The following is a 61,694-nucleotide window of genomic DNA, read 5'->3' as shown; positions in this document are numbered from 1 at the left end:
GTGATGGTCTGCGTACATTACCCTTCCCTTTACCCTTGAACTTGCCTGACCGGATCCACGATTTCACTAATATGAGGTCACCACTGCATTCACGCTCCATCGTGAGGGGGGCCTTTGTCAACATCTCCTCCGGGGTGAACGGTATCAGTTGTGGTAGCATCTCCACCGGGGTGGAGAACACGAGCTTAGGATCTCGTGGGGTAAAGGACAAGGATTCACACGGGGACATCGCTGCTGCCAATGCTTCTGGGTCGCCATCCCCTAGCCCTTGAAGCAATGTAAATCTGTTGGACGCTCTCACATGTAGGTCGTGCGCCTCCGCACTCCCCGAGAGGATCTTCACCCGTTTCAAGGGTTGTTCGTCCACGCTTGCTGGTGACGGGGTAAGAGAACTTCTATCTATGGGATAGTCTTGAGAGAGGTTGGGAGAGGCTGCACCTAAGTTTCCAAGTTTTCCCTTAACGGGGTGCCAAGGAGCCTCGCTGCCCTTGGTTGGCGCGGCCTTCCCTGAGGTTCGAGGTCCCAAGCTTCCCTTTCCGGTCTTACGAGGACATTCCTTAGCTAGGTGTCCTTTTTGTTTGCAAATGAAACATTGCCCAGGGAGTCCCTCATACACCACATTCACCATTGTGAGACCTAGCTCCTCAGAGGAGAGCCTAATTCTTGTTGGGAGTCCATGGAGGGAAGGCACCAAGATGCGTAGCTTGGGCACCTCCGCTACTGTATCTGCCATGGACATTTTTTTTGGGCAAATTGTCCCTATTTGTTCGCCAAAAAAAGGAAGCAGGTGGCACAAGTGGGGAGGGAGGCCAGGAAATGTTGCAGTGATCACCCGAGGATTGTTAAGTTTTCGCAACTCCTCAATTGGATTGAACCCTGGGGACCACGGCTGGAGCAACACCTTGCCGTACTTCAGTTCAAGTACCTTGAGCCCTACCAATGGCTGCGCCAACGCGCCATCACCCAATTCAATGTGGAAGAAGTTTTTCCCTAAACCTCAGACGTTCTTGATCGGAGGCATGTTTTCCATCACAGCCACTTGCAACATATCCCGAACCATGCCTCGACTTGGTCTACCTGAAAGGAACCTACATACAAAGGAAGTACGCCGAAGGCATTCGATTTCCTCCACTAAGAGCTGATTGGCCTCTGGGGACAGGGTGAGGTCAAGATCTACTCCGCCTTCTTCATGTAGCGCGGTGGGATCTGTTGGAAGTTCAGTTTCTCCCACCATTGCACTCTATGGTTCCGTTTTCTGGTTTTTCCCTTCCCTTCCTTTTGTGTTTTTTGTGTCTGTTCTTTTTTCCCTTCTATTAATTAATTTGTTGTTGGGGGGAGGGGGGTTGCGGGTACTTGTCAACGCCTTTGAGTAGAACCGTCGCTGATAAGCGCAGGACAGCCACCGAGGAGCGGCCAAAGCTCTCTCCTACTGCAGCAACACTTGGTCACCACGCGCAGAGCTAACCAACGCGCGTCGCCACGTTCCTGCTCCTGCTCGTCACTTCCTCTTCCCGCCGTGCTCTGCACCTGCATCTCGCCTTCCCGCCATGCCAATAGAAAGAAACCTATCGATATATAGTTTATTTGCCTACATGGGTACTTAGAATCAACATATACAAATAGTTATTTAACAAATTTGGGGTCACAACTTACAAGTTTAGTTTAGAAGATTAATGGTGGCTTAATCACAACTAAATTTGATTGTTCTAATTTACACCATTAATCTTGTAAACCCAAACCCACAAAATCAAAACAAAGACCTTGTTTTCATGTATGCCCATAACTTATACTTTCCATTAACTAGATCGAAAAATATTGTACATCCCTTTTACATTACAAGCCCATTGGCCATTAACCTTTCCTACATAATATAGGGTGGTTCCCCACAAATGACAATGTAACCATATTCCTTACATATATTTGGCTTATGACTAAGAGTTGAGAGTGAAAATACTAATGCCTCATATGGTTTGTTACAACTAAGAAATATGATATTATTTCCCATAATAAAGAATGTTGAAGCTTCCACAATCCAATCCTAGGGTAGCAAATTAGGAGGGCACATAGGAGACCAAGCTTCCTCATAAAGTCATTGAAGAGTTTGTTCCTATAGGCTTGACATGAAAGACCCTATTGGTAGACACAAACAATTCGTCTTCAACAATGTCTCAACATGAATGAAGTTCCTAAGGAGGCTCTCCATGAGAGAATATGTTTATGCCCTTGTGGAACCTACAAAGATGCTCTCGTTTTTTCAAGAGAAATATCATGTATTGGTATTAAAAGTAAAGTGGTTAGCGGCAATATACAAAGTAGTCCAATATTACAAGCAATGTTGTGAAGCCGTTGTCGAGGTATTCCTCGCGGATGCGTGGAACGAGGCGGGACCTCGGGGGTCCTGTACCGAAGAGCAAGAGAGAAAAGAGAAGAGACCCACTACGTGCAAGCATAGATCCACAGGGACACGGCCCTTCGACCCAAAGACGCGAGTGGGACAGCGACACAGAGAGACACGAATGTATGTATGTATTAACAAAGACAAAACAACAAGAGGACGAAGTCGGTTACAACCGAACAGGCCGGCGAACAGATGCCGATGCCTGTTCGTAAACGCACAGAAAGAAAGGAGTAGGTTGGAGGTGCTGCCGGAAGCACTCGGGCATTCCTCAGAGCAGCGCGAGCCTCCCGAAACCTGCACAGAAAGGAGCTATGGAGTTTGGAAGAGAGAGAAGCCTTCGGCCCACAATCCGACAACACTTCGTCCTCTCTTACTTCGCAATCCCTCCTCCTCCTCGTCTCCCTCCTTTTATAGGCAAGAAGGGAGCCGTTTCCTACTAACTTCTTACCTACCGAATCTTCCTACCTAGGATCTTCTATGTACAACGTAAGGCGTACGTGCATGAAGAGCCGGTTCCTAAGCTCCGACGCACCGATTCCGCTCGTGGACAGTTTTCTTCACGACATCCGCCCCCACCTAACCGCGCATCCACCGGCATGCGCCAAATTGAGTTGGGACGGAGAAAACTGGTCCAGCCTTTATTCCTCGCCCGTCGGTTCTTCTTCGGTTTCGGATCGTTCGTCGTCCCGGTCCAGGTTATTCGGATCCGGCTCGTCGTCGTGACGCTTCTTGAACGCTTTGATCCGCTTCCCAGCTACTGGTATCGCCATTGTCGTGCCGTCGAGTTCCGCCAGATGGTACGTCCCGTTGTCGTTGGCGCTTCGTACCACGTAAGGCCCGAACCACCTTCTTGCGAACTTCCGTGTTGCTCGGTGCTGGTTGTCAAGGCTGCTGTCATAGACTAGCACCCAGTCGCCTTCTTCGATCTTCTTCGGTCGGAGCCGGTCCGTCTGGTCGAACCGGGCTTTGTTCCTCGTCCTTGCCACCCGAAGCTTTCCCGCAGCCTGCTCCACGTCCTCCGGTCTTCGCTCGAGCTGTCGTATGCGCGCCGCCAACAGTTCCTCCCGGCTCATCTCGTCTCTCCAGTCCACGGTTGCCCATGAGGAGATCGTATGTTCCATCGGCATGACCGGCTTCTGCCCAAACATGAGCTCTGCCGGCATGAATCCAGTTACCGAACTGTGCGTAGTTCGGTCAGCCCACAACGCGTAAGGCAGCAGCCGTGGCCAGTTCCCGACTTGCCCTCCGCATGCCCGAACTAACGCCTTGACGATCGGTCCGTGTCCGCACTCCACCTTTCCATTTGCCTCTGGATTGTACGTAGTGGTAAGCGAGAGCTTGACCCCTAACCGGTCGAACAGCTCCTCGGCCTCTTCGGCGTCCAACTCCCCGCGATCAGCCACGATCTTCCCGACGCACCCGTACCGGCATATTACGTCCTCGAGCAGGAACCGACATACGACTGCAGTCGTTTTGTTCTGAAGGGCCCAACCTTCCACCTGGTTCGTCAGATGTTCCCGAGCCAGGACCAGATACCGCATCTGTCCTACTCCCATCGGCATCGTCACCAGGTCTACCATCCATTTGAAGTGGATGGTTGGAGGGTACGTAGGGTGAAGTTCGTCCCGGTGTCGGACTATGGAGTGCATCTGACAGCTCTCGCAAGTTGTCACGAACCGATGCACGTCCCGGTACAGTCCCGGCCACCAATACTTCCCCTTTATCTTCTCGAACGTGGCCCAGGTTCCACGGTGTCCGGCCCAAGGGCTGTCGTGGTAGGCCGTCAGCAGCTCCTCCTGTTCTTCCTTCCTCGCCACCACCCGGAGCGGGACGCCGTTCCTCTTCTTCGGGTGCTTCCATAAGTATCCGTCCCGGAGAAAGAATCGGTAAGCTTTCTTCCGGATCCGGTTGGCCTCGTCCTTCGTCCATGACGCATCCGGCGTCATTGTCCTCAAAAATCCACCGATCTGGAGCCACTCGCCGTCGTACTTGCTCTCGTCGAAGTCGTTAAGTGCCGGAGTGCTCGTCCCATCGGTCGTCATGTACGCCGCCTCGAAGAAGTCCACGCCGACTTCTTCGTCCTCCGAAACCATGCCTCCCTCGTCATCAAACCTCGCCCTCGAAAGCATGTCGGCCATGGCATTGTCCTCTCCGGAAATGTGTCGTATTTCCGAATCCAGGGACTTGATGTACGCTATCCACCTGAGCATTGCCAGGTCCGGTGTTGCGCATCTGGAAACCATGCCGAGAATTGGCAGGCAATCCGTCTCGATAATCACTTCCGTCCCGATCAGGTAGTCTTTGTCAGCCTTTACTGCCGAAACGATACCCCAGAGTTCGCGTTTAACCTGGACGTACCCTCGTTGTCGCTCACTGAGGACCTTCGCGCCGAATCGGATCGGGAACCGAATGCCGTCCTTGTCTTCTTGGTTGACGACCCATCCGATTCCGGTCGGACTCGTGTCCACCGTTATGTATACCGGGGTACCCTTCTCGTAGACAGCCTTCCGGAGCGCCGGTGCTGCCGCAAGAGCTTCCTTCAGCTTCCGGACCGACTCCGTGTGCTTGTCTCGCCACTCGAATTTCCGCCCCTTCTTCAGCAACCCGTATAGCGGCTCCACAACGTGGGCGTAGTGCGGGATCCACATGTGGTAGAATGCGCATGCCCCCAGGAACCTCCGAACTTCCGTAACCGAGCTACAGTCGGTCTTCATCGCGGAGATGGCTTCTACTTTTGCCAGAGACGGCTTCCGGCCATATGGTCCACATAGGTGTCCGACCACCAGGATTTCTGATTGCCCGAAGGCCGATTTCTCCCCGGAGAAGGTGAGCCTCGCATCCTCTAGCCTTTGTAGCACCTTCTCGCAGTCGTCGATGTGTGCTGCCACGAATCGCCGGCATCCATCCGGTCCGAGTGTCGTGTCCTTCTCTTCCACCGGGCACCCCTTGATCGGGATATCGTCTAGAAATGGCATGGTGATGTCCGGGATGCAATCCCTCAGTAACTTGTTCATTGCATTCACCATGTGGGCCACCGAGTTGGTCCCTCCTTGTGGCAGGGTACACATTCGCACTAGGCCGAGGGGAGTTCGCATCGTCGTAATGTCTCTGCTCTCCACGGCTAGCTGGAACTGGTCGTACCCCGAGTACAGATCACCGACCGAGTAAATCGACCTCCCGGCGAAGGCCTCCGCGAACTCGTCTATGGTCGGTCCGATTCCTGCGTTCTGAATGGTCACTCTGTTGACCGGCTGCAGGTCCTGAATGAAGCGCAATGTTCCGTTTTTCTTTGGTATGGTAAACCATCGGTTCGAGTATGGCGCGCTCGACAGTTCGAGAATACCCATATCGACTTTCTGCCTCAATAGCTCCATCAACTTCGGGATGTGAGCTCTCGGTACTGGAATCGGCTTGAGATTCCACGGTACATGCGATACCGTGATTATCACCATCGGCTCCACGATTGTCGGGTCTACGCACCCGATCTCTTCCGGCGAGAATGCGAAGGCTTTCCCGTGCCTTCCGAGCATTCTCCGAAACCGGTCTTCCTCCGCCGGTAGTAGGAACCCGCCCCCACCGATTTTGAGCTCTCGGAGCGTTCCGTCGGTGAAGGTGTGTCCTATGCAGACCGGATCTCGTAAACTGGGGTCCGACGGAACCCCTCTGATCCGGGACTCGCTGCCCTCCGGTAAGGGTGCCGCGACTGGCCTTACCTTCCGGTCCACAGTCTTGTACTTCGTGCTAACTCGGGTCGTTCGATCCGACCCGAGCCCCTGACTGAAGTCCGCGATGACTTCGTACATCTCTTCGGAACATACCAGTATCATCCGGTCTTCGTTAAGGTCTTCTCCGCTACCTTCCTCAGCATTCCCAAGGTGTCGTCGAAGGAGACCGCCTCCACGGCTCCGCTGATTTCCTCGTCTGGGCCAAGGACTCCGCACACTCGAAGTCGCTCCTCCGCCCTTGCCTTTTCTCGGCCAACGATGCCGACCATTACACACCCTCCGTCGTTGGAGAAGCAAAATTTCCTACCTATCGTGCAAGGTATCTTCGGTTTCGGTTCTATCGTACAGTCGTGGGGTTCTTTCCCGAGTGTCTGGGCTGTCTTGGCCCCACGCCTTGGCAGCCCTCTCTAAAAATCCTCCCGGTTCTCGCCACCGAGGGATTCGCGGTTTCGCTCGTGGTTCGGCCGCACCGTCAGAAATTGAACCGAATGGCGCCCGTCCTGGCTTTTGACCCTCGCGTAGGCCGAACCATTGTCCAGCACCTTGGTCTCCATTCACGCCGCCGTGATGTATGGTTCCCCTAATATGACCGGGTGCGAGGACGTCTCCTGTACGAAGAAGTGCTGGTCAATCTCGACGTCACCGATCTTGACTCGCACGTTCGGGCAGGCCCTGTGCAGTTCCTCGGTGGCGCGCGTCGCCGCCCGTATCTTCCACCCGTGCTTGGTGTTGATTGGCCACTTTCCCTTCTTATAGAAGTCCATGGACATCAGGTTTATTTCCGAACCGTGGTCCACCAATGCCACCACCGGTTTCTGAACATCTCCGATCTTTACCGGGGTCTCCGTGGTCGCTCGGGCCCAGTGTGGCCTCGAATAGTGGCTCTCCGCCCACTCATCTTCCAGCGCCAAGTCGTCGATGTGCGTCGTCTGCACCTCCACCGGCCTTTCCGGTTCCGTCTCCGTTGACAGCCTCTTCCGCTTCACCAAGTCCACAATGGAGTCGTGGAACTCTTTCTTAGCGATCCCTAGCACCTCCCGCAATGACAGCTCCACTTTGCTGTCGAGGATCCGCTCTTCTAGGACCTTTCGTAGGTCCGTGGTCCTTTCTATTTCCGTCCCCAGTCGGTATCCGCCCTTCCTGGGGTTATCCTGCGAGTTGGACCCACCGGCATTGTTCCGTCGTTGCCCGAATCGGGTCTCGTACCGTTGTGAGGGCCCGGCCGCTCTGGCTTTCCCCACTCGTTTGTCTTCTACCAGAGCCTCGTAGTTCCGGCAGGCGGCTTCTACGAAGCCCGTCTTCTCCTCGACCGGATCGCTCCACCCGGTTATTTCCCGGACCCATCTCTCAGCGTGGTCCGTTTCATCTTTCCTCAGCCGTGTGCCGGCAAGACCTCCCAGCATTGCCGACCAGAATCCGTCTTTGCCCTCCTTTCAGGGCCTCGCTGCCCCCGACCCGAATACCGGCCGACGCCGAGTAGTGGATGGCTTCCACGTGTCGGGCCGCTGCCTCTTCCATCAGTCTCTTCATACCTCCTCGCCCGTCGTTTCGGTTTAGGGCCCTTCTGGTATCGTCGGCGTGCACCCGGCCTTCCCACAGGTACACCACCCGGTTCCTCAACACCTCAGCGAAATCGCTGCAGTCCTTCCGGATGTGGCCGACCTCGTCGCACCACATGCACCTGTTCCCTGCTACCGGCCGTCGGTCACGAGCCGGTTCGCCGCCTTCCCTTCGAGTCTGGGCGATCTGGAGATCCTTTATCGCCCGCGTCAACTCCTCCAGCGCTGCTCCTCCGGACGAGCCACTGACCATGCCGGTCGAAGCCGGACCGGTTTCTAGCCATTCCCGGGTTTCTTCCCTTCGCCCTTGCGGTGCCGGTTCAAGCCTCCTTGATGTGACAGAGCCCGCACCAGCCGCCCCGTTGTCAGCCCATTCTCGCCGTTTGTTGAAACGGCCACAGACTCTCTTAACCGCAGCCCAGTCGGTCGTCAGCCCGTCTTCGGTTTCCAGCAAAGAGCCGACTTGATCCTGGTCCCGCTCGTCCACCGACTTGACGAACAGTAGGACCCGGCTCGTATCCAGAACGGTTCGGTCAAGCGCCGAAAGGCGCGCAAAGCGTTCTTCGAACTCCCGGAGGAGTGCCAACGCGTTTCTTCCCTTGCCGGGGGACTCCACCCATTCCATGAAGTCCCGTTTCGAAAGCCGGAGCGCGTCGTCCAACCCGTATTTTTCTAGGAGTCGGCCTTCGAACTCCTCCCAGGTATGGCTCTCCGCACGCACCTCGAGCACCTCCGCATGGATGCTCGGCATCGCCACTCGAGGAAACCCGGCAAGACACCTCTCTTCCGGAATGTCCCGCATCAGCATTTCTGCCCCGTAGGACGCCAAATACTTCGTGGCATCCTTTCCGCTGAACCGGCCGATCGTACCGACGACCGCCTCAATGGCTCTGTCGAGGGCGCCGGTGCCCTCGCGTGCACTCAATATCCGATCCACGGCCGAAGCCATGGCCTCTGCCAGATCCGACCCCTTCATCTTCTACTCTTCTGCCGCCTCCTTCACGTCGGGTTCACCAAGATGTCGAGGTATTCCTCGCGGATGCGTGGAACGAGGCGGGACCTCGGGGGTCCTGTACCGAAGAGCAAGAGAGAAAGGAGAAGAGACCCACTACGTGCGAGCGTAGATCCATAGGGACACGGCCCTTCGACCCAAAGACGCGAGTGGGACAGCGACACAGAGAGATACAAATGTATGTATGTATTAACAAAGACAAAACAACAAGAGGACGAAGTCGGTTACAACCGAACAGGCCGGCGAACAGATGTTGATGCCTGTTCGTAAACGCACAGAAAGAAAGGAGTAGGTTGGAGGTGCTGCCGGAAGCACTCGGGCATTCCTCAGAGCAGCGCGAGCCTCCCGAAACCTGCATAGAAAGGAGCTATGGAGTTTGGAAGAGAGAGAAGCCTTCGGCCCACAATCCGACAGCACTTCGTCCTCTCTTACTTCGCAATCCCTCCTCCTCGTCTCCCTCCTTTTATAGGCAAGAAGGGAGCCGTTTCCTATTAACTTCTTACCTACCGAATCTTCCTACCTAGGATCTTCTATGTACAACATAAGACGTACGTGCATGAAGAGCCGGTTCCTATGCTCCGGCGCACCGATTCCGCTCGTGGACGGTTTTCTTCACGACACCGTGCTGAATGACCCTAGCCAAGCTTTATAAGTAAAGATAACGATAAAAATCCTTGTAAAGTAATGGACGAGTAAAGAAAGTACAACCAAGCCATACCATTCTCTAGATCAGCAAGATGAAGAAGAATGCAATGTGAGTACTCCTATGACTTGAATCGGACAATCTTCTCCGATGAACTCCTATCACTTGAATTGGAAAATCTTCGCCGATGACAATAACCATTGTTTGTGAATCTTTGAGGAATTCCATGTGATAAACACTTTCTTCCAATTGAAGCTCTTCTTGATAAGCAAATTATGGATTCTGCTTTTAGTTAACAATCGGCAACGATTCGGTTCGGTTTGAGAGTGTCAAAACCGAATTGTTTAAAAATTTTGAAACTTGAACTGAACCGAACCACGAAACCATTAAACCAAACTGTTAAAAAATTTTCAAACCATTAAACTATTAAAACCGTAGTTTTGTGATTCGGTTTTGGTTTTCAAATTCTGTCAAAATTTAAAATTTAAAATATTTCATTCTTTTAATCTTTAATTTTTCAAAATTTTAAGGATTTTCCTCAAATGTGAGAATAAGGCTTGAAAGTTGAAAGATTGTTTTTAAAAAAACCCATTAAACCGTTTAAACCACGGTTTCTAACTGTTGAAACCGAACCAAACCATTAAAAAAAACCTAAACTTGAATCAAACTTGTTTGGTTCAAACGGAACCGTTGTCGGTTGTTACTTTTAGTGTAGTTTTTGACCTTGTAACAAAAAGAAGCATTGTGGCAATTTGTGCAATCAATGATAATATACATAAATACAGGTGGTTCCGTCAACAATAGTTTGATTCCCAATGTCAAAAACAAATGAATCCAACACCATGGATCTCACTCTGTATGAATGAATTGCATCTTGTCACGACATAGTGACATCATAATACATAGTTAGACTTATGGATTGAAACTACAACCTCACATCTACAAGACGTCATGCCTAACCAATTCAATATAAGCATATATTTATATATAATTGTTTAGTATTGTTATTCTACCATATATACATTCCAGAATATTCTAGAGCCATTAGTGTATTCTAGAAATATTCTATGGTGTATTCTAAACGGGTATATTCTAGAGATATTTCATGAGTATATTCAATCTCGGAACATGTATAAATACGTGTAACCTCATTGGTCCCTTTTAGGGTATTCAATGCCAGTCATTGACACATCATTACAGTATTCTCGTTTCATTCCATCTTGTCTCCTTCTTCATATTTGTCTTCATGCTCAGTGTGTCATTCCTAGCTTCTTAAGTTCAACGCTCGTAACCCCATCATCCGTGTTGTGTCCGCATCCACAGTTGGTGTGTCCGTGACACATTTCATCAAATAATTTAATTGAAAACCTCCCAATTCATAATAACGTTGGATGATTCCGAGGCAGCAGGTGCTCATCTTGGATTTGAAGGCGATCAAATACGTTATGTGCTTTTTCAAGAGAACCACATGTCACATTCGTGACTGTAAACTCAACAAGTATGCGTCCTCTTTCCACATCAATCATCTCTTAGGTTACCACCAAATTCCTGTACATACAACAACAAAGTAAGTCAAGTTTCCTCCTTTCCTCATGAGCTTATGCTTCGGCCCCACACCATCATCACTCATCCTTATCAAAAACATAAAAATGGCTTCGTTACGTCCACATCAACCATCTTGTCGATTACCACCAAATTCTTGCACATATAACAATAAAATGAGTCTAAATTCCTCACCACCTCATGAGAATATGCTTTTCAACTCCACACCATCGTCACTCATCCTTATCGAAAACATAAATTCTACTTCATTAAGTCCACATCAACCATCTTGCCGAATACCACTAAAATCTTGCACATACAACAATACAATGAGTCTTGTTTCCTCATTTCCTCATGAGAATATGCTTTGCCCTCCACACCCTCATTGCCCATCCATATCCAAAAACATAAATTCCGCTTCATCAAGTCCACATCAAACATCTCGCCGATTACCGCCAAAATCCTGTACATACAAACATCTAAGTGAGTCTAGTCGTCTCAAGAGAATATGCTTATCACCTTCACTCATCCTTATAAAAAACATGAATTGTGCTTCATTAAGTCCACATCAACGCCCCCACACCACCGTCACTCATCCTTATAAAAAACATGAATTGTGCTTCATTAAGTCCACATCAACCATCTCACTCTCACCGATTTACCACCAAAATCGTGTACCTACAAAAACAAAATGACATCACTCTCCTCATCTCCCCATTAAATTATGTTACAACCCTCAATACCATCATCACTCGTCCTTATCCAAAATACAAAAGATGCTTCATTTTCCGCATGCACATCTCGCCCCTGTCACTCCACACGACTGCCCCTATCACATCCACCTCTTTTATGTCCTTCTTGTCAACATGTAAGTTAAAATGGAAAGAAGAAACTATATACCGCACAATTATCTTTGAATAAGGACTAGGAGGAGGGAATAGCCAACGTGGTGGAGTATAATTCCAACGATCTTTATGTGACTCATCCAACCAGAGAGGTATTTGCCACCATATTTTATGAAATTGTCGTTTTTTCTTATGCACCTTTTCCGGCGTTCCTTTACTACTATCATAACCTCGCTTAATTGTATGCACCAAGTTGTCCTAGAACATCTTAACCATATCCACCACATTGTTACACTCGATGCCTTCATATTTCTTGCTGCAATGACACTTCCACCACACCCATAAAGCATTAACTAAAACAATCTTCCAAACAAAAGAATTTTTGAAATATTTACCACCAACAATGTTAGGAAGAACTCCTTTAATTGTACTCTTTGACACTGTTGGGAGACAGGTCCCTCCGGATGGGAAGGGAGAAGTATAGTGCCGATGAACAAACTCGGCCGAGGCCGAAACCGGATGAGGAGTACCCGGCTACGGAGAGCCGGATGGCGCAGACCCGGTGAGAACCGGATAAGGAGTACCCGGCTACGGAGAGCCGGATGGCGCAGACCCGGTGAGAACCGGATGAGGAGTACCCGGCTACGGAGAGCCGGATGGCGCAAACTCGATGAGGAATGCCGAAACCGGATGAAGAGACACATTCGTAAATATGTTTCTGAGAGTCCATCGAGGCTATATTTGTAAATAGCCGAAAAGTCATATTAGTATAAATATGACTTAGGGCAAACTTTTAGTTACTGTTGTTGTCATCCTTGTTGGTGCAAGGAAAGAGAGAGAGCACGTAACTGTGTACAGAGAGAGAGAGAGAGAAAGAGGTCGTTGCCTCTGTTGTAACCGCCGCCTGTGGCGAAGATTGTGAGCACGAGGTTGTTGCCTCCGTGAACTCACTGTTGTACATTCTAACATAGTGATAGTTTGCAGCCTGTGGGCTGCCGTGGTTTTTTCCCTGTTTGGGTTTTCCACATAAACATCATGTGTACTCGTCTCCTCTTCGTGTCGTTCATTATTTCCCGTTTTCTGTGTATGATTCTAAGCTCGGTTGTGGCCGAGCGCTGCGCATAAGGAACTATTAGTTCCCGTCAGACACATGCAATGCTTCCACGCATTTCTCCACCTTGTACAAAGATACATGCACATCCAAAGACCCCCAGAAAACAACCCGCCATGTAAAAACGACTCCCTTATATTTACAAGAAAACATCCTCAATATTCTTCCCCAATACTTTCGAGCTACACTACAAGTCCAAAACAAATGTTTCAAAGTTTCCTCTTGTACTTGGCAACGCTGTCGGGGTTGCTACGCCCCTGCGTGCAGAAAGGAGGAGGGACCGCGGGGGTCTTGGACCGAAGAGCAAGAGAGAGAGAGGAGAAGGAGAGGGAGACCCGATTACACAGAACCGAAGTTTGCACAGGGACACGGCCCAACAAACAGAGATCACAAATAAACGCCGACACAGATGGACGCAACCACGAAAGATCTTTACTTATGAATGCAAGAAAATAACAGGCTAAAGTGTTACAACCCACGGCGGGGCACGAAATAGATACTAACGAAAACGAACAGGGCGGCGAACAGATGCCGACCCCTGTATGTCGCGACGCACGGAAAGGGGAAAACAGGTCGGAGGTGCTGCAGGACGCACTCGGGGCGTTCCACGGAACAGCGCAAGCCTCCTCGAAACCTGCACAGGTACGCGATGGAGCAGAAGACAGAGAAGCAGGAGTGAGAGAGGAGCTTCGAAATCGGTTCGGCAGCACTTCGTCCTCTCCGCGCGAGATCCCCCTTTCTGTTCTTCCTCTTCCTTTTCATAGCCCGTCAAGAGGCCGTTTGGCATTAACTGCATACCAACCGAATCTACCCACCTAGGATCCTCGTATGTACCTACTTCGTCCTTAGGTACTTCTTGGCGCGCGTGTGTGTGTAGAGCCGTTTCCCACGCCTTGCTCCTCCGATTCCTCTTGCGGGCGGTTTTCTTCACGACATCCGCCCCCACCTAACCGCGCATCCACCGGCATGCGCCAAATTAAGTCGGCACGGAGAAAACCGGCCCGCCTTTACTCTTCGCCTGCCGGCCCTTCCTCGGCCTCGGATCGGTCGTCGCTGCTGTCCAGGAGAATCGGGTCGGGTTCGTCGTCGTGCCGCTTCTTGAAAGCTTTGATCCTCTTCCCGGCCACGGGTATCGCTATTCTCGTACCGTCGAGTTCCGCCAGATGATACGTCCCGTTGTCGTTGGCGCTCTGTACCGTGTACGGCCCGAACCATCTCCGCGCGAACTTCCGCGTTGCTCGGTGCTGGTTGTCGAGGCTGCTGTCGTAGACGAGCACCCAGTCACCTTGTTCGATCTTCTTCGGTCGGAGTCGGTGCGTTCGGTCGAACCTGGCTTTGTTCTTTATCCTCGCCACTCGGATCCTTTCTGCAGCCGTCTCCACGTCCTCCGGTCTCCGTTCGAGTTGTCGTATACGCGCTGCCAACAAGTCCTCCCGGCTCATCTCGTCCCTCCAGTCGACCGTTGCCCATGAGGAGATTGTTCGTTCCATCGGCATGATCGGCTTCTGGCCGAACATGAGCTCTGTCGGCATGTACCCGGTTACCGAACTGTGCGTAGTCCGGTCGGCCCACAAAGCATAAGGTAGAAGTCGCGGCCAGTTACCGATTTGGCCCCCGCACGCCCGAACCAGCGCTTTAACGATCGGCCCGTGTCCGCGCTCCACCTTTCCATTCGCCTCCGGGTTGTACGCAGTGGTGAGCGAGAGCTTGACTCCCAGCCGATCAAACAACTCCGTGGCTTCCTCGGTGTCCAACTCCCCTCGGTCAGCCATGATCTTCCCGACGCACCCGTACCGGCATATCACGTCCTCGATCAGGAACCGACACACGGCCGCGGTCGTCTTATTCTGAAGGGCTCGGCCTTCCACCTGGTTCGTCAGGTCTTCCCGCGCTAGGACCAGATACCGCATCTGTCCTACCCCCATCGGCATCGTAACTAGATCTACCATCCATTTGAAGTGGATAGTCGGAGGGTACGTAGGGCGAAGCCCGTCCCGGTGTCGGACTATCGAGTGCATCTGACAACTCTCGCAAGTTGACACGAACCGATGCACGTCCCGGTACAATCCCGGCCACCAGTACTTCCCCTTCAGCTTCTCAAATGTCGCCCACGTTCCACGGTGTCCAGCCCAAGGGCTGTCATGGTAGGCCGCCAGTAGCTCCTCCTGTTCTTCCTTCATCGCCACCACCCGGAGCGGGACGCCGTTCCTCTTCTTCGGGTGCTTCCACAAATGCCCATCTCGGAGAAAGAATCGATATGCTTTCTTCCGGATCCGGTTGGCCTGGTCCTTCGTCCATGACGCATCGGGCGTCATTGTCTTCAAAAACCCGCCGATCTGCAGCCACTCCCCGTCGTACTTGCTCGCGTCGAACTCGTTAAGCGCCGGAGTGCTCATCCCGTCGGTCGTCATGTATGCCGCCTCGAAGAAATCCACGCCGACTTCCTCGTCTTCCGAAACCATGCCGCCCTCGTCGTCGAACCTCGCTCTTGAAAGCATGTCGGCCATGGCGTTGTCTTTCCCGGAAATGTGTCGTATTTCCGGGTCCAGGGACTTGATGTACGCTATCCACCTGAGCATCGCCAGGTCCGGAGTCGCGCATCCGGAAACCATACCGAGAATCGGCAGGCAATCCGTCTCGATGATCACTTCTGTCCCTATCAGGTAGTCTTTGTCGGCCTTAACCGCCGAAACAATACCCCAGAGTTCGCGTTTAACCTGGGCGTATCCTCGCTGCCGTTCACTGAGGACTTTCGCGCCGAATCGGATCGGAAACCGACTGCCGTCCTCGTCTTCCTGGTTCACGACCCATCCGATCCCGGTCGGACTGGTATCCACCGTTATGAATACCGGGGCGCCCTTCCCGTATACCGCCTTCCGAAGTGCCGGTGCCGCTGCAAGAGCCTCTTTCAGCTTCCGGACCGATTCCGCGTGCTCGTCTAGCCATTCGAACCTTCGCCCTTTTTTCAGCAACCCGTACAGTGGCTCAGCGACGTGTGCGTAATGCGGGATCCATATGTGGTAGAACGCGCATGCCCCCAGGAATCTCCGTACTTCCGTGACAGAGCTGCAGTCGGGCTTCATCGCGGAGATGGCTTCTACCTTTGCCGGAGACGGTTTCCGGCCATATGGTCCGCACAGGTGTCCGACCACCATGATTTCTGACTGCCCGAAGGCCGACTTCTCTCCGGAGAAGGTGAGTCTCGCATCCTCTAGCTTTTGCAGCACCTTCTCGCAGTCGTCGATGTGCGTCGCCACGAATCGCCGGCATCCGTCCGGCCCGATCGTCTCGTCCTTTTCTTCCACCGGGCATCCCTTGATCGGAATGTCGTCCAGAAACGGCATGGTGATGTCCGGGATACAGTCCCTCAGAACCTTGTTCATCGCATTCACCATGTGGGCCACCGAGTTGGTCCCTCCTTGCGGCAGTGTACACATCCGAACTAGGCCAAGGGGAGTTCGCATCGTCGTAATGTCTCTGCTCTCCACGGCTAGCTGGAACTGGTCGTACCCTGAGTATAGATCCCCGACCGAGTAAATTGACCTTCCGGCGAAGGCCTCCGCGAACTCGTCTATGGTCGGTCCGATCCCTGCGTTCCGAATCGTCACTCGATTGACCGGCTGCAGGTCCTGGATGAAGCGCAACGAACCGTTTTTCTTCGGTACGGTAAACCATCGATTCGAATATGGGGCGCTCGACGGCTCGAGAATTCCCATATCAACTTTCTGCCTCAGCAGCTCCATCAACTTCGGGATGTGAGCTCTCGGAACCGGGATTGGCTTGAGATTCCATGGTACATGCGGTACCGTGAATATCACCATCGGCTCCACGATCGTCGGGTCAACGCACCCGATTTCCTCCGGCGAGAATGCGAAGGCTTTCCCGTGCCTTCCGAGCATTCCCCGAAACCGGTCTTCCTCCGCCGGCAGTAGGAACCCGCCCCCACCGATTTTGAGCTCTCGGAGCGTCTCGTCGGTGAAGGTGTGTCCTATGCAGGCCGGATCTCGTAGACTAGGGTCCGATGCAACCCCTTTGATTCTCGACGCGCTGTCCTCCGGTAGGGGTGCCGCGACTGGCCTTACCTTCCGGTCCACAGTCTTGTACTTGGTGCTTACGTGGGCCGTCCGAACTGACTCGAGCCCTCGACCGAAGTCCGCGATGACTCCGTACATCTCCTCGGAACACACCGGTATCGTCCGGTCTTCGTTAAGGCCTTCTTCAACTACCTTTCCCAGCATTCCCAAGGTGTCGTCGAATGAGACCACCTCCACGGCTCCGTTGATTTCCTCGTCAGGGCCGAGAACTCCGCACGCTCGAAGTCTCCCCTCCGCCTTTGTCTTTTCTCGGCCGTCGATGCCGGCTATCGTACACGCTCCGCTGCCGGAGAACAAAAATCCCCTACCTATGGTACAAGGTTTCTTCGGTTTTATCGTACAGGTGTGGGGTTTTCCCGGGGTGTCCGGACTGTCGCGGCCCCACGCCTTGGCAGCCCTCTCTAAAAATCCTCTCGGTTTTCGGAACCGAGGGAATCGCGGTTACGTTCGTGGTTCGGCCTTACCGTCAGAAACTGGACCGAATGGCGCCCGTTTTGGCTTTTGACCCTTGCGTAGGCCGAACCATTGTCCAGCACCTTGGTCTCCATCCGCGCCGCCGTAATGTACGGTTCTCCCAGAATGACCGGATGCGAAGACGTCTCCTGCACGAAGAAGTGCTGGTCAATCTCGACGTCGCCAATCTTGACCCGCACATTCGGACAGGCCCCGTGCAGTTCCTCGGTGGCGCGCGTTGCTGCCCTTATTTTCCACCCGTGCTTGGTGTTGATCGGCCATTTGCCCTTCTTATAGAAGTCCATGGACATCAAATTGATCTCCGATCCGTGGTCCACCAAAGCTATCACCGGTTCCTGGACATCGCCGATCTTCACCGGGGTTTCCGTGGTCGCTCGGGCCCAGTGTGGTCTCGAATAGTGGCTTTCCGCCCACTCGTCTCCCAGCGCCATGTCGTCTAGGTGCGTCGTCCGCACTTCCACCGGTCTTTCCGGTTCCGTCTCCGTCGACAGCCGCTTCCGTTTCACCAAGTCCACGATGGAGTCGTGGAACTCCTTCTTGGCGATCCCCAGCACCTCTCGTAACGACAGCTCCACCTTGCTGTCGAGGATCCGTTCCTCCAGGACCTTTCGTAAGTCCGTGGTCCTTTCTATCTCCGTCCCCAGACGGTACCCGCCCTTCTGGGGTTTATCTTGCGTACCGGCCCCGCCGGCTTCGTCCCGTCGTGGCCCGGACCGGGTCTCGTATCGTTGTGAGGGCCCGGTCGTCCCGGGTCTCCCCACCCGCTTCTCTTCTACCAGAGCCTCGTAGTTCTGGCAAGCAGCTTCCACGAAGCCCGTCCTTTCCTCGACCGGGTCGCTCCACCCGGTCATCTCCCGTACCCGTTTCTCCGCACGGTCTGATTCCTCCCTCTTCATCCTCGTATTGGCAAGGCCTTCCAGCACCGTCGGCCAGAATCCGGCTTTGCTTTCCCTCCGGGCCTCGCCGCCCCCGACTCGAATGCCGGCCGACGCCGAGTAGTGGACGGTTTCCGCGTGTCGGGCCGCCGCCTCTTCCATCACCCTTTTCATACCGCCTTTTCCGTCGTTTCGGCTCAGGGCCCTTCGGGTGTCGCTGGCATGCACCCGTCCTTCCCACAGGTACACCACCCTGTTCCTCAGCGCCTCCGCGAAGTCGCCGCAGTCCTTCCGAATGTGGCCGACTTCATCGCACCACATGCACCTGTTTCCTGCCGCCGGCCGTCGGTCACGAGCCGGTTCGCCTCCTTCCCTTCGGGCCTGCGCGATTTGGAGGTCCTTTATCGCCTTCGTCAATTCCTCCAGCGCCGCTCCTCCGGTTGAGCCTCTGACTACGCCGGTCGAAGCCGAACCGGTTTCCAACCACTCCCGGGTCTCTTCTTTGCGCACCTGTGGCGCTGGTTCGAGCTTCCTTGCTGCGACCGAGCCCGACCCGGTCGCCCCGTTATCCGCCCATTCTCGCCGTTTGTCGAAACGGCCACAGACCTTCCTGACAGCCGCCCAGTCGGTAGTGAGCCCGTCTTCGGTTTCCAGCAAGAAGCCCACTTGCTCCCGATCCCGCTCGTCGACCGACTTGACAAACAGCAAGACCCGGCTCGTGTCCAGGATGGTTCGGTCAAGCGCCGAAAGGCGCGCAAAGTTTTCCTCGAACTCCCGGAGGAGCGCCGACGCGTTTCTTCCCTTCCCCGGGGACTCCACCCATTCCATGAACCTTCGCTTCGAAAGCCGGAGCGCGTCGTCCAGCCCGTATTTCTCTAGGAGCCGACCTTCGAACTCCTCCCAGGTACGGCTCTCCGTCCGCACCTCGAGCACCTCCGCATGGATGCTCGGCATCGCCACTCGGGGAAATCCGGCAAGACGCCTTTCTTCCGGAATGTCCCGCATCAGCATCTCTGCACCGTAGGACGCCAAATACTTCGTGGCATCCTTCCCATCGAACCGGCCGATCGTGCCGACGACCGCCTCAATAGCTCTGTCGAGGGCACCGGTGCTCTCGCGCGCGTTTACAATCCGATCCACGGCCGAAGCCATGGCCTCTGCGAGATCCGACCCCCTCATTTCCTGCTCTTCTGCCGCCTCCTTCACGTCGGGTTCACCAAAGATGTCGGGGTTGCTACGCCCCTGCGTGCAGAAAGGAGGAGGGACCGCGGGGGTCTTGGACCGAAGAGCAAGAGAGAGAGAGGAGAAGGAGAGGGAGACCCGATTACACAGAACCGAAGTTTGCACAGGGACACGGCCCAACAAACAGAGATCACAAATAAACGCCGACACAGATGGACGCAACCACGAAAGATCTTTACTTATGAATGCAAGAAAATAACAGGCTAAAGTGTTACAACCCACGGCGGGGCACGAAATAGATACTAACGAAAACGAACAGGGCGGCGAACAGATGCCGACCCCTGTATGTCGCGACGCACGGAAAGGGGAAAACAGGTCGGAGGTGCTGCAGGACGCACTCGGGGCGTTCCACGGAACAGCGCAAGCCTCCTCGAAACCTGCACAGGTACGCGATGGAGCAGAAGACAGAGAAGCAGGAGTGAGAGAGGAGCTTCGAAATCGGTTCGGCAGCACTTCGTCCTCTCCGCGCGAGATCCCCCTTTCTGTTCTTCCTCTTCCTTTTCATAGCCCGTCAAGAGGCCGTTTGGCATTAACTGCATACCAACCGAATCTACCCACCTAGGATCCTCGTATGTACCTACTTCGTCCTTAGGTACTTCTTGGCGCGCGTGTGTGTGTAGAGCCGTTTCCCACGCCTTGCTCCTCCGATTCCTCTTGCGGGCGGTTTTCTTCACGACAACGCACACAATGACGATCATCAACTTCTCCTTTTAAATGAAAACCTACAGGTAAAGCATAATGAAGCATTAACCACTTAAAAGAAATTGCTCTCCGCATATATGGTGGAGTTCATAAACTTTTCCAATAAGCCGTCATATATTGATGCAATATAGCACCTGACTCCCAATACTTTTGTGCATCAGTATTTATCCAATGACGTTGCATCAAAAAACATCTGCCTTATGCCACGAAATATTGGAAAAAGGGAAGAATCCTACGATTCTCTTGTTCATTTGTCGAGGAATGGCCAACCAACCGCCATGCATAATCAACCGGGTCCCAATTAAGATGTGCCATTGGCTTACTTTGGAATACCCATATTTGTATTGCATGGTCCGCCAAAAAAGGGCTCAGATCTAAGAAAAGACCATACCATGTATAAGTATTAGCCAAATTAAGTTGCCTTTGACCAGTTTGAAAAACATGCTAAATTTGATTAGATATAAAACAAGCCCCATGCAAGGAAGATGAGAATTGTTTTTTGTCCTTATTTGAGAGCAGTTGAAACCGCTCCCAAGCAACCACAAAGGTATCTGGTCTTGAGTCCATTTTTTCCCATGATAAACGATGTTGTAGTGTAATTTGCACACTACGTGAAATATGTAAGAAATATCTGATTAAGTATGCATAAGAAATAAAAGAAAATATTAAAATATATGTTACATGCAAAGGGCAAGATTTGAACATTGTACCACCATATAAACAAACCCCAAACCTTACCATTGTACTAACATATCATAAGTGACAAAAAAAAGTTACTCATGCATCTCTAGAGTGCATGAGCACTATATTTAGAAATTGAAAGCATGGTAGAAAAAGCAATTCAGGGACATCTAGTGTGCATGAACACTTTAGAAAAGCGTTATGCTATGTTTAGCCTCTTCCATCACTATACAAGGAAGAGAGAAAGATGTATATGGTTGATTAATATATTATATTCGTGGGGATTCACGAATTTGCCATCTATTTCTCTCTTGCAATCTAAATTCATATTCTTACCTAAACATTAATCAATACACTATACTCGTGGGATTCATGAGTTTCATATCTTTCTTTCTTATAATCTATTAATATTCATAACTAAACTCATCTCAAATTCTTCCTCCTAGTCCAAAACCCCAGCAGTTCCCACCTGACTCACGCAACGATCCGGTGCTGAAAGGCACGACACAGATGGTGAACCCAACGTGAACACGGGTGGCAAGGAGATGGAGAATCAACACGAGCCTAACATTATGATGACAATGTTCAAGCAAATGCTACAAGAACAATGCGCGATGTCAGAGATTGCGGCGGCAGTAGAGCGGCTCGTGCAATGGAACGGGCAATTCAACGGGAAGGATGAGTCACGTTATTTGCGAGACTACAACGCGGAGATGCTACGGTGCGGAATATCGGAAAGATTGCAAGTGACATCCTTCAATCGGGTGGCTACGGATGAGCTTCAAGGGAGTATCCACAGGATCCAACAACAAAATCCGACATGGGAAGCATTTGAAGAAGCGCTGAAGACCACGTTCACTCTCGAGGACTCTTCCAAGGCAACGCGGAGGGGATTCGAAGATTGGGTGGAAACGCCAGACAAGGGGCTGAAGGTCCTTGATGTGTTTTCGGCATTCGAAAGTCGATTCGGGAGGTTGTTCACGAGAGATTAAGCTATCCTCGCACAAGACAAAGTGATCATGTTCTTACGAGCCGTGGACGTCCGGAACTGGAAAGACCTTGGAGTGATTGTAGAGGACACGATTACTGAGAGTGGCCTCACCAATACATGGGAAAACATGTAGGACATCGTCGCACGATACACAGAAGGGGGGCAATGGCTTGGTAATGAAGAAAAGAGGGTTTCAGAACCGATTACAAAACCAAGATCCAGATTGGAAGACCATCAACAATGGGCTCAGGAGACTACGACCGAGAAGGGAATCGATGCAACCACGATGGAGCAGTTGCTGAAGGAGATTGAGAATCTGAAAATTGCAATGGTGAAGAAGTCGGAAGACCGTCGGTGCATATGGTGTGATAGCACTGAACATGATCAGAAGGATTGTGATGAGCACAAGGAGGCGCTACGACGGTATCTTATCTACTACGAGGGAAATCATATTCATTCGATGGACTCTCGGAAGCCACTACGACCGAACTTCCGAAAAGGCGGCATGCAGAAGGTCCTAGAGGGTCCTAGAGGAGGAGATAGCGGGGAAAAGCAATTATGCGACAACTACGGGAATAAGTGTGGGCAAGTACTAGAAATCTCGGAGAAAGTCAACTTTGATGAAATCCGGAGCACCGCGGAAGGCATCCGGGAAGCTACGAGATGGGAGTGCCCTGTAGATAACAATAACATACATGCGTTATATCAATTGCATGAGGTATACGAAGGGAAGGGGAAAGGAAAAATTATTCTGTCATGCAAACTCACGTCGGACATCGAACAACGGATGAACCTAAAGAAGGTGTTCGAAGAGAGAATTCTTGATAGTTGGGTGAAATTTTCTCTCCGGGAATTACTCGGAATAGTGAAGGAGTTCCACGATCTTTTTGTGGATCTCGTAAAAAGAAAGAGACAATCTACGGAGGAAAATGCTCCAAGGGTGAATGTGAATAACGTTCTAATGAACGACACGGAAGTGGACAGTGAAATTCCAAACTCCCACTACATAAGACCACACTAGGTACACGGAACTACGGAGACTCTGGTCCGAATCGGAAACATCAAAGAGCCCGTACTAGGATTGATTGATCACGGGTCAGAGATCAATTTGATGTCCAAGGAGTTCTACTAGAAGGGGAAGTGGCCTATAAACACCATCCATGGATGGAAGATCTGAGCAACCACAAAATCCACGGAAAATCTATTTGCGGCTTGTCCGGATGTACCAGTCAAGATTGGAGATGTGGAGATTGACCAAAATTTGTTCGTTCAAGATGAGGTCTCACATTCCGTGATCCTTGAGAAACCCTTTATCACAGCTTCACGGATGGAGACAAAGGTGCTCGATAGTGGAGCGGCTTTTGCACGAATTCGGGGCCAAAGCAGGGGGAAAACCATCCAATTCCTAACTGTGCCATCGAATCACGAAAGGAACCATAGAGAGCTCTTGTCCCAAACACCAAGTCGGCTACAAATATAGCCCCTAGTCGGCTTCAATCGATTCGGCTATTAACCGAGTCGGTTATTAGTCGATTTTCGGCCTTGGCTGAATTTTCTATTAACTGATTCGGCTTATCTCTCCCTAGTCAATGCTTAGTTGCCTCATGACGACCCGACTCCTTGGGCAATATCTGAATTCCGATTAAGACAAACCAACTATAATCCGGCTCTTCAGTCAATCGGCTTTAGGCCGATCCAGCTGGCTCTCCATCCCATTCAGAGGGACTAGATTCTCAACAAGAGAGAGAGAGAGAGAGAGAGAGAGAGAGAGAGAGAGAGATTGTGTCCATTACAAGAGGGATGTATAGATAATCAATCACAATCTCATATGTTTTTTCAAGGATTAAAACCATCATCTGCTTGTTCGAATGTGGTGCAAATTAAGATAAGAGATGGCATTGTTGTAGACCTTATCAAGGTTATTGAGTTATGTATTTCACATTTTACGAATTTGATTGGGCCAGAATTGATTATTAATGAGGATGTGTTCAAAGCACGTCAAGAGTTTTATAAATATTTGTCAAGAGTTGGATGCTAATTTTGAAGAAGCTATGGTGGAAAAGGTATGATTGTTACACATTCCAAATGGTAAAACCCTTGGTTGGGATGATATTACAAATGAAGTTTTTAAAAAGTATGTTTGCATGCTTAAGAGTCCATTCACAAAAATGTTTCAACAATGTTGATTCTTGTTTCATGCTTGAGAGTTGGAAGGTAGGCCTAATCAAATTGAAACCAAATGTGCCATCTTCGAAGTCATATAATTAATGGAGGCCTATTTCATTGATGGAAGGAGTTGTACAAAGTGTTTGCAAAGACAATGTCCATGTTGAGATATGAAGCTCAACTAGGTTTAGATATTTAGTCAACCATGTAACTTAGTAGTTACATAATTAGAATATCGTTAGAAGTGTTGACCTTAAAGCCTTAAATAGGATTTTGTACTTGAGTGGAATACATTCTAGATCCTCCACTACCAAGTTCATTGAATATAGGACTTACATCCTTGTACCTATATTCTCCTCACACATGTGCACCCTTGCACATGAGATGTATATATACCACATTGTGGATATCGTTGTATTTTGATGCTTATTAATATAGAGAAAGGTATTTAGCTACACTCTTGTTAATCATCCCCCATTTATATTATTGTTCATAAGTGTATCTTCCTCTCTCTCTTCCTCTCACACACATACACACACAAATCACATAATCTTCTACTGCTTTATCAATACTCACATAATTAGACCCTAATTAACCCTAGTTAATTACCTAATTATTTATATGGTATCAGAGCGTGTGGTTTAGTACTTCCTCTCTCTCTCTCTCTCTCTCTCTCTCTCTCTCTCTCTCTCTCTCTCTCTCTCTCTCTCTCTCTCCCTCCGGTTGCTTCTGGTGTGCTCCTGGGGTGCCCCGAAAGGAGTGAAGCGCGGCTTCCTACGCTCCGTCACTCCCTAGTCCAAGACCCCCGTGGTCCCGCCTTTCTCCACGCACGCACGTAACAACGCGACAACGTTTGTGTGCGGGTGTGTGTGTGTGTGCGTGTAGGCGTTAGAGCTTGTCGCTCACCGGCCCGCCGGTTGTAACCCCTTTCATCTTATATATAGATATATATATACATATACACATTCATCTTGTTTCAATCGGTCACGGTTTCTGTGTATTTGTGTGTGTGTGAAGCACGGCCGTTGTCTTTCTTGCTCCCCTCCTGCTCTCTTGTTCCTCAGTCCAAGACCCCCGTGGCCCTGCCTCATTCTACACGCACGCGCGTAATAACGCGACAACGTGTTACCTTATCTTTTTTATAGGGGCAAATACAACATCTCGTGTGATGCTTAATGGTGGAGTTACTTTGAAAGTTTTTCTTACTAGATCCATGCAATAGGGATGTTCACTAAGTCCATTGCTATTTTCTATCGTTACATGTCCTTAATAATAATGTTGTCCAATCTTGTAGCTAGTGGTAGAATTGTGGGTTTGCATTTTCCTTCTAGTGTACAATTAATGATATAAGCATTGGTTGATGATTCTTTTATGTTTCTATAAGCCGTAAAAGAAAATCTTAAAAGGAGTATACAAGTTTGGCATCAATTTTTCTTGGCATCAGGATTGCATATAAATTAGAGGAAGTCCCATCTTATATCTTGTACGGAGAGTGATTTGGAATGGTTGGGATGGCGAGGGTTGGTGATCAGATGAGGATCAATTTATCAGCATTTGGGGTAGCCATTGTGTGTTAATGTTGAAAATGTTCAATTGATTGACTGAATGGATAGTAAATTGAAAGACAAATTTATGTATTAGAAGTCTAAATTATGGCCCTTTCATGTACAACTCAAAGTGGCGCAATGTATCTTGATACCCATGTTATTATATTTTTTTACCGTTACTTCCTTGGATGAAGAAGGCATTACAAATATTGTTGCAGCCTCTTCGGTTCACGTTGTGGCAAAAAGGAGAAATTATGGGAGTTACATGGATTTCATGTGACCATTTGGCTACTCCCAAATGGTTAGGTGGTGCGACAATATTGGATCTGGAAATGCTTTTGATGGCTCGTAGATTTGCATTATTACGAGATACTTGTCAACAAGATCAACCATGGGTATCTATATGTAATATTTTATTGAGCATGTAGGATTGGTGCATGGGAAAACTAAGATCTAATCATTGTGGTGGCCATTACTCAATGGATGTATTGATCGAAAGGTTCAACATTTGGTATGCAAACAATAGTTGGTAAGGACATGGCAAGATTTTATCTTTTTCTGAGTGGGCACCATCAAGTGATCAAGAATTTTATAATTTCTTAAAAGATGAATTGCTCGTTTCTTCTTAAGTGTTGTATTGGTATGGAAAATAGAAGTTGTGATCTAAATTAAATCATTTATTTCGATTGGGGGTTGTACATTTGGGAGATGTGGTCTCAAGATTGTTGGAATTCATAAATGCCCAACGATGGTTATGCATTCCTCCAAAATTATGGATTTATTTGGGAGAAATTACAAGATATACCATTGTTGCATGAATCTTTGCCATTGAAAACAAATGTTGCACCTTGGGTGGATTGGTTGTTATAGGATGGTATACGCTTGTTACAAGTCACTTCAAATATATTGTATCATCATGCAATGACATCATTATCTTGGCTAGCTCCTAAAGAAAAAAATGTGTTGAGTGTATGTAAGTCGAATGCAAGGTGGTGGAAATTTACAACGTGGTTGGCATTCCCATTTGCCATTTCGTGCAAAGGTATTCATATGGAGAGTTATGATTGGTGGGCTTCCATTAGGTTCAGCCTTAAAGAGACAAGGACTAGGGTCAAGCTCGTGTTTCTTTTGGACCATTCCATTCGAGGACAATGTACATAGGTTCATTAAATATCCTATAGTTTGTATCATTTGGAAGTGCTTATCGGACGCTTGACAAGTTTTAACCCAGTGTCATTTGGGGCCTCAACAATGGTACAAATGATGAGATGGAGATATTTGTTACAATTTTTATGACAATGGGGACTGCAACACAGTTAGAACATGCGTAATATGCTTTCAAGTTTGATAGTAGACATGGGGGTGAAAGCGTATATGAAGAAGTTGAAAGGTATTATTCTTATGTAGAATTTCAATGGATCTTAGAGCACGTGGGGATCATTTCCTCAAAATGCATATTCAAGTTTTCTAGTGGCGTTACGGGACATCACCACATAGGAAAGGTAGGTGGAGGAGACTAAGAAGTGTTGTAACTGAGTGAATTTTACATACAATTAATATTATTGTGTGCTTTTTTTTTACCAGAGCGTGAGAGAGGGACGATCTAATGTTAATTAAAAGGAATTGGAAGTTTTAATGAAAAGAGTGTTAATTGAAAAGAGTGTGTGTGTTTGATGAAGGGGAAGGTGGTGGTGGTCATAGTTATATGGAAATGGGAGGGAAGAAGAGGAGTAAAAGAAAAAGAAACTTTTGAGTTAAAATGGGTTGAGGGGTTTGTGGGGTTTTGAACCTTGGATGTGTTTCCATTCTCTTCCCAAAAACAAACACAAAACACAGACAAAATAAGGAAGGAAATACCTAAAACAAAACAAAAAGCCTTTTTCTAATTACTACATATGTACATATTATATGCATATAATATATATTCATTCGAATTTTTCTCTGATCTCTCCCTCTCCCTCTCTCTCTCTCTCTCTCTCTCTCTCTCTCTCTCTCTCTCTCTGTACTCTCTCTGTTTGGTTCTGTGGGAAAGAGAGAATAACCATCTCCCTTGCCAATATGCGTATCAGGAAACGGAAACGTTCCAGAGCCTCCGCTCCACCTCCTTCTGCTACCTCTGAGTTGGAATACGATCACGCCTATTATTCTAATAGCAGCAGCGACAATAATACTAATAATCAAAAACACAGCAATAATAATGTCGATAGTCCTGGTCATCATGGTTATGTTGATTATGATGATTATGATGGTCATGGTATAAGAACTGATGATTCAAATGGTGATCATGGTAATGGTAGAAGAACTCATGGTGATCATGGTCGATATTTTGGTCCTGCCTCACTTGGTCATGTACTAAGTCGTGGTACTCTTCTTGATGATGATGATGATGATGATGATGATGATGATGACGCCGACTATGGTCATGACGGTCCTGGTCAACATCGTCAAGGTCAAGGTCAAGAGAGTGGCTTAGACAAGTTTCATCATCAGGAAACAGAGCATCTATCCATATTAAGTGGCAATGATTCCCATTATCTTCTTCGACGTGATGTTACCACATCCCCTGCTGTTCAGGTACTCGTTTGCTATATACGTATATACTCATATATATGTATATATTATTGCTAATGGATGTAGTTCATGAATCAGGTCATTATACCATCAAATAATCGTTCGCAACCAGCCTTAATCCATAGAAATAACAACAAAATGATACACCATGAGCACGAATGTAACACCAGGTAAGTTTCGTCCATTACAACCATAATTATAAGTGGTATTAGTGATCGTCCACATTTTGCAACCACTCCAACGTTAATAATCCACTAAATATAATATAGTGAAGATTTACAGGTATCTATCTTGATGCTATGGTTTTATATAAATGGTGATCATAATTAGAATATGATACTTATCTTTATATCTTGCTCTTCTATTTTTTATTGTGATGGTACTGATGATCAAGGTAACGATCAGTGTATTGATGAGTTATGATCATTTGATTTCTCTTAATAGTTGTAGACATCAGGCGATTAATCCGTTGAATGATATTCAACGTAAGATCCATAATTACCCTTCGAGGCAACAATATTGTCATCAGATAGCTTATACTAATAGAGGTACATTTTTTTAGATTATATCCTTATTCTAATTATCTATATATCACAATGGTAAAAGTGGTCACATGCCCCACAGTAGCTTAATACAAACTATTTATATATATATATATATATATATACACATTTATTTATCTCCAAAGTGTAGAATCTGTGCATTTTAATTGTAATTTGTTTTGATCAGAAACGTCTACATGCATTAAAGAATCTGTACTCGATGAGCTGAATGCAATAGCTTCACACAGTTTACCTGCAGAAGATCAGAAGCCAATCTTGATCGAATTAAAGAAACAAATAAATACTACTGACTATAATAATGTAGAAGAAACAAGTAAAATATCAGACATTATTAAGATTAATTATGCCAATGATATTGATAGACAGTTGGTTAGTACTCAAATACACAAATTGGATACTCCAACTTTTACATTTGATGATCGGACCACGATATTATGTGATCCATTCACTTATATGTCTGAACCAAAGCGATGTGGTCGGAGGAGTGGCCGAGGTTGGCAATGCAAAAACATGAGAAGCATTAAAAATCCACACACAATCTACTGTGATTATCACCGGGAAAAGATTGATCAACACCATGCCTCTTGGAATGCAAGGAATAAGATGATGGTGAATCATAAGGCAAAGAAGAAACCGAGGAATAATGTAAAGAAGAATCATCGTGATGTCATCAAGGTATCAAATTCTATTGCCAAGGTTAATATGTCATCAAGGGATCGGAATCTAAATGGTGCACAACACAAGAATCATGATAACATGCTTGATGTCAACGTGACATTGAGAGTACCTCATGAGCAACAACATTGTAAGGACTATTATAACATGTCCAAATCAAATACGACGATGGTTGACCACGAGATGGATAGTTGGATCAAGGTAATTATGCATTAAATTTAGAACTACCTGCAGAGAGATTGAGCTATGTAAAGTGTTCTATTATTCCAATTGCTATGCATGCTAGTCCTATTGAAACTTGCAAGGAAACTAAGAATGACCAAAACGAGCTTAATATATATGACTTTATGATTTGCAGCGGGCGGAGGACAAGGGGGCATATAATTCAATCCTAACAAGAGTTTTAGAGGTGGCTAGAATGACAGACAAACATAAAATGGTCATAATGAGGTACTTACAAACTACAATTATGGTCAAGTGTATAATTGGTTATACTAGCTAATTGCTAAGAATAATCTGCAGGCCATTCGAAAACATGTTGTTGCCATCGTGTGGTGATGTTAAAGCTAACTCAAACAACAATACCAAACACAGTGTTAAAGAAATGCTACCCAATCTCATTGAGGCGTCTCATCATTTGCATAATGCTACAAGCTGGTCAGGTCCAAGGCAGCGATCTCGACACCATAAAGATTCGGGTACTACTTATAGTGATGAGTTCATTAAATTTATAATCTATTTGAATATGTATATAATATCAGTACCAATCAAAACCAGATTCGTGTATACTGAATGTGGCAGCCACCACTGAGTTCATCATGGCAGATCATGAGCCGAATTCGTCATTAATCTTGAACAATGTGCAATATTGCAACAATTGCACTAGTAGCCAAGCCATCAAAAACGGTGATGATCATGATCATGATCCTATGCATAAAGATGAATCCATTGATCAATATAATGACAATATGGTAGACAAAGATCTGTCTTATATAAATCGTCAAAATCATGTGTCCAATATTCAAAATTTTGATCATGTGGCGCATAACAATGATAATAATAATAATATACCACTCGATGATATGCTAAGATGCAAGAGAGTTGATGGGAGAGGATGGAGGTGTAAGAAGATAAGGTTGAATATAATGACTGCAGATGGGTCAAAGCAATATGGATACTGTGAGCACCATCACAAATTGCTCAAAAAACATCACAATAGGCGAAATCTCATGTCGAGATCAATAGCCGTCTCAAAGCTAAATTCAAAGAATTACAAGAAGAAGAAAAAGAAGAAGGAGATTGAGGAGGGTATAATTGAAGAGAAGAAAGGTATAAACTGTATGGGTTCAGCTCAAAAGACTATTGTAACAAGCAATAAGTCAGCAAATTCGTCAATGTTGTCAAAACAATTGCATCCTTTTAGTGTGGATCAAGGCAATCAGGATTATAATATAATTCGGCCCCACATCGAACATAACAATAATAATAACCTACTTGTTCATGAATCAAATTCAGTATCGAATCGGAGTACTGTAAACCATGAGGTTGAATATTCAATACACAGTGGTATTAAGAGGAAGAAGGATGGATCAACTAACTTCAATTCCATTGCATTAATACGAAATCATCAAGACGATATTGTGTTTGAGCGTGCCAGAATTCAGAAAAAGGAGAAGAGTTACATAATCGAGGAAGAACCTCTAGTCAATGCATTGGATTTATTGGATACCACCGCAAGTATCGATCGATGCTCACGTATGGATGGAAGAGGATGGCGATGCAAACAAAGCCAAGTGGAAGGAAGCATTTACTGCGAGCATCACCGAGTTAAGATCAGCCATAACCATGCGACATGGAAAGCTAGTATTAATTCTCGCAAACAATCAGATTATATGGAAGCAACTAACAACAAATTATCTGGTAAATTGACCTCTACACAATCAGTGGCCATCATTAACACGCCTCCGGAGAATCGACAACATTTGAAGCAAACAAAGAAATTTCAGATGATGAATCCAGAACTACAGCTATCACACAATATGAATAATAATGAGCTTAATATACAAGCACCGTTAGCAAAATATATAACTAGTACTGGGGAGCATAATCATCATTACTATGATGAGATTAGAATTAAGGAGAATCCGAATCTGGTTGATGATGATAATAGTGATATGGTCAAGATGACTAAATTGAACCCGATTACTTTTGATCATGATCGTGGTCATGAATATAGGTTGGGATTAAGGACGGGTGCAGGTTCTAGTTGTATTAATTTAGGTGATGATGAACATGATCATCCACGAGTAGGATATACTGGTTATGATCATGCTCTTCATGCCATGAGGAAATGTCCCAAAACCAGACTTCTGCAAGACATATAGTGATCAATAACTTATTTTTTGGAATACCAATATGTTTTACATGACATCTAATGTGGTTGCCAAGTGATTCATAAACACTACTCTTTTCTCATTAAGTTAAACACTGCATTGCACATTGAGCATTTTGATAAGCCTAACTTTTTTTGTTGTCTAAATCTTACTTAAATCTATGTTGTAGTGTAGCATATCAAATATAATCAGTTATAGTGCTGTTCAGTCATTAGAACATGATAATTACAGGTGTTGGTTGATAGAACTTACACTGTTTTATAGATTTTGTGGTATGCCTTATGAAGTTGATCCAAAGATGACGTGCAACTGATTTCTCTCAAAGAGAATGAAACTAGGCATGTTCATCCTTTTATACTTGTGTTCATGGTATGTTCATCATCCAAATAAGGAACTAGGCATCCTTGAATACTTTGTAACTTCCTCAGTAGTCTTTGCTTACCTATGTTGTTGATTATAGACATCACATTTACTATGGCTTTCAATTGTGCATAAAACTGTTAAGCACTTATATAACGTGGAATATGTACTTGAGGATGGCATTCAAGCGATGTTTTACATAAATGTGTTTTTAACCATATGCCATATGCATATTCTCATATCTCATTTGGAGTTGCAAAAAATGTTAACATCATTAGCTTATTCATGATGTGTTTTGATGCTATTCCTGGTGAATAAAAAGTACATGTATTCCTCCTACCTATTAAGAAATTCTTTGATGTACCACTAGATTCTTGTTCTATCTACTTCCCTATTAACACATAGATCATCCAACATGTGGAACTTCCTATATACATTTACCCCTTTCATACTTGGACCTATCAATGAATAGATCAATCACCTAATTGCACAAACTTTCCCTTAGATCTTCACCATGTTAGCTACAAACTTCTTAAATTTTGAATAAGCACTCTCTATCCACATGACATCATTGGCTAAGTTAATTTCTTTGAATTAGTAAATATTGAATTGGCTGAGTTCATCTTTCAACTTTGAGCTTTATTTGCCAATGATTCTTCAAAACAGCTTCTATTTGGGAAACCAATGATTCTCCAAAACAAGCTTCTTCCATCAAAGAACTTTTGGAGTTGATTTTCGAAGAGAGGATTCATGTCTTGTTTTCTCACTCACACCAGGTAGAATTTTGTGCAAGGCGTTTTTTAGCAGTCCAAATTTTGTTCAAGGTGCTTTTTCAGATCATATCTTTCATCCAAGTCCAAATTTTGTGATCTTCATGCTCTCCAATCCCCTTACTAAGATCTTTCCAATGATAGATCATATGATTGGGTTTTGATAACCTCTATATAAAACTTTAGCCACATGTAATATATAAGTACAAATGAAAATCTCATTTTTCAGGGAAACCAATTTTCATGATAAACCGGATATCTAAATTAGCCTTTGATTACACTAGTATAATTATAAGATTAGGGTTATACTAACATCATCACTAATATCATTACATAATGTCAATATATCTCTTAAGGTCTAATACATGAAATTTATAGTTCTCATACATACTATAGTAAAACATCGAAGGTGAAGTCCAAACACATTGAAATATCATTTTCCATTACTTCTTACTAGACTGGTATCCTCTTGCATAGTCTTGACTCATTCTTTGTAATTGCTTAAATTCCATAAATATCCTTTTATTCATCTTCTCCTGCTTCTATCTGTGAAACAACTTATAAAACTTTGTTGTTTCGATGTAAGTCATTCAAATTTTCAACCTTATTCGTATAAATTATCGGAATTTGTTCATGATTTCCAGTATTTAGATCAAATCTTTATTCAATGTATCAATATATTACATTGAAAGAATAAATGAAGAATATCCCTTATTCCAGTGTTCAGAGAAGGCATCTCAATGCCTCGAAATGTGTACATATTGATAGGAAGCTTACTGGGTCTCAATCCCTTTTTGATGATTTTGATGAATATGTGAATCAACTGCTTGAAGATAGATAAGGCTCTGCATTTCTATTAACCTAGACACCTGTTCAAAAACAAAATTCAATATATAGATAGGAATCAAGAAAACAAATACGTGATCCAAATTCAAATGAGTTCCAAGTACTTGTAGAATCTCAAAGAAATGGCTAGTTAAATATAAAGGTAATATCGCTTACAGCACGTTGAAATGCAAAAAGTTCCTCCCTCCCAGAAAACAGAAATTGAATCCTTGATATCTCCTCTTGGGTGCCACCAAGTGGGGCTACATTTCCTGGAAGAGTGACATCCTTACGTGAACGGGTATCTTCCACTTCTGTTTCGAATTGCAAACTGTTCAATGAAATGAAATACATTATACGTCATTCCTGTCATCAGCCCTCTGACAAACACATATCTACCATCTTTAGATTTGAAAAGATCACCTCTTGCAGTTCTCTTATACAGAAAAACGCAAATTTTATTTTTCATTTCAAAAATCGACCTCTATGATAGACCACAGTTCAGTAAGTCCCAAAAGCCAGAAAGTTAAAAAAGGAAGTTATTTCTTCTGAAGGCCAATCTTGGCCTTCAGATGACATGGAATTAATCCTGAAAGGAATTTCCCTGATGCCCCTGAGCTCTTCCATGGCAGTGAAATAGATTTTCTTTTTATCACAGCTGTAAGAGTAGGAATGGGAGGGTCCAAAACAGAGAGAAGGCTGCCCTTGTAAAAAGTAGCCTTCAATAAGTAGCAATGGCTAGACTACCTTTCTAGATCAAGGAGGTGGCCATCATCTGAACCCAGAAAGAGTTCATCAATAGATGTTGCAGCAGTGCATATCATCTGTCTCCGATGATTATAAAGTTCATCAACTAATGTGATGAATCTTCGAGCCTGCGCGTAACAATGACATGAAAATAAATAAATTAACTCAAAACAAGTGTACTACGAAAAGAAATATCAAAACTCACTTTGTCCCGATTTCTCATGCTCATCATAGGGATGCCAGTGACAATTATTGTATGGAAATTGCGTGCAAGCGATATGTAGTCTGCAGCACCAACCTGCAGATTATGACCTAATCTTTACAATGAACAAGATTCAATAGAACCAACATGATTGTGCAAGATTAAGAAATACATACAGGTCTATCACATATTTCTTCAAAAGTAAATCGAGCAACTCCATTACAACTCTTAGGCACTTCAAGTGTTCTACAACAAGGTATAACTGTCAGACATTCTGGTAGTACAGCAACTTGTTCAGCAGAAAAACAAGATTTTTAAATCATTCAAGCTATCTACACCCAACATACCTCCCAAACATTACAGGTATTGTAGTGGACACCACCTTCCCCCCACATTTTGACACCAACACTTGCCACTTTTGCTCGACGATATTTTCTATTTCTGCATTAACTGGCCAAAAATAGTTCCGATAATTGTTCTGTGGTCATCAGGAACAGAATCATTTCAGCTATGCCTAAACAATATTTAATGTGTTACTTATATAAGAAGCTCTGCCACCTTTTCATTAGTTTCAACAGCAAGCAATCTACGATAGTCTTTATTGCTATCAACTGGTATGAGATGACAGTGCTGTTGTAATTCCATGATGAATTTGTCAAAAATTTCCTTTTGCATTCCTTCCTATACAAGAGAAGGCAACTCAAGTTCAGCTTATAATGCATCATCATCAGTTCCATTATAGATACAGAAATTTCATCCAGACCTTGTTCAAATCATCTGGTGCTCTGTTGCTTGTTGCAATTATAATTGTACCTTTCTTTATGAGGGTGCTGAAAATTCCAGCCAAGGCTACTGCTGTAAAAACATCAACCACCTAGAACAGGGGCAAAGCATCAGCAACTTGCAGAGTGTTTAAATTCAAGTTACCTCTTGAAAGGCTCAGAGCATACCTGCATTTCATCAAAGCATAGTAAGTTTGCACCACCAGTTGTACTGTCTGTATTATCACCAAGAAGATTATCAGCAACCAATTCAAGAAGATTGCTTCGTGAAATCTCTTTCTGAAACTTGTTTTCTGAATCAATCCATCGTTTTGTTGCCTTTCTCAGGGCTTCTGATTCACTTTCAGATGATTCATCAAAATAAATTGAAGTGTCCTCTTGAGTGGCATACTCTGCCTTTCTTTCTAACTGCTTTTTCCATAATTTATGCATCCAATCATGCACCTCCAACAATGCCTAGGAAGACAAAGAGAGAGATTAGGAGCTATATATAGCACATGTTACTGGAGGAGTGTTGGTGCTTACAAAGGACAAGTTGAATTACCCCATGAAAATGAAGCCTTCTTCGATGTTTGACGACTCCTTCAGTAGCATTAAAGAACATGTCCATCAGCATAGTTTTCCCTGTTTACAAGAAGATGAATTTCAAAATGTATGATTGTGTTGGTACAGACTCTAAATCCAAGCCAAAAGCATGACTTCAGTTAAAATATTTGCACATGCTTTCAAGGACTTTGCCTACTTCACTAGATTCTTCCAATTATCACATGCAAAAATCAAGTTGTGCCTGAAAATCAGATGACATGATCATGACATAAAATCAGAAGCAACTCCATTATGATCCACCTATTTCCTATCTACATTTGACATTTGAGATTCCATGCAAACAAACTTTACATTCTTGCTATGTTTCACATGATATCAAGGAGCGCACATATGCTCCCTCCTTTGCATATTTATAGTCTTAAGACAGATATAGTGACTTGCTGGTCTTTCCACCAGCAATACACCATATTACTAACAAAAAGAAATTACATTGAAATATTGGTACTACAGCAAACACACTCACCACATCCAACACTCCCATAAATGTAAAGACCTTTTGGGCCAGATGGGATAGACGGACAAGGACCAACCAATTGATCTAGTTTCTTTTCTCTGATGATATGAGATGCAGTTCTTCCAGCACCTACTTCCCTACTTCGTCTCTTTTTCCTATAAAGAAATAGATTTTTAGGATTCAATCAATTTATCCAAGCTCGAAAGTTCAATTAGGAATTAAATTGTGTTTAATAAAGAAAGAAAGAACATCTCTAAAAGAACAAAATGGTCTTTGAGATCTTACGAAGATTGATATTGTTTACGTCAATTTGCCAATGCAACTAGCAAACAGAATGTGTTTTACTATGCTAGCTTCCTCGAATCAAATTGCTTGAAAAATAATAATGAATCATGAAAACAACCAGGTTTGGTTCCTGATCACAGGAACTGAAATGCTGCCCTCTGGAAACCTATGGGTGATGCAATATGGGAAGGTTGGTGGGATAAGAGGGCATCACAAGTGGCGTGTGATGAAGACTTTGATGTTGTGTAGGTATGCAAATCAGCTTGGTGTTCCCTGTGGGCATCTGCAATATCCACAATGAAGAGAACTGGTTCTCCAGTTGTCATGAATCCGTTTTGGCCAGATTGTTTGCTCATACATCATGAAGAGTGTCACTAGTAGTGAAGAGATCTGTCAAAGCTCTCTGCTTAGATGGTCAGCGAATGCCAACCTTTCCCTCAAGGCCTCTCTTTTTTCCTTCTTGTATCTAGAAGGAAGAGCACTGAGCATCTTTAATCACTGTACACTGTTACTCTACGGAGAGTCCAAATCATGAAGATATATTGATAACTCATGAAGATGTATTGAGATATAATGAAGATGTAGTGAGATCTCGTGAAGAGTTAGTGAGATCTCATAAAGATGTATTGAGATCTTCCTCTGATCTCATCATAGAGAAATGGCAAATATTGTTGCGCCAATTCAACTTTTCCATCGCAAATTATTGCAGGTGCAGCCCTCTAAAGCAATATGTATATTGTCCAATTTCTATTTTCAATTGTCGAGATGATGTTCAGACTTTCCCTGTTGTGTGAAGGACATGTAACATGTTATGTCTCCATTAGCTAGGCTTGAAGAATGAACCCATCCAAAGACATATGTAAGACAAGGGATGTATAATTGGATATCTTTGTGCCTAGTTACACTATTGGATTGATCCAAGATTGTTCAGTGTCCACTTTAATGATATATGTCCTCATCACTTCATTTCTCTCTGACTAAGTCATATATCCAAAACTAGACAGCCAAGGACCTAATTTTAAGTGGATATGAAGATAAATTGGCACTCCCAGCACTCCCATAAACTAAATTGACATGGCCCCTAGATTATTATCTCATGACAGGTAAGCATATTCAGATATGAAGGACAGTCTGTGCCCCAATAATCCTTGTTAAAAAATAAGTTAGAATATGTTAAGTACCTCAAAATATCAGTTGTCGCTTGCCCATATGCATGCAATTGCCAATGCATTTCCTTCTCTGTTTCAATTGATAAGAGTTTTTGCTGCAGTTCTTTATAGCACCTTAATCAAAGCAGCATAAAGTGTGAAAAAACACTATAAATAGACATTGAAAAACTAAAAAAACTGAAATTTCATACCTCGAAAACCATTTGATAATCGGATTCCTTCGCTCTTCAGCTTGTTTCTTTTCAAGTTGGCGCTTAGCTTCTCTTTGCCCTTCCTCTTGTAGCAGTTGTTTCCGGAGCTCACATCTCCTTGTTTCCCACTCCTTCAGTTGTGCCTACCAATGTTTGTAAATTCCAATTAACCATTTTAAGTAATAAAAACTATGCACCCAATATATACTCAAAATGCCGATGTCAAAATAGCATACGCCATGTGAGGAATGCTCCCTTAAGACTTAATCCAAAATAGAAAGGTAACATTCATCACAAATAAGATTAAGGAAACACTAAGTAATAAAAAATATGCACCCAGTATACTAGATGTCGAAATAGCATACACCACATGAGAGATTGCAGGTGCTAGAAGTAATCGCAAGATTCGTAGATCTTGAGTGCATGATTCATATGCAAGAATAGGCAGGTTATAAAAGGTAACCAATGGGTGCCGATCATGAAAAGAAATTCATGAAACCAGCATAAAAAGAAAAAAGTTGTGAAACTTGCCGCGTTGATTCCTGCTGATGTAAAAGTTTGGAAATATCTCGTTCGTTTTTTCCAATTATAAATCCTAGACCTTTCTCAAAGATTCTCATTGATATTTTGTTGTAGGTGAAATGTGTTCTTTCATGAGATGACTGAATGTAAAGGTTGGATCTCAAGATATTCAGTAAGCATGGTATGAATAGCAGAGAACAAGACAAAGGCTGCACCATATTCAGATGCCATAAGCTGATATTCCCTCTTGGAGATATCCTATTACAGAAATGTCTTACATTATCTTGAGCTACTCATATTATAGAAATTTAAGATTGTTGGTGCAATTTGGTGAGCATTTTAGTTTCAAATATTATCTTGGCTACCCATATTAGAGACATTCCAGATTTTTAAACCCGATCAGCTCACAGTTTGGTTTTCCAATTTCGTGGTATTAATGAACAATAACCAGATTATCCAATTTCAATTCACAGATAGAAAGTTTTTTTGAGAAATACATGATAGAGCTCCATACGTCTGTTGTATGGACCCATTTGTTGCAAAAGATTATCCAAAACTTCTACAACATTTTGCTGCTGGACATCTGCCTGCAATGCTCCTTGTCTGATGAGACCATTGTAATGCTCCAACAGACCTGAACATTGGTCAATGTGATGCAAAGAAACATTCATTAAAAAAGTTGTAGACATATAGTATTGTAGAGAGGGGGCATTAGAAGGAAAGAAGAAAGAATTAAAAACAACATATATAATCAATGAAAAAGTTATATCTAGGAAAAAAGTCCATAATAACCTTGATTTTTTCTTTATTTGCCCAAAAGCCCCTGGTCAACCCTCAAAAGAGAGAAAAAAAAGGATGAATTGACCACATAATTGCTCAAATAATGCATGTAGTAGCCTGAGAGGAGGTTGACCAATGACAATTGAGAAAAAAACCAAAATTTACAGGCATGTAGGGAGATAAAACAAACATTGTTCACATTTGAGATCTTTCTTATATTTGTACTAACTACAATCAAGTCAGAGCTTCCATATATCAGGTGTAGCTATAGAGAGTAAATTGGAAAACAAGGAAAAGTTTTGCTTCAGCATCAATAAATATGTTGATAGCTGTCTTTCGAGAGTCATTGATTTTCATTATGCCAGTACACATATTGTCTCAATAAAACATATATGTTAAATATATTGCTCTCCATAACATCTTTCTAAGTGTTTTCTCATAGACACTCAAACTATAGTTCATGTACGCATATCCTGGTACATATTGGCCATTTATTATCATCTTACTTACAACATTCCATTTTGACACTTGCAATCCAAATGAATGAAGGTCTCTGCTGATACACATTACTTCTTTCCCTTTAAATTTCGTACACCATATGGTCAATGAAATATCGTGTGTGAACAAATGAGATTTTTCTCTTTAAACCATTACCCTTAAACATCTTCCTCTATGGCACACTATATCGTCGTGTAATGTATGTGACATCCTTCTCTTTGATGTTGTGGGCTCAAATCCTCACAAAATCTATCATTTACATACTTTTAATTAGACTTTTGGTATCTCCAACATAAGAAATCCTCACTTGAAGAACTTTCTTTTATCTGAGTAGCCTAGAATAGCACCAAGGAAACATAGAAGAAAATGCAATGAATATCAAACCAGAACCTACCACTAATTTTGGGACCGTACTGATTTACAGAGAAAAAAAAGAGCTAGTTTTGGAACTTCCATACAAGATCAAATCAGACTAGAGATCTCCAGCAAATATAAAACGCCATCATAGATTAGGAACATGAAAAAAGGATCAACATAAATATATAATTAGCAGAGACGTAAGAAAACGCTAATTAACCTGGTTGAGGACAGGAAGACATGGGAATGGCGATATATATATATAGATAGATAGATAGATAGATAGATAGATAGCAGAAGGGTAAGAAAATGTTAATTAACCTGGTTGAGGACTGGAAGACACGGGAATGGCGTCAGAAAGAAGCCTCCTAGTCGTTGGAATCAATCTACTGTTACGTTGTAGGAGCCGTCTGTACAGATGGTGATGCATCTCTCTCGGTTCGCTGTTTCACCTGTCTCTATACCTCAATGTCTGACTCAAAAGGAGTAGCAGGCAGCTTTCCCACGTAGGTGCACTGCATTCTTCTTCACATTTGATTGTGAAGCAAAGAAATTTGTTTTCTTTCTTTTTGTTGGGTGTGGTTTGGGGGGGGGGGGGGGGGGGGGGGAGCACAAAGAGACGAATGCAATAGAGGTTTTGATCTTTGGTTTGGTTTGGTTTGGTTTGGTTTGGTTTTGTCGGAAAAAATTCTTGTATCAAAAGACGACCACTGTGACACCCCAAATTGTGAAGACGCAGTTTCTGAGTGCTATTTATTTACCTCTGTTTGCTTTTTCTTTGTTCCCTGGCTTTGTCGGTCATATCCTCGTGTTAATGGCTGATGTCGTAGACACCTTGGCCATTCCTTTTAGGTCATGCACCTTGACCCTAGATCTTGTTTCGATCGAGGTTAATGTCGGGTTTGTATACGTTTCTCAATCCCTCTTACATGAGTGTGCACCCTTCTAGTGATGCTTAACAATTGGCAACGCTTTGATTTGAACCGAACCGAACCCAGGAAACCGTGGTTTAACGGCTTAACAGTTTCAACGGTTCGGTTCAGGTTTAGGTTTTTTAAAACGGTTCGGTTCGGTTTCAATAGTCAAAAAACGCAATTTAAACGATGTAACGGTTTTGTTTTTTTTAATTAAAAATTCTAAAAAAAATCTATAAAATTTTAAAATTTGTTTAAACAATCTTTGCATTTTTAGACCTTATTCTCACATTTTAGGAACATCTTAAAAATTTAAAAAAATTTAAAAAATGAAATATTATAAATTTAAAAAATTAAAAAATTAAAAATTAGACCTATGTTGAAAACCGAAACCGAACCATGAAACCGCGGTTTTACGGTTTGAAAAATGTTTAACGGTTTGGTTCAAGTTTCAACATTTGTAAATGGTTCAGTTTGGACCCTCTCAAACCGAACCGTTGTCAATTGTTAGTGATGCTACTACCCCCCCCCCCATCTTGTACTTGTCAATGAAAAAATGGTGTGCCCTTGATCCTCAATTCCTATTGACGTGGTTTACTTGCCTACACTTTCTCAAAGCCTCGTGGTAATTAATCACATCACGTATGTTCCAAAAGTAAACAACAAATATATTAGCAATTTGTTTCAATAATAGATTATCCTCTATCCATGTAACTTACATTCTTGTCTACACCAACCCCGTGCTAGAACAAATTCCTCTCTACCCATATTATCATCCTCTATCCCAATGACCTAACATTTTGCCTATACATTCCATACAATGTAGTCACAATAACTCACATCAACTAAATGGTGACGAGTATAGGATAGCAAAAAGTCGAAGAAACCTTTTAATGGGAGCTACCACAAATGTAATAAACAAAGCCGCGGGCCCAAGATTGCAAACACAAATGTCAAGAGTTTGAATCTTCTAGTTTGGATGAGGCAAGAAGGTGTTCATGGATTTGGTTGAATAAGAAATAGAGAAATTATGTCATTATGGGAAGTTGATAGATTTGGGTTTGCATGCCTTGTGGAGGAATGCTCAAATGTGCTGGACAAATTATGAGAAGTTGATTCTAGAACTCGAGGAACATTGAGTTGTGTTTGTAATATTGAGAACTAAGTGTAGTCAAAGGGGACGGGATCGATTTATGTGGACACTAAAGTGGGTAGATTGAAATGCCCAATAATTGTGTTTAAAAATGAAGTTTTAATGCAAAATTTTAGCAATGTCCAAGAAGCAATTAGACATGCATAGAAATGAAACACTCAAAACTAAAGTTTCAAATATCTTTTGAAAACACGTGGTTTGTAACGGGTTCTTTGTGAAAGGAATTTCAAATATTCTCTTCACAACATTTGCACAGTTCTCTTCCTGCTCTTACTCCCAATTGTGCAATTACCTCCTCCATATATTGTTATGATTAGGCGTTCATTGGTTGATATTATTTTTTTATTTTTTTATATTTCCATCAGTATGAACATTTTCCTTGTCCATGGTGTACTTGTGGTGTTCTTTGCCCTTCAGCATAAATCAAGGGTTATTGATTGCTGTTGACTCATCTTGACCTCAAAATATATGTTTGCCTCATCAACTTTGAAGTTGGTAAAACATCTTTATTTGCATTCTCGTCAAATTTCCAGCAAGGATTTGCTAAGTTATATAATATCAAGTGCGGGCAAGAATAAGGATACTAGGAAATTCCCGAGGTTTAGGGGTCAAGTGTAGCCCAAGGGTTAATCAATGGGTAGACGGATGGCCACTGTGTTGTTCAGCATGGAGTCCATCTTGTCAATTAATACACCTCCTTCAACAATTATTTCCCTACTCTCCTCCACTAAGTGAAATAAATGCTGATATCTTGTCATCAAATATGCAAAAATCTGTATAAATGTTTGACATAGCGATGAACAAAGAAGCTCGTCTTTCATCCAAACCAAGAGCATGATTGAACACGTGTTTGGCAAGGTTTGGATCACCCCATTTTTGACAAGCACCCAATATACTGTTCCAGGTTACGTGATCAGGCTGAAAAGGCATAGTTTCTAACATTGCCACTGCCTCTGGGAGTTGACCTGCACGCCCAAGTAAATCAATCATACAATTTTGATGTTCATTCATTGGGAATATTCCATAATTATTGTTCATAAATTCAAAATAGAAATTACCTTCTTCCACAAGGCCTACATGGCTACAAACACTGAGTACACTAAGAAATATAACCTTATCTGGTTTCAAATTGTCTATGCTCATTCGATCCAACAAACTAAAAACCGACTTACTTTTACCTTGACATGCATATCCTGCCATTAGTGAGCTCCATGATACTAAAGTCCGAACACCTACTTCCTCAAATACTTCTTGTGCCTCTTCCAGTGCACCACATTTGGCATACATATCCACCAAACTATTTCCAACATAAGGATCCTCCTCAAGCTCCTCCTTTGAGATTTCACAATGAAGTTCTTGAGCTTTATATATTGCTCCTACGCTGCCACATGCCTTCAAGCTACAAATATATGTAACAACATCAGGACACACTCCTTCCAACATCATGTCTTCAAAGCAATACAATGCTTCCTCGGAGAATCCTTGATCCGAATATGCTGAGAGTAATGCCGTCCATGAGATTGTGTTCCTAAGCTGAAGTGTGTCGAAAATATGCTCTGCCTCGTTTAGAGAGCTAGATTTTGCATACATGTCCACCAGCATGCTTCCAATAGAAATATCCCCTTCAAATCCTCTTTTGCATATCCCCATGTGAAACTCATAGCCCATGTATTTGGCCCCTAAGCTAGCACAAGCTTTTAAAGAACATATAAAAGTAGTCACGTCCAAATGTATGCTCTTTGCACACATCTTTTCTGACAATCTCAATACCTCCTCTGAATGTTCGTGTTCCAAATAACCTGTAATGAGAGCGTTCCATGACACAACACTTTGGTCATGCTCTTCAAGAACTTCGCGGGCTTCGACAAGCATACCACATTTGGCATACATGTCTATCAAGGAACTAACAACAAAAGAGTTATTTTCATATTCCTCCAGAGCAATCTCAGCATGTATAAATTGACCATTCTCTGCAGATTAAAGGTGCACACATCCTTTCAAGAGGCGGATAAACATAATAGCATCAGGAGATTCCCCCTCCAGTTGCATCTTCATAAAGATGTCAAACACTTCCTCAAAAAGACCATGTTCAGCATATCCGGAAGCCATGGCATTCCAACTCATTATACTCCTTTCTGAAAGCTCACTAAACACATCTTTTGCCTCTAAAAAGAAGCCACACTTTGCATAGAACTCTATTAAAGTATTTCCAATGACAGAGTCTCCATCAATTCCATCTTCTAAAATAGTCTTGTGTATTTTTTGGCCCTTGCTAATTGCTCTCAAACTGGCACAAGCTTTCAAAATACATACAAATGTTATGGCATTAGGTGCAATACATTCGAGAATCATCTGTTCTAGACATTCCATCACTTCCTCTGCAAGATCGTGATCCATATACCCAGCCATTACTGAATTCCATGAGATTACATCTCTAGTTAGCAGTTTATCTAGCACTTCGTGAGCTTCGATGAACAAACCACACCTTGAATATATATCTACCAGAGAGTTCCCAATAAAGATATCATTCTCGAAGCCTTCTTTCACGACTTCACCATGCACATCCCTTCCTTTGTCTATTGCCTCTATGCTTCCACAAGCTTTCAAGATACAAAGATATGTAACAGAATCAGGAGTTACACCCTTCAGTTGCAACTTTTCAAAACAGTGTATTACTTCTAAAGCAAGTCCACACTGAACATACCCAGTGATAAGTGCCATCCATGAGACCACATCCAATATAGGGTACTCATCAAAGGTAAATTGTGATTCGAGAATCCAACCACATTTTCCAAACAAACCGAGCAAGGCACTATTGATGAGAGGTTTTCTCTCTAGACCCTTTTTAGCAAGTTCCATATGTATTTGACATCCTTTCTCTATCTCTCGGATATTTGCACAAGCTTTCAAGCTACAAATAAAAGTTACATCATCAGGAATGATTCCATCAAGCTGCATTTTATCCAAACAAATCAATGCTTTCTCTCCAAGACCATGGTCTGAATAAGCAGAAAGCAATGTTGTCCATGTGACTGTATCTCGAACAGATAACTCATCGAACACAAATTGAGCTTCTATAAGAGACTCACCCTTTGCACACATATCAAGCAAAGTACTTGCAATGAAAGGATCATTTTCCACCCCCTCTTTCACAATCTCGCAGTGAACTTGCCAACCGGATTTGATACTTTAATTCTACTACATGCCTTAACAATAGCTTGGAATGTGATTCTATTAGGGTCTACTGAATCTTCTTGCATTTTCTTGAACAGATAAAGGGCATATCTTGGTTCATCGTTATGGACATAACCCAGGATGTGGTAAGTCCATGAATGTTCGTTCCTTTTGATCAATCTATTGGACACTTTCTGAGCTACGAGAATACAACCACACTCAACAAGCATAGGGACAAGGTGATTTCCTACCTCTGTGTGGCATTCCAATCCATGGAGAAGAAGCTGTTTGTGAGCTCTCTTGGCCACGCCTGAAGATTTCCGTTCTCTGCATTTGTGGAGTGCGAAGATGAATTCATCGATAGATGGTATATGTAAGCTCTGTTCCAAGGAGGAAATGGCATCTTCTAAGCTCAGGGATTCGAGGCGATTCAGATCACCATCCCCGAACGCGGAGAAGTGGGAGATGGTGCAGGAAGGAGGGAGGGAGCAGGGAAAGCAAAACCATGCGAGGTCAACGGTGAGAGGACAGTGTGGAAGATTGCCATAGCCGACGCTCTGTGTGGGTCTTCTGCGTAAAAGAGACATGACATGGAGAGAACGTCGATATTAATTAGTTTAGAATCTCATAGTATGAACCATACGTACCATACGTTCCTTCGCATTCGAGAATGATAAACGCCGCCCTCCGAGTATGGTCAATAGTAAATACCATACTTTTGTATTCATTATTTATTATAAGTCATAAGGTAAAAAAAAAAAATTTGAGGTAAGAAAGTTAAGGTAAAAAGTATTAAAAAAAAACATAAGAATGTTTTGATAACATACGTAATCGTATGAACCGAGTGTTTGCCAATGCATTCGAGTATATTACGTACTAAACTTTAGATGATGTGAACGCAAATCATGAGTTGTCCTAGAAAGGAAACTGCAGCCTGCCGGATTGTGTAAAACCAATATGTATATTTACCGTCAATAATCATACAAAGAACGACACTTTCAAGCACATCCACCCATTGTGTCACTGTGAACCATTGGTTCCTCCCCCCTTACTAACCTATATTAATATGGTGGCATCACTCCTATGGGGGTCTAATTAACATGCCCCATGGATATCTAATCCCAACTTATTTTCCTCGTCGGTTGCGAGCTATATAGTACTTGGTGACTTCTGTTCCCAACGAAATGGTTTTAAGAATATTGCCCAATGTGAAGTTTGGCTCCACCCATGTCCCTTCTTTGTGGTGAGCAATACAACACTTGGCAATTCCTACTTCACAATAATGCCAACCAAATCGTTCATGGGACAAGGTTAAATATACGCTCTTATTTATGTAAACCAATGAAGAAGGCAATCAATCTACCATAGGGTAGATTAAATTGCATTCCATTATTGGGCAACAATTGTAAAATCATTATTGTATAAAACATTGGGAAAATAACTCATTTGATCCATGTTTGAAGTGAGATAAAAAAGATTTGGGAGGATGAGATACTTAAAAGTCATTAATATAATATAATACCTCTACTAAAATCGGACAAGCATCCAAGCTTATGAGCTAGAAAACATGGTACCTAGGTCCAATCAAGGACTAGGGAGAAGAGATTCCTACAAATAAAATGTGTGAAACAATTTGCAACGACACAAGAGAAGTTGCTTTGGATGTGATATTATTCATCAAAACATAACATGCAAACTTTTTGAGCATTTATTTGGGTATGAAGTTAAAGCGAACATTCTTCAAGAATGCTTTAACAAAGCTATATTCTTTGATATTCGACACTATGAAACAATCAAATGAAATGTTGTTCTAAATGAGTCACATCGAGCACATAAGTTTGCAAAGCGAGCAACACACGAATAAAAAGGCAACAATGACCTCAAGCGGGGCCTAGGTTGAACAAATTAAAGAGCTTGATGGACCATACACGATTTGATCACAAAAGGTGGAAGAATCTACTCTTGCAAAACATAATACTCGAACCACCCAAAATCATGGTATTGTGATATAGAAGGCGAAAACAAGCTCATGAAACTGGTGTGAGCATGAAGCAAAAGAGACATTAGGAGCTTTGGCTGTGGATGTCAATATACTTGTGTAAAAACATGATACTCAAACTTCTTAAGAGTTGGCAATTATGGTACACAAAAGGCAGGAGGAGGTGATGGATGAAGGAAGAATTTGGTTTTATGATTTATCAGTGCGAAGTTCAATCGCTAAAGTGGAAGAAATTTGTGCATACAATACAATTAATATGTAGAGGGGAAAATTCGGAAAATACCCCTGAGTTTTGCTTTATTTCTCTAACTGCCACCCAGTTTTTTCACTATTTCCCCAAGACACCTATCAGTCAGTTTTCCTTACGTGACTGACATCTCATTCATTCAGTTCAGTCTATCACAGATGGATGACGGAAAGAGCGATGAAACCCTAACCCTAACTCTCCCTCATCCGCCTCCTATTCTCACTAACGTGACCTCTGCTCCCCCCCAGGTGTGTGCTTTTTCTCACTTTGTTCTTGCTTGAAATTCGAAGAAAAGGAAGATCCCACACATAACGTTTTTGAAACCCGAAAATTTGGGATGGGTTTCAGTTTAGCTATAAATACAAGATAACATCCAACACATGATCTTAGTTGGAAAAGAAGGTTTTTTTGAGAAAAGAACATGATATACCACTAGATGCTTTGAAAACCTTAAGTTGTGGAGATGATTTAGGTTTAAATTCTAAAGAAGGAAGATCCAGTACATAGTCTCATTGTAAATATTTGGCTAACACTTTGCTGCAGATAATATGATCTAGTTTACTTGTCTAAATGAAAGAAAACATCTTGTCTAAGGATATATTATTAGATGCTTCGAAAAAGCTAAGCTGTGGACAATGACATTGAGGTTTAAAATCAAAGGCAAGATGCAACACAGTTTGGCTTTAAATGGAATAAAATTCAGAGAAAAACATTTGAAAACATATGATCCAAACTCTTGGTTTCAGTTTGAATTAAAAAAGAAGGAATATCCAATACTTAGTATTAGTCTAAAGTGAAGAAAATTGAGAGAAAGAAACATGTGGAAAGCCTAATAACGCGTCTTAGCTGTAAAGTCAAAGGGAAGACCAAAATATAATCTTAACCAAAATGGAAGAAAGTGCAGAAAGAAGAATGTGATATACTTGGTCCATCAAATGCTTTGAAAGCCACAGGCGGTGGACAATTGGATTTAGAGAAGATCCAACAAACAAGCTTACTCTAAACAGAAGATTACACAGCGGAAAATTAATGATACCATCAGATGTTTTAAACCTAGAAATAAATGATTTTCCTTTTCTATCTTCATACAGGTTGGTGGTACGTAAACTATCAAGCACTACCCTGAATGGTGAATCTCAATACGAGGACATACAGGGCGGGCCTTCCCCTACATATCAGATTTCAGCTGTCCTGGTGAAGAGTCTAAATTGGAGCTTTTCAGCTTCGATTCTCTAGTGAATATTCTAGGATCAAGAAGGTATGCATTGATTAGTAGGGCTATATGGATTTGCACAACAATGGAAGATCACACAATCACTGTCTGTATTTTCCTAGGGGGTGCGTTTGTAGAATGCAGCAAGTTTCAGCTATAATAAGCTGATGGAGATGTGCAATGTCATTTTCCTTGGCTTGAATATATCACTATGGTGGTGATGTTCAATGGTTATTCAGCTCAAAATTGATTGCTAATATCCTTTGCAGCATGGCAGGACAACAACATATTCTATCAGGTAGCTCAAGAGATGGTGAAGATATTGCCATAACTCTTGGAGAACACCTGGTAATTTCTTTGTTTCTGTTCTTCTACACATTGAATGAGCGCCATTGATTAGTTACTTTGATGGTGATGAGAAGTAAATAATCCATCTTGACTATTTTTATCATGAAAATTAACATTTTTTGTGTTTTACAATCCAATAAATTAAAATAGTGACGTCTGGTCAGTTATCGAATATCTAAACTACAGATGGGGTTTTGCATGCATAAATACTATGATATCAGATGCATCTTGACTTTTTTCAGATGTTCTCTTAATTATACAGAGTAGAGTTGCAAAACTGGGAACAATGATGGGAGTTTTTGTTCCATTCTTGCACAATATACTGGGTATCATTTTCTACATCCGTTTTTCATTGTTATTTTAACAAATTATATCGTTAACCTTATAAGTTACTTTTACTTTTGTAGGATTGTTGGCATAGTTGGTGTGTGGCACTCCTTAATTCTGGTTATTTTATGTTGTATGTGCACCCTTCTCACTGGCCTCTCACTTAGTGCTATTGCTACCAATAAAGCCATGAAGGTAATTTAAAGTCAAGGTTTTCATAACAATTGCTAAAGCAATTTTATTATTTAACTCTAAGATTAGGACGATCTTATTAAATGGCATTACATGTTTATCCCATTTTCATATTAACGGATTTGATTTAAGAATCAAATATCAATGTCTTTAAAAAGTTTTATACGCTTAGCAATGCAGATATTTTTAGCAGACTGGTCAGCTTTTGGTAATGAAAAACAGTCAATATCACAAGAAAATGGATTTAGAAAACAGGCATGTAATCATTTACATTATACACATATTGCATTTATTGTATGTTTATTGTCAGCATTAGCCTTTCTAAAGTTGTTACAGAATGCTTTTAGAATATAGTTTTGTATCATATTTAGACTATAATGAAATTGCATTTATTGTAGATCGAGTATCAATTAGAACCCATTTTTTATGAAGCATATTAAGTACTCTTCTTTTCTTTTTAATCTTTGGAGTACTTTCGCATCAGGCAAGCCTTGCCAAGCTTATAAAGTATTTTCATGGTTCTTCATGTTTTCTTTTCCTCTATCTCATATCTTCTTTCCTTTTTAGCATTTTTGAAATTTCATTTCCTGTTTACTATTTCCATAATTATAAGATAAATTGCAATGGAATTATGCAATCAGCTTTCAATATATCAATAAATACATCCATATATAGTTTACGTTTTTTGCAAATCGTACTCTGCAATTTAATTCCTTTTGATCTGATTTAGTTGTGTAAGTTCCATACACAGGGGGGTGGCCCATATTATTTGATTGGTCGGGCACTTGGCCCAGAGGTTGGAGTAAGCATTGGCTTGTGATTTTTCTTGGGTAATGCTATCGGGGCACCACTGTAAGTAGTTACACTTTCTCACTGTAAACTCAAGACTCGGTGTGAGTATTGAGGATGCTCAGATTTGCAGGTACATTTTAGGAGCTGTGGAGACATTCATGGATGATTTCACTGGAGCTGGCATTTTCAAAGGTATTGTAATTTGTTATTTATTCTTTGCTTTTGAAATGGTTTATTGTTAGTTAAACTGACTTCTGAGCAATCCTTTAAATTTTAGTATTGAGAAATGAAGATTTATATTGAATTAATTTCGTCTGTGCGGTTATATTCATTCACACAGGCTGATTTTCAAGCTATACGTTGTATGTGCACATGTTTACAAATGTGAATACTTTCATGCATCTTAAGACTCCATGAAGCAAATGTTTCATATTAGATATCTTTATATCCATTTCTATATATCTTGGCCACCAATGAGTGGGTTTCTCTAGGTTGTAACCTTCCTTTTAGTGGACATTTGATCTCCTCTGTATGATTTTTCATCCACTGCATGCACATACATGCAGATAGATACTGTAACTACAGACACATAATGTGGCTTGACTTAGTGGAAACTCCATAACTTGATGACAAAAGTGCTCTGCAGGGCAAGGTTTAATACCAACACTTGATGGTAAGCCATGACATTAGCTGAGACACGTTAACGTGCATGTGACTAGTCAAAGCACCAAATTTTTTTCTCCTTTTGTCTCCCTTTTCCCTCAAGAACCCCAAAATTGTAACATGTCCAATCACTCCATGGTTGCTTCATGCTGTTACCATAATTGTTGATTTTGCTTGAATTGAATTTTTTCAGTATTATACCTGTCTGTAATTTTGCATCCTCATTCAAATCTGGAACAAATTTTACCATAAATTTTTTTTTTCATGGACTCTGGAACTTTTTTTCTACGCTAAAATCTGGATCTTTCATATTTCATCTTGCTCTTGTAGCACTTAGGCAGAAGTGTAATCTGTCCATCGCTCATTGGTTGCTTCCTGTCACCACCATTATCCTTGACCTTGCCTGCACTTCAGAGGTTATTATTACCCAACACTAGAGGTGCTTCCACTTCAGAGACTTCTTTACCTTGAACCGGTCTATGTTCTAGATATTTTAAAGATATAATTTCAATCCATCTAAGCTCAATAAGTTCTTTTAGGTTGAATAATGACTTGTGTGAGTACTGTGAAAATTTTGTACATATTTCTCTTAATGCATCCTCAAAAGGGATGTGATTGAAATCATTCATAAACCTTGAATTCTTGATTATTCATAAACTAGTTGCTCACTATTTCTTCCCTGTTTTGCAGAAACTGTGACAGGAATTCTAGCTCCTTCTGCTTCAGGAACTAGTCTGCAATTGCAAACGATGATATACTGCCAATACTGAAGTACTTTCAAGCACCAGACAGTGTGGAGCCACATCTTGCAACTTTTTTCACAATGTTTATCTGTGCCTGTTGCGTTATCCTTGGAAATTTGGATCTTATTACACCTGTGATCACTATGTTTTTTCTCATGTGTGATGGTGGGATGATTATGGTGGGTGAAGTTGTCATGCTTTTCTGCTCGATTTGCTGTATGCACCAAGTTGGTGCCCTCGTTGGAAGTTCCATTACTGGAGTTTCTCACTTGTTGTGGCCCTTCTTTGCTCGAGTAAGAATAGTTTCTTTGGGCTCAAGGTTTCCTTTCTAAATGTGTATTGTATTTTGATAAGCTCATCATGCAGTCTTATGATTGACAACACCTATCATGTTCTTGATATCATGGATTTTCACTATTGTGTCACAGTCTTTGGCAAGCCTTCTTTATTACTGTGTGAGCATCAAATGAAAAGGTGGCGACTGGGGTGATGGTTTTAAAAGTGCCTACTTTCAACTTGCGCTCAGAAGCTTACATACCCTTGAAGGTCTCTCTATCTAAGTGGTAATTACATCGCAGTGCTGGATCTTATCTTCATTGTGAGGGTTTAATGTGCTTGAATTGCATTTCTTGCAGCTAATCAAGTTCATCCCAAGAACTGGTATCCAATATCATTAGTAATATGTAGACCATGGGGTAGCTTACCTCAGGATGTACCATGTCACCCTAATCTTGCAGATTTTGTAAACTGTATGAAAAAGAAAGGTCGTGAAATGTCAACCTTCTTGTCTATCATGGATGGCGATTACCATGGGAAAGCAGAGGAAGCACGCCATGTGTGCAAACTCTTAAATGCGTATATTGACGACAAAGATTGTGAAGGATTTGGTGAGATAATTGTGGCAAAAAACATGCAGGAAGGTTTTCGTGGCATCATGCAGACAGTGGGATTAGGAAATTTGAAGCCAAACATACTCGTAATGAGGTATCCAGAGATTTGGAGGGAGGATAGTACCCATGACATCCCAGAGAATTTTGTTAGTATGATTGATGACTGCATCACTGCGAATAAGGCAGTTGTCATTGTGAAGGGTCTTGATGAGTGGCCAGGTGAATTTCAAAAGCTGTATGGTACTATTGATCTGTACTGGATTGTAAGGGATGGGAACCTGATGCTCCTACTTTCTAAACTACTTCGCTCTAAGGACAGCTTTGAAAGCCGCAAAATTCAGGTTTTCTTCATTGCTGAGGAAGACACATCAGCAGAAGAATTAAAGGCAGATGTATGAAAGTTTTTGTATGACCTCCGGATGAAATCAGAGGTGGTAGTTGTCACAATGAAGTCTTGGGATGCATTCAATGAAGATCAAGAGCCAAAACTGGCAACTGATGAGTCCATGGATTCATTATTGAGAACAAGAACACGAATAGCATTGGAAGCTGTTGAGTTGAGAAAGTCAGCTCATGTTAAGGAACAAGGTCTAGTCTTCAGTGATTAACAGGTAAACAAATTTCTGTACACAACTTCAACGTTGAATTCTATCATTTTCAGGTATTCTAGAATGGCAGCAGTTGTATTAGTTAGTCTTCCACCTCCACCCATTTTCCATCCAGCATGCTTCTATATGGAGTACATGGATGTCCTTGTTGATATCATTCCAAGGCTGCTTGCGGTTCGTGGGTATAGAGGAGATGTGGTAACAATTTTCACTTGAACTTATATTTGTAGAAAGCAGTTTAAAATGATTTTAGCACAGACATGGCTGGGAAGAAAACGTATGGGATTAATAAGGGTTGTATTAAAAACCACTATCATTGAATTTGATGCCTGTTGTATGGAATTTTGTCTCATTCTTTTGGCTTCCCTTCAGTATGGGACGACGGTGTAATCTTTGTGGAAACAAATGAGTTATATCTAATGACTGACACTACAGGACTAATTCTGAAACAAAATTTTTGCATTCTCAGGAATTGTGGAATAGAATTGGTAGTGCAACGTAATACATTGACTATTTATATATATTCAATGTGTAATGACATTTCTTGACATTAAAAGATACTGTTTTCTTGTGGGCCTCGTACTTATGCCAAGTTCATCAAGTTATGGATGCTTCAAGAAGTATAATAGGCAATGCAATTGGACAAATAATCAGTCTTGATTACAGCATAGGTAGGCATAAAGCAAATATGTAGATGCAGGGTAGAACCAATGTGATGTTGTAGGCAATAAACAAAAGCCAATGAACAAAAATGAAGTACAGAACATTTTTATTGTAAAGCCGTGTCTCCTATATTAGTTTTTTCATTGTAAAACTCGTATAAGAAGCTTATCAGTTTCTTCAGTCCCAGTTGTTTCATATTGAATAACAAAGACCTGTGTTTCTTCATTATAAGACCAATATAAGAAGCATCAGTTTCTTTCTCATTGTAAAACTAGCATAAAGCTTATCAGTTTCTTGGACACCTGTTATCTATGGAAAATCAAAATTCTGTGATTGTTGTCACATGTTAAGAAGCTTTAGTTTCTTTTTCATAGAAGTTTATCAGTTTCTTGTCTAGCTGCTGTTGTATATGGAAGATCAAATTTCTGTTGTCACATGTAGCGCCACAATGTGTTTCCAAGAATATATGACGAAATCTACTTCAAGAAGTAATGTACTCACTATTGGTGACGTCTATAATGAAATCTACTTCAAGAAGTTTATTAATTTATTTCTGATGCCTTCAATATTAAAATCCAATCTTAGGAACCTAAAAATGTCAATTATAACATCAACCTTTAGGACAGCAAATAATTTGCGACACAATTAACATAATCAAAAGCATCTATTAGAGTGGAAGAAGTGGAAGTCAAATTTTCTTTTCTGATTTTTTATATGTATTTAATTAGATATTTTAAGCAAACTTATCAACTTGTGTTCAAAATTTTGAAATAGTGGTAAACTAATAAAGGCAATGCAAGGCAACTATTAAAGAAGTATTTGCAAAGATGCATCCTTGCAACTAGTGAAGTAGTCTTTTAGTTGAACTTTTTGGAAGTAAGGAAATTTAGGTTTTGGAATCAAAGAAGAATGGAAATGATGTTTCTTTGGAGGTAAAAGTGGTCTATGAACCTAAAAAATGGTTGAATAATCATATCATGGGATATATAATAACAAAACCTCATTGACTTGGGTGTAAACTAAATCAATAAGAGGAGTTGGTATTACATTTGTTATCTAATTGCATTACCTCTAGTAGAATTTTAACAAAGAAGCCGATTTATCTACAAGTTGCAAACTCCTTGCACATTGCCTACAACTATGAAGTAACACATTTGCTCATGCTCCTAAATGATAATACGATTTTTTATATGGCTCGATAACATTACTTATCTTCTCACATTGTGAAAAGGAATCAAACATTATGATTAGCTTTAATGCCCTTTTCACAAGACATAAACACATTGGGAAATGGCAAATGATACAAATTAAAGGACATAGAAAAGAAGGGATTTATAGTTTAGATCCCACCAATTACGAAATGACATGTAGTCATTAAGCATTACATGTTGAAGTTTGAAACCAACCCCTTCCTTTCTTGGTCAATGTGCTTCACAAGGACCTTACCTTCACAATAATTATTAGTTTTTTTGTCTTTCATGGGACAATAAAAAAATTATTGCCAATTTTCTACTTCCATCGTTGACTCCTACATTTATCCATCACAAGCCCTTGATGTATCAATATTCTCTCTCTCTCTCTCTAGAGTGTATCCTACAACTCAACCCTGCTACATTTGCCAATTTGTGACATCTTGTCCCTCACATGCATTATCATGTATTCTTAAAGTCTTGCTCCTAATGTTCGACAAAGAGTTTTATTGATAAAACCTAGGCTTGTAAAGAAACATTTGCCAACTTGTGATATATTTTTCCTTGCTTATATCCCCAGGTGTCCTTAAAGTATTGTTCCTAATGTTCAACAAAGAGTTGTGATGATACAACCTAGTCTTGCAAAGAAACATTCCTCTAATGCATCTCGGTAAACTTTTGTATTTAACTAATAATATCTACTATCTCCTCACCACATCCACGACGTGTTTATTCATTGAAAGCTGGTTGAGTTTTTCAAACTCTCATGTTAAATAATTTTGGGAAGTAAGGAACAAGTTTCTATAGAAACATGTACATTTATTCTAAACTCCCATTACATTTATAGTCAATCACGAGAGTACATTTTCCCAAACACGACCTCTTGGTGTTATTTTTCAACATGAACTTGTGAAAAAAAGTAATAATAGTTTAGTTTTTTTTTTATTTCTAGATCTAAACATCACTGTTTCTTAATTACCAAAAACTAAAGCCTAGGAAACAACGTGACATTGTCAATAAAAGTGTGCAATCATCTTCATGCTTTTGCTTTGTATATTTTAAATTTTTAGCAATGCCACATCTCATACAACTTCATCTATGGGTTATAACTTATATATAAGACAAAGCATAGTATGAACCATACGTACCATACGTGCATTCGCATTCACGAATGGTTCAATCATTCGCGTAAGAAAAACACCCTCAAAGAATGATAAATACCATACTTTTGGATTAACTATTTATTATGAGGTAAATAACCTAAAAATGAAAAAAAAACATTCAAAAATTGGGGAAAAAACAAAAAAAAACACAAGAATGTTTGAATAACATTCACATTCGTTTTCCAACGTAGGAAAACGAATGTTATGCTAGACAAACACGAATTTTACGTACTATGAGACAAAGCATGATGAAAATGTTTGGATGTGACCAATGATTCGATTTGAACAATAGTTTGACATACATGTGTTTGATAAGCTCTGGGAAATTATGGAAGTGTTAGGGATGTAAAATTCAATGCAAAATGTGAAGGTATGGGAAATAATATTGCGATTAGTTAAATAATCCATATTTATGACGTTGTTAGCTATTGTAAAGTATGATAATCTTTGATGGTTCACAAGGTTTGTATTCATTGTTTCCTATTTTAGGTTGAAACGTAGACGACTACGGCTGGAGTTCATGATAATGAGTTATCCTCATGGTCATACTACACAAATACTTTAGGAATGAATAAAAAAACTTTGTTGGCTTTTTCATGATGGGGTAAAAGGTTTCACAATCCATGTGTGTGTATGTAGATAAAGGGAGAGGTGTGGTAATTCTTAAATCTCATGTTTCACATCTTCAACCTTGGCACATTATTAAGTACCACCTACCATATTGTACTCTTAATCTATTGGTGTCATATGTGGTCGTTCATCTCGATATAAAATTACCAAATTTTATTTCAATAATGGCTCAACTTACAGTGGTAAAAACATTTTCATTATTACCAACACTATAAGGTTGTGAATCTCACCTTGTCACATTATTATTATTATTATTATTATCCTCCATATTCTAGCCCATCTACATCATCTACCAAATCAAGAACATTGTAATGACACTATTATGGACAGAAATGCGACATCAAAAGAATATACTTCTTAGATTTGACAATGTAGAATTCTTATCTCTTTAACGAGACATTACACAAAGTTGAATACCTTAAAGTTATAAATAAGATGCATGTTATGTGAATGATCAACACACTCGTCATACCATATGAAGGCCTAGAAATCCTAAACACAAGATTATTACTTCAATAAATAAGAGGCTACGCATCATATTTTGCATTACATGTATGCCTTGTTCTCATGAACCCCTTCTTATGCCAACGTAAACAAGTTTAGCTAGGGTATATTTGTGTGTCTTTCTACCCAAGTTCGATCGTTGTCATGGGTTTCTCCCCGTCTCATAGATAAAAATAGAACACCACCATGACCAACATACAATGAACTTTGGATCCCCCTAGATCCCACTACGAAGACTAACTTACATTGAACTTATGCAGTTGGCCTAGGATCTTTTCAAAACCTTCATCAGTTGCCAAAATATTTAGCTCTTGGTTGCGAAATGTAGAATGAAAGCCTTCAACATGGAGGACCAAGGTCCCTTAGTCTAGTTAGACTACAAACTTTATAAGGTTTAAGGAAAAACACGAATTGTTTTGTATTGACATTGATTTATACTCCAACATTTGTGTTTCCTCTTAAATGCATTGAAATATAACATGCTGGATATTGTTGTAATGAATAAAATAAAGAAAACTCCTAACTCTTTCTCATTTAAGGTGACAAAAATATCATGTTGCAACTGATAATTTGGCAAACTTAAGCCACTTGTTCATGCCCTCCCCAAGCAACCAATCAAGAGTTTAACCCCCACAAATGGGTTTGTGAAAAGAAATTAAAGAACATTATGTTGTGCAAAATTATTGGTTCTATCTTGGTAATTCAAATTTCTAGCTCCTAAGAACTAAACCATTGGGCAATGATAGAATCTCGACATACCTTTCATTTTCTGTTTCATGCAACCATTTGATTTCGAAGTAGACCTTTTGTGTAAACAATTACAACATGTCACTAATGCAAACTAAAAATTTGGTACAACATGAGTTGATGGTACATTGCTTTGCTTTTCTAGTTCTTATTGCAAGCTCTTACATATAGAACAAGAGCCTGTGTACTATAGGCACGGGCTTTAAACATCATATTGGTGGCCCATTAATTAATGCTTATGAATGCACATGGTTAGTCTATCATAGTAATAATACTCAAATATATAAGTAGGACGATTTAGAGGTAACTCTTGTGCTTTGTATTATGAGCTCAAATATCGAGGAATGGGTTTGATGCTTCATTAATTATCAGAGTTCTTGATAGCATTATGTTGAAATCATGCGCGGTAATAGTTTTCACAATCAACATTTGCTCTTACCAACTTTACTACACTCAAATTGATATGAGTTTCCACAAAACATCACCCTTTACCAAGCAATTGTAAACAAAGCATATTTTATATGATGATAGGTACTTTCAAAAAGAACAAAATGAGGATTTGTTGTGCAATGTTATCCAATCCTAAGTTAGGGTCCTTGCTAATGAATAAGCTATGGAACATCCTTATTTTTAATAGGATACTAGTGTGATTGTGCGCACTCACATATTTTAGGCTTACTAGAGGACAAACATTAATATCCCGAGTGAAATTTTTTGACGTTTTTAAGTTCCTCTTGTAAATGTGCTAGTGGAGTTCTCTCAAGCTTCACATTGGGATCCACGAATGACATGTAATGACTTTCGAGAATTTTTCAGGATAGCATCAAGAATGAGAGGGTCCAGATTCGATGAAGGGAAGTTACTGTAAATCATGTTATTCCAAGGATAAATGCGATGATTCTTGGGGTGGGGTCCAACCATGCAAATAGTTTTTTTACATGGTGCCAGGTAGATGTCAGTCATGGAAAGAGATTTTGAGCGAGCTTGGGCCATGAGGGCAAGATGATGTTTTGAATGACACAAATTCTCTCTCTTTCTCATAGTCATGTTCAAAAGCTATCTATATTTAATTAATCTATGTATGTCCTATGTGAGAGGGAATAAATAAAAAGGGTGAAGGAATAATATTCTCTCAACTCTCTGGACTTTTGAACTACCAAAGGTTTGAAAAGTACCTCCCTATTATTTATTGGATAAAGAGGGGTGAGGTCTACAAAAACATAGAAATTCAATGAGGAAAAAGACAAGGTCAAGAGGAGTGTTCACGAATCACACTTGTCCGAGTGCACGCGATGGACACACCTTTTTGGTTATGAGGTAAACAAATTACACAACTTTTCAGACGAGCCCAGACAAGATGACGTTCCTGTTGATGCCATCATGGATGTAAAAACTATATCTTATATATACATTTTCCTTTTGTCTTATTGTTTTTAATTGTATGGATTGTTGAGTATTTCAATGGGACATTGGCAAATTCCGAGAAACCCCCCAACAATAATATATGAAAGACCTCACGAAGCTTTAACCATTAACATATATGACTTAATAAACATTTAAAGACCTTCGACAAAACATTAGATCATGAATTTATATGCTTTTGAAAGGCCTTGAAAAACATATGATATAGAATAATATTTAGGCTCTAGCCTAGCATGTCTCCATTCAAACCCAACACCTTATGCTTCAACTACTTTAATCTTCTCCCTTACCTACAATTGTTTTTTGACAAAACACTTCATGTTTGATACTCCACTCAATGCAAGTTTTAATATATATCCCTCACTCAGGACAATGCTTTCATGACATTCTTCGTATACGTTAGCCTCATTAGCCAGACATTCGTTTCACAATGCCCCACATTGTCGATAATGTCTTCGTTTTCTTCAAAATATTCGTCATCTCTTGCACTCAAACCCCATTCATAATTATGATAAATTACCAAATGTGTTGCACCTCCTATGCAAGGACAAACAATAAAGCAATTGCTCGATGGCTTGGCTCATGTGATATTAGAAAGTTTTGTTCCCCATGTGGAATAACCAGAATTCCTTCATAGATTACGATGCCTGAACAAAAAGGGAACGTCTTCTCCACTGGGTCATGCGCAAGCTTTGCATCACAATGGGTAAGCGCACTATAGAATACAAACATCCCATAGTTTATCTAGCTTTAAATAATTCATGGCTTGACTAAATGGTTTTATCATTGGCCAAGACATTGATATTTCTAGGATCAATGTATCTATTGACTGAACCCATTTGACATGTACAATATTCATGATGTACATGTATGCATTGAGTATTCATTAGGAAAATGTTGAATCAACGACTTGAAAGTAGGAGCATGAACAAATCTTTCAACTTGTTGATTTACAAATATATGTGAACGTATGTTTACGCAATTGGAATAATGGGAATATATGGAGAACAAGAAGTAAAAACCATGTCATCCTTAACGTCATGCAGTGCAACTTATCTCTCATAGTAAAGGAATGTCATGCTCGGAGGGTTAAGATTAGTATTGCTTACAATTTATTTAATGAAACTATCCTCAGTAATGTTAAAAAATGAGCACCTATTCTTACAATTGACTTGCTTCGAACACATTCCGATTAAAAAGAAATCATGCAATATGAAGTTTGAATTTCACCATACCATAGCTCATCAACTACATAGAGAAAGGTTTTGATTTTCACAACGTTACAATGTTATAAATTGTAGCCAATATATTTCACAAACACATGTAGAATGAAATATAACTTCACATTGAAGGAAAGAAGACTTGTGACGCTACTAGAATTTCGAGGATCCATATTCAAGTCACCTTTATGTATGAATCTTTAAATTCATTGATTCCAAGATTATTTAATTTAAATATGTGGAAAGCGTTGGACTTCGTTGGCATATCTCAATGAATGAACAATTTACGATGCATAAATGTATAACATTATAAGTAAGTTTAAAGGATTTTGTGTGGATTTTTTGTGTTGAGGCATTTACGTGAATGGTTTGTTGTATTATTTGAACCAAATGACTTGGAAGAATTGCATTATATATGCTAAAAGTAGTGGTTCATTATGTCCATGTTGGAGGTTGGCCATTAAATGTAATGATAGAGCTCAAAGAAATCAATGTATTTCAAAACAGAACATTAAATGCATAGAACACCATGTGA

General features: G+C 42.2%; 3 protein-coding genes and 1 pseudogene across 7 annotated transcripts; 2 read left to right on the top strand and 2 right to left on the bottom strand.

Moving 5' to 3' along the window:
• Positions 1-27,665: 27,665 nt before the first annotated feature.
• On the top strand, positions 27,666-31,843 carry LOC147863675 (uncharacterized). The gene is made up of 7 exons (XM_087319303.1): positions 27,666-28,181; positions 28,257-28,348; positions 28,623-28,726; positions 28,908-29,617; positions 29,775-29,866; positions 29,939-30,114; positions 30,218-31,843. Exons 1-7 carry the CDS (start codon positions 27,666-27,668, stop codon positions 31,798-31,800), a joined length of 3,273 nt encoding a protein of 1,090 aa, XP_087175429.1. The 3' UTR covers positions 31,801-31,843.
• Positions 31,844-32,848: 1,005 nt separating this feature from the next.
• On the bottom strand, positions 32,849-40,898 carry LOC147863674 (AFG1-like ATPase family protein). Of its 5 annotated transcripts, none has more exons than XM_087319689.1 (16): positions 40,679-40,897; positions 39,220-39,356; positions 38,201-38,343; positions 38,022-38,123; positions 36,565-36,710; positions 36,040-36,119; positions 35,664-35,951; positions 35,477-35,587; positions 35,272-35,394; positions 35,061-35,191; positions 34,890-34,959; positions 34,717-34,809; positions 34,512-34,639; positions 33,942-34,095; positions 33,717-33,808; positions 32,849-33,119 (listed from the first exon to the last, which is right to left on the bottom strand). In XM_087319689.1, the coding sequence occupies exons 1-16, from the start codon at positions 40,785-40,787 to the stop codon at positions 33,110-33,112; spliced, it is 1,917 nt and encodes a 638-aa protein (XP_087175815.1). In that variant the 5' UTR covers positions 40,788-40,897; the 3' UTR covers positions 32,849-33,109. The 5 variants fall into 5 exon arrangements, with proteins under 5 accessions (XP_087175815.1, XP_087175818.1, XP_087175817.1 ...); XM_087319692.1 differs by lacking the exon at positions 40,679-40,897 and adding an exon at positions 40,578-40,603; XM_087319691.1 differs by lacking the exon at positions 32,849-33,119 and adding an exon at positions 33,375-33,485.
• Positions 40,899-42,636: 1,738 nt separating this feature from the next.
• On the bottom strand, positions 42,637-46,185 carry LOC147863673 (pentatricopeptide repeat-containing protein At5g27110-like; annotated as a pseudogene).
• Positions 46,186-49,186: 3,001 nt separating this feature from the next.
• Positions 49,187-54,191, top strand: CCC1 (cation-chloride co-transporter 1). The gene is given in 10 exon segments (XM_087319302.1): positions 49,187-49,405; positions 49,668-49,759; positions 49,813-49,927; positions 50,676-50,776; positions 50,847-50,908; positions 51,710-51,795; positions 52,113-52,295; positions 52,298-52,415; positions 52,489-52,668; positions 52,758-54,191. Coding segments are annotated over 10 exon segments (2,094 nt in total). The 5' UTR covers positions 49,187-49,327; the 3' UTR covers positions 53,837-54,191.
• Positions 54,192-61,694: the final 7,503 nt, after the last annotated feature.

This window comes from Azolla caroliniana, unplaced genomic scaffold, assembly GCF_043228905.1.
Source record: "Azolla caroliniana isolate FFs.n. ecotype wild unplaced genomic scaffold, voAzoCaro1.0.p SCAF_5, whole genome shotgun sequence".
NCBI classification, from domain to species: domain Eukaryota; kingdom Viridiplantae; phylum Streptophyta; class Polypodiopsida; order Salviniales; family Salviniaceae; genus Azolla; species Azolla caroliniana.
Note: the sequence above shows the minus strand (reverse complement) of the source record. Positions and strands in the feature narration are given on the sequence as shown.

Bases quoted from the DNA above. Each gene is read 5' to 3' on its own strand.
- LOC147863674 (XM_087319689.1), bottom strand. From the start codon at position 40,787: ATGCATCACCATCTGTACAGACGGCTCCTACAACGTAACAGTAGATTG. The intron at 39,357-40,678 runs GTTAATTAACAT...ACCAATGTTCAG, and splicing joins GTCTTCCAGTCCTCAACCAG to GTCTGTTGGAGCATTACAAT. The intron at 36,711-38,021 runs GTACTTAACATA...ATTTCTTTATAG, and splicing joins GCGACAACTGATATTTTGAG to GAAAAAGAGACGAAGTAGGG.
- LOC147863675 (XM_087319303.1), top strand. From the start codon at position 27,666: ATGCGTATCAGGAAACGGAAACGTTCCAGAGCCTCCGCTCCACCTCCT. The intron at 28,349-28,622 runs GTAAGTTTCGTC...TTCTCTTAATAG, and splicing joins GAGCACGAATGTAACACCAG to TTGTAGACATCAGGCGATTA. The intron at 29,618-29,774 runs GTAATTATGCAT...TATGATTTGCAG, and splicing joins AGATGGATAGTTGGATCAAG to CGGGCGGAGGACAAGGGGGC.